Consider the following 70888-nt stretch of genomic DNA (forward strand, 5'->3'; position numbering starts at 1 on the left):
CTCTCGTGGGCACCCTATTCCCTGCAAGAGCACCGAGTACCAGAAGGCTCCACTGGGCTACTAAGAAACATCCAGGCCCGGAAACGTTTCCCAGTCACTGTGTATTTTGTGTGTAGGGCAACACACTGCACTCTTCCTTGGAAGAGCTAGATTTCCTCAGCTCTCCAACAACTCCAGGAAATGTGTTCTCTCAAGTCCTATATGTCATGCAAATCTCCCTCATTGCCCTAGGCTGAGCGGCACTGAGAAACCAAAACTGCAACGCATTCCTTCTTTAAAGTCAAACCTTAAGACCCCATCCTTACAGGAGAAAGTCGGCTTGCTTTCCTGCTGTAACCAAAGCACAGTTCTTCCTCTTACACTCCAGGGTTTTAGAAGAAGCTAAGCCCGATAGCCTACCCAGAGCGCTCCCTGGGGGAGGCGGTTGGCTACACGCAGAATTCCGTGCCAAATAAACTTTATTCAAGGAAGGGACCAGTGTGTAGCTAGAGTGTATATTTACTTGGTAGAAATCACAAGGAGGTAGGCTGCATGTTCGCTGGAAACGGGGAACTTATGGCACAAGCCTTGCTTACCCATTTTGAATGCTCCATTCAAGCTGCCTTGAAGCTACCTAAATAACAATTTTAGGACGGGTCTCTAGTCTCTGTAGGTAGGGCTCTGGGAAGGGAACGAGTGTTCTCTACATCAACAGGGTGCTTTCATAGCCTGGGTGGGAGCCTCGCCTGAGACGCTCTAGAGCTAAAAGGAAACTTGAGGTGAGTCATTTCCTCAAGGTAAAGCCTAGAATAGCCCTGCCGAAGTGGAAGCTTGGAGCGGAGTCCTTGAGGCATTAGTTTCAGGTCTGTTTCCTTTTAAGGTTAGTAAGCTTTTCAAGACACCGAGGACCTCGCGTGGGCACCTTATTCCCTGGAAGACCACCGAGTAACTGCAGTCTCCACTAGGCTACTAAGAAACATCCAGGCCCGGAAACCTTTCTCAGTCACTCTGTGTATTTTGTGTGTAGGCCAACACACTGCACTCTTCCTTGGAAGAGCTAGATTTCCTCAGCTCTCCAACAGCTCCAGGAAATGTGCTCTCTCACGTCCTACAAGTCATGCAAATCTGCCTCATTGCCCTAGGCTGAGCGGCATTGAGAAACCAAAACTGCTTCGCATTCCTTCTACAAAGTCATACCTTAAGACCCCATCCTTACAGGAGAAAGTCAGCTTGCGTTCCTGCTGTAACCAAAGCACAGTTCTTCCTCTTACACTGCAGGGTTTTAGAAGAAGCTAAGCCCGATAGCCTACCTAGAGCGCTCCTTGGGGGAGGCTGTTGGCTACACGCAGAACTCCGTGCCAAATAAACTTTATTCAAGGAAGGGACCAGTGTTTAGCTAGAGTGTATATTTACTTGGTAGAAATCACAAGTAGGTAGGCCGCGTGTTCGCTGGAAACGGGGACCTTATGGCACAAGCCTTGCTTTCCCATTTTGAATGCTCCATTCATGCTGCCTTGAAGTTACCTAAATAACAGTTTTAGGACGAGTCTTTAGTCATTGTAGGCAGGGCTCTGGGAAGGGAACGAGTGTTCTCTCCATCAACAGGGTGCTTTCAGAGCCTGGGTGGGAGCTTCTCCTCAGACGCCCTAGAGATAAAGGACACTTGACGTGAGTTCTTTCCTCCAGGTAAAGCCTTGAATAGCCCTGCCGAAGCTAAGCTTGCAGCAGTTTCCTTGTGGCATTTGTTTTAGGTCTGTTTTCTTTTAAGGTTAGTAAGCTTGTCAAGACACCGAGGACCTCTCGTGGGCACCCTATTCCCTGCAAGAGCACCGAGTACCAGCAGGCTCCACTGGGCTACTAAGAAACATCCAGGCCCGGAAACGTTTCCCAGTCACTGTGTATTTTGTGTGTAGGGCAACACACTGCACTCTTCCTTGGAAGAGCTAGATTTCCTCAGCTCTCCAACAACTCCAGGAAATGTGTTCTCTCAAGTCCTATATGTCATGCAAATCTCCCTCATTGCCCTAGGCTGAGCGGCACTGAGAAACCAAAACTGCAACGCATTCCTTCTTTAAAGTCAAACCTTAAGACCCCATCCTTACAGGAGAAAGTCGGCTTGCTTTCCTGTTGTAACCAAAGCACAGTTCTTCCTCTTACACTCCAGGGTTTTAGAAGAAGCTAAGCCCGATAGCCTACCCAGAGCGCTCCCAGGGGGAGGCGGTTGGCTACACGCAGAATTCCGTGCCAAATAAACTTTATTCAAGGAAGGGACCAGTGTGTAGCTAGAGTTTATATTTACTTGGTAGAAATCACAAGGAGGTAGGCTGCATGTTCGCTGGAAACGGGGAACTTATGGCACAAGCCTTGCTTACCCATTTTGAATGCTCCATTCAAGCTGCATTGAAGCTATCTAAATTACAATTTTAGGACGGGTCTCCAGTGTCTGTAGGCAGGGCTCTGGGAAGGGAACGAGTGTTCTCTACATCAACAGGGTGCTTTCATAGACTGGGTGGGAGCCTCGCCTGAGACGCTCTAGACCTAAAAGGGAACTTGACGTGAGTCCTTTCCTCAAGGTAAAGCCTAGAATAGCCCTGCCGAAGTGGAAGCTTGGAGCGGAGTCCTTGAGGCATTAGTTTCAGGTCTGTTTCCTTTTAAGGTTAGTAAGCTTTTCAAGACCCCGAGGACCTCGCGTGGGCACCCTTTTCCCTGCAAGAACACCGAGTGCCGGCAGGCTCCACTGGGCTACTAAGAAACATCCTGGCCCAGAAAGTTTTCCCAGTCACTCTTTGTATTTTGTGTGTAGGCCAACACACTACACTCTTCCTTGGAAGAGCGAGATTTCCTCAGCTCTCCAACAACTCCAGGAAATGTGTTCTCTCAAGTCTTATATGTCATGCAAATCTCCCTCATTGCCCTAGGCTGAGCGGCACTGAGAAACCAAAACTGCTTCGCATTCCTGCTACAAAGTCATGCCTTAAGACCCCATCCTTACAGGAGAAAGTCGGCTTGCGTTCCTGCTGTAACCAAAGCACAGTTCTTCCTCTTACACTCCAGGGTTTTAGAAGAAGCTAAGCCCGATAGCCTACCCAGAGCGCTCCCTGGGGGAGGCGGTTGGCTACACGCAGAATTCCGTGCCAAATAAACTTTATTCAAGGAAGGGACCAGTGTGTAGCTAGAGTGTATATTTACTTGGTTGAAATCACAAGGAGGTAGGCTGCATGTTCGCTGGAAACGGGGAACTTATGGCACAAGCCTTGCTTACCCATTTTGAATGCTCCATTCAAGCTGCCTTGAAGCTACCTAAATAACAATTTTAGGACGGGTCTCTAGTCTCTGTAGGTAGGGCTCTGGGAAGGGAACGAGTGTTCTCTACATCAACAGGGTGCTTTCATAGCCTGGGTGGGAGCCTCGCCTGAGACGCTCTAGAGCTAAAAGGAAACTTGACGTGAGTCATTTCCTCAAGGTAAAGCCTAGAATAGCCCTGCCGAAGTGGAAGCTTGGAGCGGAGTCCTTGAGGCATTAGTTTCAGGTCTGTTTCCTTTTAAGGTTAGTAAGCTTTTCAAGACACCGAGGACCTCGCGTGGGCACCTTATTCCCTGGAAGACCACCGAGTACCGGCAGTCTCCACTGGGCTACTAAGAAACATCCAGGCCCGGAAACCTTTCCCAGTCACTCTGTGTATTTTGTGTGTAGGCCAACACACTGCACTCTTCCTTGGAAGAGCTAGATTTCCTCAGCTCTCCAACAGCTCCAGGAAATGTGCTCTCTCAAGTCCTACAAGTCATGCAAATCTGCCTCATTGCCCTAGGCTGAGCGGCACTGAGAAACCAAAACTGCTTCGCATTCCTTCTACAAAGTCATACCTTAAGACCCCATCCTTACAGGAGAAAGTCAGCTTGCGTTCCTGCTGTAACCAAAGCACAGTTCTTCCTCTTCCACTGCAGGGTTTTAGAAGAAGCTAAGCCCGATAGCCTACCTAGAGCGCTCCTTGGGGGAGGCTGTTGGCTGCACGCAGAACTCCGTGCCAAATAAACTTTATTCAAGGAAGGGACCAGTGTTTAGCTAGAGTGTATATTTACTTGGTAGAAATCACAAGTAGGTAGGCCGCGTGTTCGCTGGAAACGGGGACCTTATGGCACAAGCCTTGCTTTCCCATTTTGAATGCTCCATTCATGCTGCCTTGAAGTTACCTAAATAACAGTTTTAGGACGAGTCTTTAGTCATTGTAGGCAGGGCTCTGGGAAGGGAACGAGTGTTCTCTCCATCAACAGGGTGCTTTCATAGCCTGGGTGGGAGCCTCTCCTCAGACGCCCTAGAGATAAAGGACACTTGACGTGAGTTCTTTCCTCCATGTAAAGCCTTGAATAGCCCTGCCGAAGCTAAGCTTGCAGCAGTTTCCTTGTGGCATTTGTTTTAGGTCTGTTTTCTTTTAAGGTTAGTAAGCTTTTCAAGACACCGAGGACCTCTCGTGGGCACCCTATTCCCTGCAAGAGCACCGAGTACCAGAAGGCTCCACTGGGCTACTAAGAAACATCCAGGCCCGGAAACGTTTCCCAGTCACTGTGTATTTTGTGTGTAGGGCAACACACTGCACTCTTCCTTGGAAGAGCTAGATTTCCTCAGCTCTCCAACAACTCCAGGAAATGTGTTCTCTCAAGTCCTATATGTCATGCAAATCTCCCTCATTGCCCTAGGCTGAGCGGCACTGAGAAACCAAAACTGCAACGCATTCCTTCTTTAAAGTCAAACCTTAAGACCCCATCCTTACAGGAGAAAGTCGGCTTGCTTTCCTGCTGTAACCAAAGCACAGTTCTTCCTCTTACACTCCAGGGTTTTAGAAGAAGCTAAGCCCGATAGCCTACCCAGAGCGCTCCCTGGGGGAGGCGGTTGGCTACACGCAGAATTCCGTGCCAAATAAACTTTATTCAAGGAAGGGACCAGTGTGTAGCTAGAGTGTATATTTACTTGGTAGAAATCACAAGGAGGTAGGCTGCATGTTCGCTGGAAACGGGGAACTTATGGCACAAGCCTTGCTTACCCATTTTGAATGCTCCATTCAAGCTGCCTTGAAGCTACCTAAATAACAATTTTAGGACGGGTCTCTAGTCTCTGTAGGTAGGGCTCTGGGAAGGGAACGAGTGTTCTCTACATCAACAGGGTGCTTTCATAGCCTGGGTGGGAGCCTCGCCTGAGACGCTCTAGAGCTAAAAGGAAACTTGACGTGAGTCATTTCCTCAAGGTAAAGCCTAGAATAGCCCTGCCGAAGTGGAAGCTTGGAGCGGAGTCCTTGAGGCATTAGTTTCAGGTCTGTTTCCTTTTAAGGTTAGTAAGCTTTTCAAGACACCGAGGACCTCGCGTGGGCACCTTATTCCCTGGAAGACCACCGAGTACCGGCAGTCTCCACTAGGCTACTAAGAAACATCCAGGCCCGGAAACCTTTCCCAGTCACTCTGTGTGTTTTGTGTGTAGGCCAACACAATGCACTCTTCCTTGGAAGAGCTAGATTTCCTCAGCTCTCCAACAGCTCCAGGAAATGTGCTCTCTCACGTCCTACAAGTCATGCAAATCTGCCTCATTGCCCTAGGCTGAGCGGCACTGAGAAACCAAAACTGCTTCGCATTCCTTCTACAAAGTCATACCTTAAGACCCCATCCTTACAGGAGAAAGTCAGCTTGCGTTCCTGCTGTAACCAAAGCACAGTTCTTCCTCTTACACTGCAGGGTTTTAGAAGAAGCTAAGCCCGATAGCCTACCTAGAGCGCTCCTTGGGGGAGGCTGTTGGCTACACGCAGAACTCCGTGCCAAATAAACTTTATTCAAGGAAGGGACCAGTGTTTAGCTAGAGTGTATATTTACTTGGTAGAAATCACAAGTAGGTAGGCCGCGTGTTCGCTGGAAACGGGGACCTTATGGCACAAGCCTTGCTTTCCCATTTTGAATGCTCCATTCATGCTGCCTTGAAGTTACCTAAATAACAGTTTTAGGACGAGTCTTTAGTCATTGTAGGCAGGGCTCTGGGAAGGGAACGAGTGTTCTCTCCATCAACAGGGTGCTTTCAGAGCCTGGGTGGGAGCTTCTCCTCAGACGCCCTAGAGATAAAGGACACTTGACGTGAGTTCTTTCCTCCAGGTAAAGCCTTGAATAGCCCTGCCGAAGCTAAGCTTGCAGCAGTTTCCTTGTGGCATTTGTTTTAGGTCTGTTTTCTTTTAAGGTTAGTAAGCTTTTCAAGACACCGAGGACCTCTCGTGGGCACCCTATTCCCTGCAAGAGCACCGAGTACCAGCAGGCTCCACTGGGCTACTAAGAAACATCCAGGCCAGGAAATATTTCCCAGTCACTGTGTATTTTGTGTGTAGGGCAACACACTGCACTCTTCCTTGGAAGAGCTAGATTTCCTCAGCTCTCCAACAACTCCAGGAAATGTGTTCTCTCAAGTCCTATATGTCATGCAAATCTCCCTCATTGCCCTAGGCTGAGCGGCACTGAGAAACCAAAACTGCAACGCATTCCTTCTTTAAAGTCAAACCTTAAGACCCCATCCTTACCGGAGGAAGTTGGCTTGCTTTCCTGCTGTAACCAAAGCACAGTTCTTCCTCTTACACTCCAGGGTTTTAGAAGAGGCTAAGCCCGATAGCCTTCCCAGAGCGCTCCCTGGGGGAGGCGGTTGGCTACACGCAGAATTCCGTGCCAAATAAACTTTATTCAAGGAAGGGACCAGTGTGTAGCTAGAGTGTATATTTACTTGGTACAAATCACAAGGAGGTAGGCTGCATGTTCGCTGGAAACGGGGAACTTATGGCACAATTCTTGCTTACCCATTTTGAATGCTCCATTCAAGCTGCATTGAAGCTATCTAAATTACAATTTTAGGACGGGTCTCCAGTGTCTGTAGGCAGGGCTCTGGGAAGGGAACGAGTGTTCTCTACATCAACAGGGTGCTTTCATAGACTGGGTGGGAGCCTCGCCTGAGACGCTCTAGAGCTAAAAGGGAACTTGACGTGAGTCCTTTCCTCAAGGTAAAGCCTAGAATAGCCCTGCCGAAGTGGAAGCTTGGAGCGGAGTCCTTGAGGCATTAGTTTCAGGTCTGTTTCCTTTTAAGGTTAGTAAGCTTTTCAAGACCCCGAGGACCTCGCGTGGGCACCCTTTTCCCTGCAAGAACACCGAGTACCGGCAGGCTCCACTGGGCTACTAAGAAACATCCTGGCCCGGAAACTTTTCCCAGTCACTCTTTGTATTTTGTGTGTAGGCCAACACACTACACTCTTCCTTGGAAGAGCTAGATTTCCTCAGCTCTCCAACAACTCCAGGAAATGTGTTCTCTCAAGTCTTATATGTCATGCAAATCTCCCTCATTGCCCTAGGCTGAGCGGCACTGAGAAACCAAAACTGCTTCGCATTCCTGCTACAAAGTCATTCCTTAAGACCCCATCCTTACATGAGAAAGTCGGCTTGCGTTCCTGCTGTAACCAAAGCACAGTTCTTCCTCTTACACTCCAGGGTTTTAGAAGAAGCTAAGCCCGATAGCCTACCCAGAGCGCTCCCTGGGGGAGGCGGTTGGCTACTCGCAGAATTCCGTGCCAAATAAACTTTATTCAAGGAAGGGACCAGTGTGTAGCTAGAGTGTATATTTACTTGGTTGAAATCACAAGGAGGTAGGCTGCATGTTCGCTGGAAACGGGGAACTTATGGCACAAGCCTTGCTTACCCATTTTGAATGCTCCATTCAAGCTGCCTTGAAGCTACCTAAATAACAATTTTAGGACGGGTCTCTAGTCTCTGTAGGTAGGGCTCTGGGAAGGGAACGAGTGTTCTCTACATCAACAGGGTGCTTTCATAGCCTGGGTGGGAGCCTCGCCTGAGACGCTCTAGAGCTAAAAGGAAACTTGATGTGAGTCATTTCCTCAAGGTAAAGCCTAGAATAGCCCTGCCGAAGTGGAAGCTTGGAGCGGAGTCCTTGAGGCATTAGTTTCAGGTCTGTTTCCTTTTAAGGTTAGTAAGCTTTTCAAGACACCGAGGACCTCGCGTGGGCACCTTATTCCCTGAAGACCACCGAGTACCGGCAGTCTCCACTGGGCTACTAAGAAACATCCAGGCCCGGAAACCTTTCCCAGTCACTCTGTGTATTTTGTGTGAAGGCCAACACACTGCACTCTTCCTTGGAAAGGCTAGATTTCCTCAGCTCTCCAACAGCTCCAGGAAATGTGCTCTCTCACGTCCTACAAGTCATGCAAATCTGCCTCATTGCCCTAGGCTGAGCGGCACTGAGAAACCAAAACTGCTTCGCATTCCTTCTACAAAGTCATACCTTAAGACCCCATCCTTACAGGAGAAAGTCAGCTTGTGTTCCTGCTGTAACCAAAGCACAGTTCTTCCTCTTACACTGCAGGGTTTTAGAAGAAGCTAAGCCCGATAGCCTACCTAGAGCGCTCCTTGGGGGAGGCTGTTGGCTACACGCAGAACTCCGTGCCAAATAAACTTTATTCAAGGAAGGGACCAGTGTTTAGCTAGAGTGTATATTTACTTGGTAGAAATCACAAGTAGGTAGGCCGCGTGTTCGCTGGAAACGGGGACCTTATGGCACAAGCCTTGCTTTCCCATTTTGAATGCTCCATTCATGCTGCCTTGAAGTTACCTAAATAACAGTTTTAGGACGAGTCTTTAGTCATTGTAGGCAGGGCTCTGGGAAGGGAACGAGTGTTCTCTCCATCAACAGGGTGCTTTCATAACCTGGGTGGGAGCCTCTCCTCAGACGCCCTAGAGATAAAGGACACTTGACGTGAGTTCTTTCCTCCAGGTAAAGCCTTGAATAGCCCTGCCGAAGCTAAGCTTGCAGCAGTTTCCTTGTGGCATTTGTTTTAGGTCTGTTTTCTTTTAAGGTTAGTAAGCTTTTCAAGACACCGAGGACCTCTCGTGGGCACCCTATTCCCTGCAAGAGCACCGAGTACCAGCAGGCTCCACTGGGCTACTAAGAAACATCCAGGCCCGGAAACATTTCCCAGTCACTGTGTATTTTGTGTGTAGGGCAACACACTGCACTCTTCCTTGGAAGAGCTAGATTTCCTCAGCTCTCCAACAACTCCAGGAAATGTGTTCTCTCAAGTCCTATATGTCATGCAAATCTCCCTCATTGCCCTAGGCCGAGCGGCACTGAGAAACCAAAACTGCAACGCATTCCTTCTTTAAAGTCAAACCTTAAGACCCCATCCTTACAGGAGAAAGTCGGCTTGCTTTCCTGCTGTAACCAAAGCACAGTTCTTCCTCTTACACTCCAGGGTTTTAGAAGAAGCTAAGCCCGATAGCCTACCCAGAGCGCTCCCTGGGGGAGGCGGTTGGCTACACGCAGAATTCCGTGCCAAATAAACTTTATTCAAGGAAGGGACCAGTGTGTAGCTAGAGTGTATATTTACTTGGTAGAAATCACAAGGAGGTAGGCTGCATGTTCGCTGGAAACGGGGAACTTATGGCACAAGCCTTGCTTACCCATTTTGAATGCTCCATTCAAGCTGCATTGAAGCTATCTAAATTACAATTTTAGGTCGGGTCTCCAGTGTCTGTAGGCAGGGCTCTGGGAAGGGAACGAGTGTTCTCTACATCAACAGGGTGCTTTCATAGACTGGGTGGGAGCCTCGCCTGAGACGCTCTAGACCTAAAAGGGAACTTGACGTGAGTCCTTTCCTCAAGGTAAAGCCTAGAATACCCCTGCCGAAGTGGAAGCTTGGAGCGGAGTCCTTGAGGCATTAGTTTCAGGTCTGTTTCCTTTTAAGGTTAGTAAGCTTTTCAAGACCCCGAGGACCTCGCGTGGGCACCCTATTCCCTGCAAGAACACCGAGTACCGGCAGGCTCCACTGGGCTACTACGAAACATCCTGGCCCGGAAACTTTTCCCAGTCACTCTTTGTATTTTGTGTGTAGGCCAACACACTACACTCTTCCTTGGAAGAGCTAGATTTCCTCAGGTCTCCAACAACTCCAGGAAATGTGTTCTCTCAAGTCTTATATGTCATGCAAATCTCCCTCATTGCCCTAGACTGAGCGGCACTGAGAAACCAAAACTGCTTCGCATTCCTGCTACAAAGTCATTCCTTAAGACCCCATCCTTACAGGAGAAAGTCGGCTTGCATTCCTGCTGTAACCAAAGCACAGTTCTTCCTCTTACACTGCAGGGTTTTAGAAGAAGCTAAGCCCGATAGCCTACCCAGAGCGCTCCCTGGGGGAGGCGTTTGGCTACTCGCAGAATTCCGTGCCAAATAAACTTTATTCAAGGAAGGGACCAGTGTGTAGCTAGAGTGTATATTTACTTGGTTGAAATCACAAGGAGGTAGGCTGCATGTTCGCTGGAAACGGGGAACTTATGGCACAAGCCTTGCTTACCCATTTTGAATGCTCCATTCAAGCTGCCTTGAAGCTACCTAAATAACAATTTTAGGACGGGTCTCTAGTCTCTGTAGGTAGGGCTCTGGGAAGGGAACGAGTGTTCTCTACATCAACAGGGTGCTTTCATAGCCTGGGTGGGAGCCTCGCCTGAGACGCTCTAGAGCTAAAAGGAAACTTGACGTGAGTCATTTCCTCAAGGTAAAGCCTAGAATAGCCCTGCCGAAGTGGAAGCTTGGAGCGGAGTCCTTGAGGCATTAGTTTCAGGTCTGTTTCCTTTTAAGGTTAGTAAGCTTTTCAAGACACCGAGGACCTCGCGTGGGCACCTTATTCCCTGGAAGACCACCGAGTACCTGCAGTCTCCACTGGGCTACTAAGAAACATCCAGGCCCGGAAACCTTTCCCAGTCACTCTGTGTATTTTGTGTGTAGGCCAATACACTGCACTCTTCCTTGGAAGAGCTAGATTTCCTCAGCTCTCCAACAGCTCCAGGAAATGTGCTCTCTCACGTCCTACAAGTCATGCAAATCTGCCTCATTGCCCTAGGCTGAGCGGCACTGAGAAACCAAAACTGCTTCGCATGCCTTCTACAAAGTCATACCTTAAGACCCCATCCTTACAGGAGAAAGTCAGCTTGCGTTCCTGCTGTAACCAAAGCACAGTTCTTCCTCTTACACTGCAGGGTTTTAGAAGAAGCTAAGCCCGATAGCCTACCTAGAGCGCTCCTTGGGGGAGGCTGTTGGCTACACGCAGAACTCCGTGCCAAATAAACTTTATTCAAGGAAGGGACCAGTGTTTAGCTAGAGTGTATATTTACTTGGTAGAAATCACAAGTAGGTAGGCCGCGTGTTCGCTGGAAACGGGGACCTTATGGCACAAGCCTTGCTTTCCCATTTTGAATGCTCCATTCATGCTGCCTTGAAGTTACCTAAATAACAGTTTTAGGACGAGTCTTTAGTCATTGTAGGCAGGGCTCTGGGAAGGGAACGAGTGTTCTCTCCATCAACAGGGTGCTTTCATAGCCTGGGTGGGAGCCTCTCCTCAGACGCCCTAGAGATAAAGGACACTTGACGTGAGTTCTTTCCTCCAGGTAAAGCCTTGAATAGCCCTGCCGAAGCTAAGCTTGCAGCAGTTTCCTTGTGGCATTTGTTTTAGGTCTGTTTTCTTTTAAGGTTAGTAAGCTTTTCAAGACACCGAGGACCTCTCGTGGGCACCCTATTCCCTGCAAGAGCACCGAGTACCAGCAGGCTCCACTGGGCTACTAAGAAACATCCAGGCCCGGAAACATTTCCCAGTCACTGTGTATTTTGTGTGTAGGGCAACACACTGCACTCTTCCTTGGAAGAGCTAGATTTCCTCAGCTCTCCAACAACTCCAGGAAATGTGTTCTCTCAAGTCCTATATGTCATGCAAATCTCCCTCATTGCCCTAGGCCGAGCGGCACTGAGAAACCAAAACTGCAACGCATTCCTTCTTTAAAGTCAAACCTTAAGACCCCATCCTTACAGGAGAAAGTTGGCTTGCTTTCCTGCTGTAACCAAAGCACAGTTCTTCCTCTTACACTCCAGGGTTTTAGAAGAAGCTAAGTCCGATAGCCTACCCAGAGCGCTCCCTGGGGGAGGCGGTTGGCTACACGCAGAATTCCGTGCCAAATAAACTTTATTCAAGGAAGGGACCAGTGTGTAGCTAGAGTGTATATTTACTTGGTAGAAATCAAAAGGAGGTAGGCTGCATGTTCGCTGGAAACGGGGAACTTATGGCACAAGCCTTGCTTACCCATTTTGAATGCTCCATTCAAGCTGCATTGAAGTTATCTAAATTACAATTTTAGGACGGGTCTCCAGTGTCTGTAGGCAGGGCTCTGGGAAGGGAACGAGTGTTCTCTACATCAACAGGGTGCTTTCATAGCCTGGGTGGGAGCCTCGCCTGAGACGCTCTAGAGCTAAAAGGGAACTTGACGTGAGTCCTTTCCTCAAGGTAAAGCCTAGAATAGCCCTGCCGAAGTGGAAGCTTGGAGCGGAGTCCTTGAGGCATTAGTTTCAGGTCTGTTTCCTTTTATGGTTAGTAAGCTTTTGAAGACCCCGAGGACCTCGCTTGGGCACCCTATTCCCTGCAAGAACACCGAGTACCGTCAGGCTCCACTGGGCTACTAAGAAACATCCTGACCCGGAAACTTTTCCCAGTCACTCTTTGTATTTTGTGTGTAGGCCAACACACTACACTCTTCCTTGGAAGAGCTAGATTTCCTCAGCTCTCCAACAACTCCAGGAAATGTGTACTCTCAAGTCTTATATGTCATGCAAATCTCCCTCATTGCCCTAGGCTGAGCGGCACTGAGAAACCAAAACTGCTTCGCATTCCTGCTACAAAGTCATTCCTTAAGACCCCATCCTTACAGGAGAAAGTCGGCTTGCGTTCCTGCTGTAACCAAAGAACAGTTCTTCCTCTTACACTGCAGGGTTTTAGAAGAAGCTAAGCCCGATAGCCTACCCAGAGCGCTCCCTGCGGGAGGCGTTTGGCTACTCGCAGAATTCCGTGCCAAATAAACTTTATTCAATGAAGGGACCAGTGTGTAGCTAGAGTGTATATTTACTTGGTTGAAATCACAAGGAGGTAGGCTGCATGTTCGCTGGAAACGGGGAACTTATGGCACAAACCTTACTTGCCCATTTTGAATGCTCCATTCAAGCTGCCTTGAATATACCTAAATAACAATTTTAGGACGGGTCTCTAGTCTCTGTAGGCAGGGCTCTGGGAAGGGAACCAGTGTTCTCTACATCAACAGGGTGCTTTCATAGCCTGGGTGGGAGCCTCTGCTCAGACGCTCTACAGCTAAAAGGAAACTTGACGTGAGTCCTTTCCTCAAGGTAAAGCCTAGAATAGCCCTGCCGAAGTTGAAGTTTGGAGCGGAGTCCTTGAGGCATTAGTTTCAGGTCTGTTTCCTTTTAAGGTTAGTAAGCTTTTCAAGACACCGAGGACCTCGCGTGGGCACCTTATTTCTGAAGACCACCGAGTACCGGGAGTCTCCACTGGGCTACTAAGAAACATCCAGGCCCGGAAACCTTTCCCAGTCACTCTGTGTATTTTGTGTGTAGGCCAACACACTGCACTCTTCCTTGGAAAGGCTAGATTTCCTCAGCTCTCTAACAGCTCCAGGAAATGTGCTCTCTCAAGTCCTACAAGTCATGCAAATCTGCCTCATTGCCCTAGGCTGAGCGGCACTGAGAAACCAAAACTGCTTCGCATTCCTTCTACAAAGTCATACCTTAAGACCCCATCCTTACAGGAGAAAGTCAGCTTGCGTTCCTGCTGTAACCAAAGCACAGTTCTTCCTCTTACACTGCAGGGTTTTAGAAGAAGCTAAGCCCGATAGCCTACCTAGAGCGCTCCTTGGGGGAGGCTGTTGGCTACACGCAGAACTCCGTGCCAAATAAACTTTATTCAAGGAAGGGACCAGTGTGTAGCTAGAGTGTATATTTACTTGGTAGAAATCACAAGTAGGTAGGCCGCGTGTTCGCTGGAAACGGGGACCTTATGGCACAAGCCTTGCTTTCCCATTTTGAATGCTCCATTCATGCTGCCTTGAAGTTACCTAAATAACAGTTTTAGGACGAGTCTTTAGTCATTGTAGGCAGGGCTCTGGGAAGGGAACGAGTGTTCTCTCCATCAACAGGGTGCTTTCATAGCCTGGGTGGGAGCCTCGGCTGAGACGCTCTAGAGCTAAAAGGAAACTTGACGTGAGTCATTTCCTCAAGGTAAAGCCTAGAATAGCCCTGCCGAAGTGGAAGCTTGGAGCGGAGTCCTTGAGGCATTAGTTTCAGGTCTCTTTCCTTTTATGGTTAGTAAGCTTTTGAAGACCCCGAGGACCTCGCGTGGGCACCCTCTTCCCTGCAAGAACACCGAGTACCGTCAGGCTCCACTGGGCTACTAAGAAACATCCTGGCCCGGAAACTTTTTCCAGTCACTCTTTGTATTTTGTGTGTAGGCCAACACACTACACTCTTCCTTGGAAGAGCTAGATTTCCTCAGCTCTCCAACAACTCCAGGAAATGTGTACTCTCAAGTCTTATATGTCATGCAAATCTCCCTCATTGCCCTAGGCCGAGCGGCACTGAGAAACCAAAACTGCAACGCATTCCTTCTTTAAAGTCAAACCTTAAGACCCCATCCTTACAGGAGAAAGTTGGCTTGCTTTCCTGCTGTAACCAAAGCACAGTTCTTCCTCTTACACTCCAGGGTTTTAGAAGAAGCTAAGCCCGATAGCCTACCCAGAGCGCTCCCTGGGGGAGGCGGTTGGCTACACGCAGAATTCCGTGCCAAATAAACTTTATTCAAGGAAGGGACCAGTGTGTAGCTAGAGTGTATATTTACTTGGTAGAAATCACAAGGAGGTACGCTGCATGTTCGCTGGAAACGGGGAACTTATGGCACAAGCCTTGCTTACCCATTTTGAATGCTCCATTCAAGCTGCCTTGAAGCTACCTAAATAACAATTTTAGGACGGGTCTCTAGTCTCTGTAGGCAGGGCTCTGGGAAGGGAACCAGTGTTCTCTACATCAACAGGGTGCTTTCATAGCCTGGGTGGGAGCCTCTGCTCAGACGCTCTACAGCTAAAAGGAAACTTGACGTGAGTCCTTTCCTCAAGGTAAAGCCTAGAATAGCCCTGCCGAAGTGGAAGCCTGGAGCGGAGTCCTTGAGGCATTAGTTTCAGGTCTGTTTCCTTTTAAGGTTAGTAAGCTTTTCAAGACACCGAGGACCTCGCGTGGGCACCTTATTCCCTGAAGACCACCGAGTACCGGCAGTCTCCACTGGGCTACTAAGAAACATCCAGGCCCGGAAACCTTTCCCAGTCACTCTGTGTATTTTGTGTGTAGGCCAACACACTGCACTCTTCCTTGGAAAGGCTAGATTTCCTCAGCTCTCCAACAGCTCCAGGAAATGTGCTCTCTCACGTCCTACAAGTCATGCAAATCTGCCTCATTGCCCTAGGCTGAGCGGCACTGAGAAACCAAAACTGCTTCGCATTCCTTCTACAAAGTCATACCTTAAGACCCCATACTTACAGGAGAAAGTCAGCTTGCGTTCCTGCTGTAACCAAAGCACAGTTCTTCCTCTTACACTGCAGGGTTTTAGAAGAAGCTAAGCCCGATAGCCTACCTAGAGCGCTCCTTGGGGGAGGCTGTTGGCTACACGCAGAACTCCGTGCCAAATAAACTTTATTCAAGGAAGGGACCAGTGTTTAGCTAGAGTGTATATTTACTTGGTAGAAATCACAAGTAGGTAGGCCGCGTGTTCGCTGGAAACGGGGACCTTATGGCACAAGCCTTGCTTTCCCATTTTGAATGCTCCATTCATGCTGCCTTGAAGTTACCTAAATAACAGTTTTAGGACGAGTCTTTAGTCATTGTAGGCAGGGCTCTGGGAAGGGAACGAGTGTTCTCTCCATCAACAGGGTGCTTTCATAGCCTGGGTGGGAGCCTCTCCTCAGACGCCCTAGAGATAAAGGACACTTGACGTGAGTTCTTTCCTCCAGGTAAAGCCTTGAATAGCCCTGCCGAAGCTAAGCTTGCAGCAGTTTCCTTGTGGCATTTGTTTTAGGTCTGTTTTCTTTTAAGGTTAGTAAGCTTTTCAAGACACCGAGGACCTCTCGTGGGCACCCTATTCCCTGCAAGAGCACCGAGTACCAGCAGGCTCCACTGGGCTACTAAGAAACATCCAGGCCCGGAAACATTTCCCAGTCACTGTGTATTTTGTGTGTAGGGCAACACACTGCACTCTTCCTTGGAAGAGCTAGATTTCCTCAGCTCTCCAACAACTCCAGGAAATGTGTTCTCTCAAGTCCTATATGTCATGCAAATCTCCCTCATTGCCCTAGGCCGAGCGGCACTGAGAAACCAAAACTGCAACGCATTCCTTCTTTAAAGTCAAACCTTAAGACCCCATCCTTACAGGAGAAAGTTGGCTTGCTTTCCTGCTGTAACCAAAGCACAGTTCTTCCTCTTACACTACAGGGTTTTAGAAGAAGCTAAGCCCGATAGCCTACCCAGAGCGCTTCCTGGGGGAGGCGGTTGGCTACACGCAGAATTCCGTGCCAAATAAACTTTATTCAAGGAAGGGACCAGTGTGTAGCTAGAGTGTATATTTACTTGGTAGAAATCAAAAGGAGGTAGCCTGCATGTTCGCTGGAAACGGGGAACTTATGGCACAAGCCTTGCTTACCCATTTTGAATGCTCCATTCAAGCTGCATTGAAGTTATCTAAATTACAATTTTAGGACGGGTCTCCAGTGTCTGTAGGCAGGGCTCTGGGAAGGGAACGAGTGTTCTCTACATCAACAGGGTGCTTTCATAGCCTGGGTGGGAGCCTCGCCTGAGACGCTCTAGAGCTAAAAGGGAACTTGACGTGAGTCCTTTCCTCAAGGTAAAGCCTAGAATAGCCCTGCCGAAGTGGAAGCTTGGAGCGGAGTCCTTGAGGCATTAGTTTCAGGTCTGTTTCCTTTTATGGTTAGTAAGCTTTTGAAGACCCCGAGGACCTCGCGTGGGCACCCTATTCCCTGCAAGAACACCGAGTACCGTCAGGCTCCACTGGGCTACTAAGAAACATCCTGGCCCGGAAACTTTTCCCAGTCACTCTTTGTATTTTGTGTGTAGGCCAACACACTACACTCTTCCTTGGAAGAGCTAGATTTCCTCAGCTCTCCAACAACTCCAGGAAATGTGTACTCTCAAGTCTTATATGTCATGCAAATCTCCCTCATTGCCCTAGGCTGAGCGGCACTGAGAAACCAAAACTGCTTCGCATTCCTGCTACAAAGTCATTCCTTAAGACCCCATCCTTACAGGAGAAAGTCGGCTTGCGTTCCTGCTGTAACCAAAGCACAGTTCTTCCTCTTACACTGCAGGGTTTTAGAAGAAGCTAAGCCCGATAGCCTACCCAGAGCGCTCCCTGGGGGAGGCGTTTGGCTACTCGCAGAATTCCGTGCCAAATAAACTTTATTCAAGGAAGGGACCAGTGTGTAGCTAGAGTGTATATTTACTTGGTTGAAATCACAAGGAGGTAGGCTGCATGTTCGCTGGAAACGGGGAACTTATGGCACAAGCCTTGCTTACCCATTTTGAATGCTCCATTCAAGCTGCCTTGAAGCTACCTAAATAACAATTTTAGGACGGGTCTCTAGTCTCTGTAGGTAGGGCTCTGGGAAGGGAACGAGTGTTCTCTACATCAACAGGGTGCTTTCATAGCCTGGGTGGGAGCCTCGCCTGAGACGCTCTAGAGCTAAAAGGAAACTTGACGTGAGTCATTTCCTCAAGGTAAAGCCTAGAATAGCCCTGCCGAAGTGGAAGCTTGGAGCGGAGTCCTTGAGGCATTAGTTTCAGGTCTGTTTCCTTTTATGGTTAGTAAGCTTTTGAAGACCCCGAGGACCTCGCGTGGGCACCCTATTCCCTGCAAGAACACCGAGTACCGTCAGGCTCCACTGGGCTACTAAGAAACATCCTGGCCCGGAAACTTTTTCCAGTCACTCTGTGTATTTTGTGTGTAGGCCAACACACTGCACTCTTCCTTGGAAAGGCTAGATTTCCTCAGCTCTCCAACAGCTCCAGAAAATGTGCTCTCTCACGTCCTACAAGTCATGCAAATCTGCCTCATTGCCCTAGGCTGAGCGGCACTGAGAAACCAAAACTGCTTCGCATTCCTTCTACAAAGTCATACCTTAAGACCCCATCCTTACAGGAGAAAGTCAGCTTGCGTTCCTGCTGTAACCAAAGCACAGTTCTTCCTCTTACACTGCAGGGTTTTAGAAGAAGCTAAGCCCGATAGCCTACCTAGAGCGCTCCTTGGGGGAGGCTGTTGGCTACACGCAGAACTCCGTGCCAAATAAACTTTATTCAAGGAAGGGACCAGTGTTTAGCTAGAGTGTATATTTACTTGGTAGAAATCACAAGTAGGTAGGCCGCGTGTTCGCTGGAAACGGGGACCTTATGGCACAAGCCTTGCTTTCCCATTTTGAATGCTCCATTCATGCTGCCTTGAAGTTACCTAAATAACAGTTTTAGGACGAGTCTTTAGTCATTGTAGGCAGGGCTCTGGGAAGGGAACGAGTGTTCTCTCCATCAACAGGGTGCTTTCAGAGCCTGGGTGGGAGCTTCTCCTCAGACGCCCTAGAGATAAAGGACACTTGACGTGAGTTCTTTCCTCCAGGTAAAGCCTTGAATAGCCCTGCCGAAGCTAAGCTTGCAGCAGTTTCCTTGTGGCATTTGTTTTAGGTCTGTTTTCTTTTAAGGTTAGTAAGCTTTTCAAGACACCGAGGACCTCTCGTGGGCACCCTATTCCCTGCAAGAGCACCGAGTACCAGCAGGCTCCACTGGGCTACTAAGAAACATCCAGGCCCGGAAACATTTCCCAGTCACTGTGTATTTTGTGTGTAGGGCAACACACTGCACTCTTCCTTGGAAGAGCTAGATTTCCTCAGCTCTCCAACAACTACAGGAAATGTGTTCTCTCAAGTCCTATATGTCATGCAAATCTCCCTCATTGCCCTAGGCTGACCGGCACTGAGAAACCAAAACTGCAACGCATTCCTTCTTTAAAGTCAAACCTTAAGACCCCATCCTTACAGGAGAAAGTTGGCTTGCTTTCCTGCTGTAACCAAAGCACAGTTCTTCCTCTTACACTCCAGGGTTTTAGAAGAAGCTAAGCCCGATAGCCTACCCAGAGCGCTCCCTGGGGGAGGCGGTTGGCTACACGCAGAATTCCGTGCCAAATAAACTTTATTCAAGGAAGGGACCAGTGTGTAGCTAGAGTGTATATTTACTTGGTAGAAATCACAAGGAGGTAGGCTGCATGTTCGCTGGAAACGGGGAACTTATGGCACAAGCCTTGCTTACCCATTTTGAATGCTCCATTCAAGCTGCCTTGAAGCTACCTAAATAACAATTTTAGGACGGGTCTCTAGTCTCTGTAGGCAGGGCTCTGGGAAGGGAACCAGTGTTCTCTACATCAACAGGGTGCTTTCATAGCCTGGGTGGGAGCCTCTGCTCAGACGCTCTACAGCTAAAAGGAAACTTGACGTGAGTCCTTTCCTCAAGGTAAAGCCTAGAATAGCCCTGCCGAAGTGGAAGCTTGGAGCGGAGTCCTTGAGGCATTAGTTTCAGGTCTGTTTCCTTTTAAGGTTAGTAAGCTTTTCAAGACACCGAGGACCTCGCGTGGGCACCTTATTCCCTGAAGACCACCGAGTACCGGCAGTCTCCACTGGGCTACTAAGAAACATCCAGGCCCGGAAACCTTTCCCAGTCACTCTGTGTATTTTGTGTGAAGGCCAACACACTGCACTCTTCCTTGGAAAGGCTAGATTTCCTCAGCTCTCCAACAGCTCCAGGAAATGTGCTCTCTCACGTCCTACAAGTCATGCAAATCTGCCTCATTGCCCTAGGCTGAGCGGCACTGAGAAACCAAAACTGCTTCGCATTCCTTCTACAAAGTCATACCTTAAGACCCCATACTTACAGGAGAAAGTCAGCTTGCGTTCCTGCTGTAACCAAAGCACAGTTCTTCCTCTTACACTGCAGGGTTTTAGAAGAAGCTAAGCCCGATAGCCTACCTAGAGCGCTCCTTGGGGGAGGCTGTTGGCTACACGCAGAACTCCGTGCCAAATAAACTTTATTCAAGGAAGGGACCAGTGTTTAGCTAGAGTGTATATTTACTTGGTAGAAATCACAAGTAGGTAGGCCGCGTGTTCGCTGGAAACGGGGACCTTATGGCACAAGCCTTGCTTTCCCATTTTGAATGCTCCATTCATGCTGCCTTGAAGTTACCTAAATAACAGTTTTAGGACGAGTCTTTAGTCATTGTAGGCAGGGCTCTGGGAAGGGAACGAGTGTTCTCTCCATCAACAGGGTGCTTTCATAGCCTGGGTGGGAGCCTCTCCTCAGACGCCCTAGAGATAAAGGACACTTGACGTGAGTTCTTTCCTCCAGGTAAAGCCTTGAATAGCCCTGCCGAAGCTAAGCTTGCAGCAGTTTCCTTGTGGCATTTGTTTTAGGTCTGTTTTCTTTTAAGGTTAGTAAGCTTTTCAAGACACCGAGGACCTCTCGTGGGCCCCCTATTCCCTGCAAGAGCACCGAGTACCAGCAGGCTCCACTGGGCTACTAAGAAACATCCAGGCCCGGAAACATTTCCCAGTCACTGTGTATTTTGTGTGTAGGGCAACACACTGCACTCTTCCTTGGAAGAGCTAGATTTCCTCAGCTCTCCAACAACTCCAGGAAATGTGTTCTCTCAAGTCCTATATGTCATGCAAATCTCCCTCATTGCCCTAGGCTGAGCGGCACTGAGAAACCAAAACTGCAACGCATTCCTTCTTTAAAGTCAAACCTTAAGACCCCATCCTTACAGGAGAAAGTTGGCTTGCTTTCCTGCTGTAACCAAAGCACAGTTCTTCCTCTTACACTCCAGGGTTTTAGAAGAAGCTAAGCCCGATAGCCTACCCAGAGCGCTCCCTGGGGGAGGCGGTTGGCTACACGCAGAATTCCGTGCCAAATAAACTTTATTCAAGGAAGGGACCAGTGTGTAGCTAGAGTGTATATTTACTTGGTAGAAATCACAAGGAGGTAGGCTGCATGTTCGCTGGAAACGGGGAACTTATGGCACAAGCCTTGCTTACCCATTTTGAATGCTCCATTCAAGCTGCCTTGAAGCTACCTAAATAACAATTTTAGGACGGGTCTCTAGTCTCTGTAGGCAGGGCTCTGGGAAGGGAACCAGTGTTCTCTACATCAACAGGGTGCTTTCATAGCCTGGGTGGGAGCCTCTGCTCAGACGCTCTACAGCTAAAAGGAAACTTGACGTGAGTCCTTTCCTCAAGGTAAAGCCTAGAATAGCCCTGCCGAAGTGGAAGCTTGGAGCGGAGTCCTTGAGGCATTAGTTTCAGGTCTGTTTCCTTTTAAGGTTAGTAAGCTTTTCAAGACACCGAGGACCTCGCGTGGGCACCTTATTCCCTGAAGACCACCGAGTACCGGCAGTCTCCACTGGGCTACTAAGAAACATCCAGGCCCGGAAACCTTTCCCAGTCACTCTGTGTATTTTGTGTGAAGGCCAACACACTGCACTCTTCCTTGGAAAGGCTAGATTTCCTCAGCTCTCCAACAGCTCCAGGAAATGTGCTCTCTCACGTCCTACAAGTCATGCAAATCTGCCTCATTGCCCTAGGCTGAGCGGCACTGAGAAACCAAAACTGCTTCGCATTCCTTCTACAAAGTCATACCTTAAGACCCCATACTTACAGGAGAAAGTCAGCTTGCGTTCCTGCTGTAACCAAAGCACAGTTCTTCCTCTTACACTGCAGGGTTTTAGAAGAAGCTAAGCCCGATAGCCTACCTAGAGCGCTCCTTGGGGGAGGCTGTTGGCTACACGCAGAACTCCGTGCCAAATAAACTTTATTCAAGGAAGGGACCAGTGTTTAGCTAGAGTGTATATTTACTTGGTAGAAATCACAAGTAGGTAGGCCGCGTGTTCGCTGGAAACGGGGACCTTATGGCACAAGCCTTGCTTTCCCATTTTGAATGCTCCATTCATGCTGCCTTGAAGTTACCTAAATAACAGTTTTAGGACGAGTCTTTAGTCATTGTAGGCAGGGCTCTGGGAAGGGAACGAGTGTTCTCTCCATCAACAGGGTGCTTTCATAGCCTGGGTGGGAGCCTCTCCTCAGACGCCCTAGAGATAAAGGACACTTGACGTGAGTTCTTTCCTCCAGGTAAAGCCTTGAATAGCCCTGCCGAAGCTAAGCTTGCAGCAGTTTCCTTGTGGCATTTGTTTTAGGTCTGTTTTCTTTTAAGGTTAGTAAGCTTTTCAAGACACCGAGGACCTCTCGTGGGCACCCTATTCCCTGCAAGAGCACCGAGTACCAGCAGGCTCCACTGGGCTACTAAGAAACATCCAGGCCCGGAAACATTTCCCAGTCACTGTGTATTTTGTGTGTAGGGCAACACACTGCACTCTTCCTTGGAAGAGCTAGATTTCCTCAGCTCTCCAACAACTCCAGGAAATGTGTTCTCTCAAGTCCTATATGTCATGCAAATCTCCCTCATTGCCCTAGGCCGAGCGGCACTGAGAAACCAAAACTGCAACGCATTCCTTCTTTAAAGTCAAACCTTAAGACCCCATCCTTACAGGAGAAAGTTGGCTTGCTTTCCTGCTGTAACCAAAGCACAGTTCTTCCTCTTACACTCCAGGGTTTTAGAAGAAGCTAAGCCCGATAGCCTACCCAGAGCGCTTCCTGGGGGAGGCGGTTGGCTACACGCAGAATTCCGTGCCAAATAAACTTTATTCAAGGAAGGGACCAGTGTGTAGCTAGAGTGTATATTTACTTGGTAGAAATCAAAAGGAGGTAGGCTGCATGTTCGCTGGAAACGGGGAACTTATGGCACAAGCCTTGCTTACCCATTTTGAATGCTCCATTCAAGCTGCATTGAAGTTATCTAAATTACAATTTTAGGACGGGTCTCCAGTGTCTGTAGGCAGGGCTCTGGGAAGGGAACGAGTGTTCTCTACATCAACAGGGTGCTTTCATAGCCTGGGTGGGAGCCTCGCCTGAGACGCTCTAGAGCTAAAAGGGAACTTGAAGTGAGTCCTTTCCTCAAGGTAAAGCCTAGAATAGCACTGCCGAAGTGGAAGCTTGGAGCGGAGTCCTTGAGGCATTAGTTTCAGGTCTGTTTCCTTTTATGGTTAGTAAGCTTTTGAAGACCCCGAGGACCTCGCGTGGGAACCCTATTCCCTGCAAGAACACCGAGTACCGTCAGGCTCCACTGGGCTACTAAGAAACATCCTGGCCCGGAAACTTTTCCCAGTCACTCTTTGTATTTTGTGTGTAGGCCAACACACTACACTCTTCCTTGGAAGAGCTAGATTTCCTCAGCTCTCCAACAACTCCAGGAAATGTGTACTCTCAAGTCTTATATGTCATGCAAATCTCCCTCATTGCCCTAGGCTGAGCGGCACTGAGAAACCAAAACTGCTTCGCATTCCTGCTACAAAGTCATTCCTTAAGACCCCATCCTTACAGGAGAAAGTCGGCTTGCGTTCCTGCTGTAACCAAAGCACAGTTCTTCCTCTTACACTGCAGGGTTTTAGAAGAAGCTAAGCCCGATAGCCTACCCAGAGCGCTCCCTGGGGGAGGCGTTTGGCTACTCGCAGAATTCCGTGCCAAATAAACTTTATTCAAGGAAGGGACCAGTGTGTAGCTAGAGTGTATATTTACTTGGTTGAAATCACAAGGAGGTAGGCTGCATGTTCGCTGGAAACGGGGAACTTATGGCACAAGCCTTGCTTACCCATTTTGAATGCTCCATTCAAGCTGCCTTGAAGCTACCTAAATAACAATTTTAGGACGGGTCTCTAGTCTCTGTAGGTAGGGCTCTGGGAAGGGAACGAGTGTTCTCTACATCAACAGGGTGCTTTCATAGCCTGGGTGGGAGCCTCGCCTGAGACGCTCTAGAGCTAAAAGGAAACTTGACGTGAGTCATTTCCTCAAGGTAAAGCCTAGAATAGCCCTGCCGAAGTGGAAGCTTGGAGCGGAGTCCTTGAGGCATTAGTTTCAGGTCTGTTTCCTTTTATGGTTAGTAAGCTTTTGAAGACCCCGAGGACCTCGCGTGGGCACCCTATTCCCTGCAAGAACACCGAGTACCGTCAGGCTCCACTGGGCTACTAAGAAACATCCTGGCCCGGAAACTTTTTCCAGTCACTCTGTGTATTTTGTGTGTAGGCCAACACACTGCACTCTTCCTTGGAAAGGCTAGATTTCCTCAGCTCTCCAACAGCTCCAGAAAATGTGCTCTCTCACGTCCTACAAGTCATGCAAATCTGCCTCATTGCCCTAGGCTGAGCGGCACTGAGAAACCAAAACTGCTTCGCATTCCTTCTACAAAGTCATACCTTAAGACCCCCTCCTTACAGGAGAAAGTCAGCTTGCGTTCCTGCTGTAACCAAAGCACAGTTCTTCCTCTTACACTGCAGGGTTTTAGAAGAAGCTAAGCCCGATAGCCTACCTAGAGCGCTCCTTGGGGGAGGCTGTTGGCTACACGCAGAACTCCGTGCCAAATAAACTTTATTCAAGGAAGGGACCAGTGTTTAGCTAGAGTGTATATTTACTTGGTAGAAATCACAAGTAGGTAGGCCGCGTGTTCGCTGGAAACGGGGACCTTATGGCACAAGCCTTGCTTTCCCATTTTGAATGCTCCATTCATGCTGCCTTGAAGTTACCTAAATAACAGTTTTAGGACGAGTCTTTAGTCATTGTAGGCAGGGCTCTGGGAAGGGAACGAGTGTTCTCTCCATCAACAGGGTGCTTTCAGAGCCTGGGTGGGAGCTTCTCCTCAGACGCCCTAGAGATAAAGGACACTTGACGTGAGTTCTTTCCTCCAGGTAAAGCCTTGAATAGCCCTGCCGAAGCTAAGCTTGCAGCAGTTTCCTTGTGGCATTTGTTTTAGGTCTGTTTTCTTTTAAGGTTAGTAAGCTTTTCAAGACACCGAGGACCTCTCGTGGGCACCCTATTCCCTGCAAGAGCACCGAGTACCAGCAGGCTCCACTGGGCTACTAAGAAACATCCAGGCCCGGAAACATTTCCCAGTCACTGTGTATTTTGTGTGTAGGGCAACACACTGCACTCTTCCTTGGAAGAGCTAGATTTCCTCAGCTCTCCAACAACTACAGGAAATGTGTTCTCTCAAGTCCTATATGTCATGCAAATCTGCCTCATTGCCCTAGGCTGAGCGGCACTGAGAAACCAAAACTGCAACGCATTCCTTCTTTAAAGTCAAACCTTAAGACCCCATCCTTACAGGAGAAAGTTGGCTTGCTTTCCTGCTGTAACCAAAGCACAGTTCTTCCTCTTACACTCCAGGGTTTTAGAAGAAGCTAAGCCCGATAGCCTACCCAGAGCGCTCCCTGGGGGAGGCGGTTGGCTACTCGCAGAATTCCGTGCCAAATAAACTTTATTCAAGGAAGGGACCAGTGTGTAGCTAGAGTGTATATTTACTTGGTAGAAATCACAAGGAGGTAGGCTGCATGTTCGCTGGAAACGGGGAACTTATGGCACAAGCCTTGCTTACCCATTTTGAATGCTCCATTCAAGCTGCCTTGAAGCTACCTAAATAACAATTTTAGGACGGGTCTCTAGTCTCTGTAGGCAGGGCTCTGGGAAGGGAACCAGTGTTCTCTACATCAACAGGGTGCTTTCATAGCCTGGGTGGGAGCCTCTGCTCAGACGCTCTACAGCTAAAAGGAAACTTGACGTGAGTCCTTTCCTCAAGGTAAAGCCTAGAATAGCCCTGCCGAAGTGGAAGCTTGGAGCGGAGTCCTTGAGGCATTAGTTTCAGGTCTGTTTCCTTTTAAGGTTAGTAAGCTTTTCAAGACACCGAGGACCTCGCGTGGGCACCTTATTCCCTGAAGACCACCGAGTACCGGCAGTCTCCACTGGGCTACTAAGAAACATCCAGGCCCGGAAACCTTTCCCAGTCACTCTGTGTATTTTGTGTGAAGGCCAACACACTGCACTCTTCCTTGGAAAGGCTAGATTTCCTCAGCTCTCCAACAGCTCCAGGAAATGTGCTCTCTCACGTCCTACAAGTCATGCAAATCTGCCTCATTGCCCTAGGCTGAGCGGCACTGAGAAACCAAAACTGCTTCGCATTCCTTCTACAAAGTCATACCTTAAGACCCCATACTTACAGGAGAAAGTCAGCTTGCGTTCCTGCTGTAACCAAAGCACAGTTCTTCCTCTTACACTGCAGGGTTTTAGAAGAAGCTAAGCCCGATAGCCTACCTAGAGCGCTCCTTGGGGGAGGCTGTTGGCTACACGCAGAACTCCGTGCCAAATAAACTTTATTCAAGGAAGGGACCAGTGTTTAGCTAGAGTGTATATTTACTTGGTAGAAATCACAAGTAGGTAGGCCGCGTGTTCGCTGGAAACGGGGACCTTATGGCACAAGCCTTGCTTTCCCATTTTGAATGCTCCATTCATGCTGCCTTGAAGTTACCTAAATAACAGTTTTAGGACGAGTCTTTAGTCATTGTAGGCAGGGCTCTGGGAAGGGAACGAGTGTTCTCTCCATCAACAGGGTGCTTTCATAGCCTGGGTGGGAGCCTCTCCTCAGACGCCCTAGAGATAAAGGACACTTGACGTGAGTTCTTTCCTCCAGGTAAAGCCTTGAATAGCCCTGCCGAAGCTAAGCTTGCAGCAGTTTCCTTGTGGCATTTGTTTTAGGTCTGTTTTCTTTTAAGGTTAGTAAGCTTTTCAAGACACCGAGGACCTCTCGTGGGCACCCTATTCCCTGCAAGAGCACCGAGTACCAGCAGGCTCCACTGGGCTACTAAGAAACATCCAGGCCCGGAAACATTTCCCAGTCACTGTGTATTTTGTGTGTAGGGCAACACACTGCACTCTTCCTTGGAAGAGCTAGATTTCCTCAGCTCTCCAACAACTCCAGGAAATGTGTTCTCTCAAGTCCTATATGTCATGCAAATCTCCCTCATTGCCCTAGGCCGAGCGGCACTGAGAAACCAAAACTGCAACGCATTCCTTCTTTAAAGTCAAACCTTAAGACCCCATCCTTACAGGAGAAAGTTGGCTTGCTTTCCTGCTGTAACCAAAGCACAGTTCTTCCTCTTACACTCCAGGGTTTTAGAAGAAGCTAAGCCCGATAGCCTACCCAGAGCGCTTCCTGGGGGAGGCGGTTGGCTACACGCAGAATTCCGTGCCAAATAAACTTTATTCAAGGAAGGGACCAGTGTGTAGCTAGAGTGTATATTTACTTGGTAGAAATCAAAAGGAGGTAGGCTGCATGTTCGCTGGAAACGGGGAACTTATGGCACAAGCCTTGCTTACCCATTTTGAATGCTCCATTCAAGCTGCCTTGAAGTTATCTAAATTACAATTTTAGGACGGGTCTCCAGTGTCTGTAGGCAGGGCTCTGGGAAGGGAACGAGTGTTCTCTACATCAACAGGGTGCTTTCATAGCCTGGGTGGGAGCCTCGCCTGAGACGCTCTAGAGCTAAAAGGGAACTTGAAGTGAGTCCTTTCCTCAAGGTAAAGCCTAGAATAGCCCTGCCGAAGTGGAAGCTTGGAGCGGAGTCCTTGAGGCATTAGTTTCAGGTCTGTTTCCTTTTATGGTTAGTAAGCTTTTGAAGACCCCGAGGACCTCGCGTGGGAACCCTATTCCCTGCAAGAACACCGAGTACCGTCAGGCTCCACTGGGCTACTAAGAAACATCCTGGCCCGGAAACTTTTCCCAGTCACTCTTTGTATTTTGTGTGTAGGCCAACACACTACACTCTTCCTTGGAAGAGCTAGATTTCCTCAGCTCTCCAACAACTCCAGGAAATGTGTACTCTCAAGTCTTATATGTCATGCAAATCTCCCTCATTGCCCTAGGCTGAGCGGCACTGAGAAACCAAAACTGCTTCGCATTCCTGCTACAAAGTCATTCCTTAAGACCCCATCCTTACAGGAGAAAGTCGGCTTGCGTTCCTGCTGTAACCAAAGCACAGTTCTTCCTCTTACACTGCAGGGTTTTAGAAGAAGCTAAGCCCGATAGCCTACCCAGAGCGCTCCCTGGGGGAGGCGTTTGGCTACTCGCAGAATTCCGTGCCAAATAAACTTTATTCAAGGAAGGGACCAGTGTGTAGCTAGAGTGTATATTTACTTGGTTGAAATCACAAGGAGGTAGGCTGCATGTTCGCTGGAAACGGGGAACTTATGGCACAAGCCTTGCTTACCCATTTTGAATGCTCCATTCAAGCTGCCTTGAAGCTACCTAAATAACAATTTTAGGACGGGTCTCTAGTCTCTGTAGGTAGGGCTCTGGGAAGGGAACGAGTGTTCTCTACATCAACAGGGTGCTTTCATAGCCTGGGTGGGAGCCTCGCCTGAGACGCTCTAGAGCTAAAAGGAAACTTGACGTGAGTCATTTCCTCAAGGTAAAGCCTAGAATAGCCCTGCCGAAGTGGAAGCTTGGAGCGGAGTCCTTGAGGCATTAGTTTCAGGTCTGTTTCCTTTTATGGTTAGTAAGCTTTTGAAGACCCCGAGGACCTCGCGTGGGCACCCTATTCCCTGCAAGAACACCGAGTACCGTCAGGCTCCACTGGGCTACTAAGAAACATCCTGGCCCGGAAACTTTTTCCAGTCACTCTGTGTATTTTGTGTGTAGGCCAACACACTGCACTCTTCCTTGGAAAGGCTAGATTTCCTCAGCTCTCCAACAGCTCCAGAAAATGTGCTCTCTCACGTCCTACAAGTCATGCAAATCTGCCTCATTGCCCTAGGCTGAGCGGCACTGAGAAACCAAAACTGCTTCGCATTCCTTCTACAAAGTCATACCTTAAGACCCCATCCTTACAGGAGAAAGTCAGCTTGCGTTCCTGCTGTAACCAAAGCACAGTTCTTCCTCTTACACTGCAGGGTTTTAGAAGAAGCTAAGCCCGATAGCCTACCTAGAGCGCTCCTTGGGGGAGGCTGTTGGCTACACGCAGAACTCCGTGCCAAATAAACTTTATTCAAGGAAGGGACCAGTGTTTAGCTAGAGTGTATATTTACTTGGTAGAAATCACAAGTAGGTAGGCCGCGTGTTCGCTGGAAACGGGGACCTTATGGCACAAGCCTTGCTTTCCCATTTTGAATGCTCCATTCATGCTGCCTTGAAGTTACCTAAATAACAGTTTTAGGACGAGTCTTTAGTCATTGTAGGCAGGGCTCTGGGAAGGGAACGAGTGTTCTCTCCATCAACAGGGTGCTTTCAGAGCCTGGGTGGGAGCTTCTCCTCAGACGCCCTAGAGATAAAGGACACTTGACGTGAGTTCTTTCCTCCAGGTAAAGCCTTGAATAGCCCTGCCGAAGCTAAGCTTGCAGCAGTTTCCTTGTGGCATTTGTTTTAGGTCTGTTTTCTTTTAAGGTTAGTAAGCTTTTCAAGACACCGAGGACCTCTCGTGGGCACCCTATTCCCTGCAAGAGCACCGAGTACCAGCAGGCTCCACTGGGCTACTAAGAAACATCCAGGCCCGGAAACATTTCCCAGTCACTGTGTATTTTGTGTGTAGGGCAACACACTGCACTCTTCCTTGGAAGAGCTAGATTTCCTCAGCTCTCCAACAACTACAGGAAATGTGTTCTCTCAAGTCCTATATGTCATGCAAATCTCCCTCATTGCCCTAGGCTGAGCGGCACTGAGAAACCAAAACTGCAACGCATTCCTTCTTTAAAGTCAAACCTTAAGACCCCATCCTTACAGGAGAAAGTTGGCTTGCTTTCCTGCTGTAACCAAAGCACAGTTCTTCCTCTTACACTCCAGGGTTTTAGAAGAAGCTAAGCCCGATAGCCTACCCAGAGCGCTCCCTGGGGGAGGCGGTTGGCTACACGCAGAATTCCGTGCCAAATAAACTTTATTCAAGGAAGGGACCAGTGTGTAGCTAGAGTGTATATTTACTTGGTAGAAATCACAAGGAGGTAGGCTGCATGTTCGCTGGAAACGGGGAACTTATGGCACAAGCCTTGCTTACCCATTTTGAATGCTCCATTCAAGCTGCATTGAAGCTATCTAAATTACAATTTTAGGACGGGTCTCCAGTGTCTGTAGGCAAGGCTCTGGGAAGGGAACGAGTGTTCTCTACATCAACAGGGTGCTTTCATAGACTGGGTGGGAGCCTCGCCTGAGACGCTCTAGACCTAAAAGGGAACTTGACGTGAGTCCTTTCCTCAAGGTAAAGCCTAGAATAGCCCTGCCGAAGTGGAAGCTTGGAGCGGAGTCCTTGAGGCATTAGTTTCAGGTCTGTTTCCTTTTAAGGTTAGTAAGCTTTTCAAGACCCCGAGGACCTCGCGTGGGCACCCTTTTCCCTGCAAGAACACCGAGTACCGGCAGGCTCCACTGGGCTACTAAGAAACATCCTGGCCCGGAAACCTTTCCCAGTCACTCTGTGTATTTTGTGTGTAGGCCAACACACTGCACTCTTCCTTGGAAGAGCTAGATTTCCTCAGCTCTCCAACAGCTCCAGGAAATGTGCTCTCTCACGTCCTACAAGTCATGCAAATCTGCCTCATTGCCCTAGGCTGAGCGGCACTGAGAAACCAAAACTGCTTCGCATTCCTTCTACAAAGTCATACCTTAAGACCCCATCCTTACAGGAGAAAGTCAGCTTGCGTTCCTGCTGTAACCAAAGCACAGTTCTTCCTCTTACACTCCAGGGTTTTAGAAGAAGCTAAGCCCGATAGCCTACCCAGAGCGCTCCCTGGGGGAGGCGGTTGGCTACACGCAGAATTCCGTGCTAAATAAACTTTATTCAAGGAAGGGACCAGTGTGTAGCTAGAGTGTATATTTACTTGGTTGAAATCACAAGGAGGTAGGCTGCATGTTCGCTGGAAACGGGGAACTTATGGCACAAGCCTTGCTTACCCATTTTGAATGCTCCATTCAAGCTGCCTTGAAGCTACCTAAATAACAATTTTAGGACGGGTCTCTAGTCTCTGGAGGTAGGGCTCTGGGAAGGGAACGAGTGTTCTCTACATCAACAGGGTGCTTTCATAGCCTGGGTGGGAGCCTCGCCTGAGACGCTCTGGAGCTAAAAGGAAACTTGACGTGAGTCATTTCCTCAAGGTAAAGCCTAGAATAGCCCTGCCGAAGTGGAAGCTTGGAGCGGAGTCCTTGAGGCATTAGTTTCAGGTCTGTTTCCTTTTAAGGTTAGTAAGCTTTTCAAGACACCGAGGACCTCGCGTGGGCACCTTACTCCCTGGAAGACCACCGACTACCGGCAGTCTCCACTGGGCTACTAAGAAACGTCCAGGCCCGGAAACCTTTCCCAGTCACTCTGTGTATTTTGTGTGTAGGCCAACACACTGCACTCTTCCTTGGAAAGGCTAGATTTCCTCAGCTCTCTAACAGCTCCAGGAAATGTGCTCTCTCACGTCCTACAAGTCATGCAAATCTGCCTCATTGCCCTAGGCTGAGCGGCACTGAGAAACCAAAACTGCTTCGCATTCCTTCTACAAAGTCATACCTTAAGACCCCATCCTTACAGGAGAAAGTCAGCTTGCGTTCCTGCTGTAACCAAAGCACAGTTCTTCCTCTTACACTGCAGGGTTTTAGAAGAAGCTAAGCCCGATAGCCTACCTAGAGCGCTCCTTGGGGGAGGCTGTTGGCTACACGCAGAACTCCGTGCCAAATAAACTTTATTCAAGGAAGGGACCAGTGTTTAGCTAGAGTGTATATTTACTTGGTAGAAATCACAAGTAGGTAGGCCGCGTGTTCGCTGGAAACGGGGACCTTATGGCACAAGCCTTGCTTTCCCATTTTGAATGCTCCATGCATGCTGCCTTGAAGTTACCTAAATAACAGTTTTAGGACGAGTCTTTAGTCATTGTAGGCAGGGCTCTGGGAAGGGAACGAGTGTTCTCTCCATCTACAGGGTGCTTTCATAGCCTGGGTGGGAGCCTCTCCTCAGACGCCCTAGACATAAAGGACACTTGACGTGAGTTCTTTCCTCCAGGTAAAGCCTTGAATAGCCCTGGCGAAGCTAAGCTTGCAGCAGTTTCCTTGTGGCATTTGTTTTAGGTCTGTTTTCTTTTAAGGTTAGTAAGCTTTTCAAGACACCGAGGACCTCTCGTGGGCACCCTATTCCCTGCAAGAGCACCGAGTACCAGCAGGCTCCACTGGGCTACTAAGAAACATCCAGGCCCGGAAACGTTTCCCAGTCACTGTGTATTTTGTATGTAGGGCAACACACTGCACTCTTCCTTGGAAGAGCTAGATTTCCTCAGCTCTCCAACAACTCCAGGAAATGTGTTCTCTCAAGTCCTATATGTCATGCAAATCTCCCTCATTGCCCTAGGCCGAGCGGGACTGAGAAACCAAAACTGCAATGCATTCCTTCTTTAAAGTCAAACCTTAAGACCCCATCCTTACAGGAGAAAGTTGGCTTGCTTTCCTGCTGTAACCAAAGCACAGTTCTTCCTCTTACACTCCAGGGCTTTAGAAGAAGCTAAGCCCGATAGCCTACCCAGAGCGCTCCCTGGGGGAGGCGGTTGGCTACACGCAGAATTCCGTGCCAAATAAACTTTATTCAAGGAAGGGACCAGTGTGTAGCTAGAGTGTATATTTACTTGGTAGAAATCAAAAGGAGGTAGGCTGCATGTTCGCTGGAAACGGGGAACTTATGGCACAAGACTTGCTTACCCATTTTGAATGCTCCATTCAAGCTGCATTGAAGTTATCTAAATTACAATTTTAGGACGGGTCTCCAGTGTCTGTAGGCAGGGCTCTGGGAAGCGAACGAGTGTTCTCTACATCAACAGGGTGCTTTCATAGACTGGGTGGGAGCCTCGCCTGAGACGCTCTAGAGCTAAAAGGGAACTTGACGTGAGTCCTTTCCTCAAGGTAAAGCCTAGAATAGCCCTGCCGAAGTGGAAGCTTGGAGCGGAGTCCTTGAGGCATTAGTTTCAGGTCTGTTTCCTTTTATGGTTAGTAAGCTTTTGAAGACCCCGAGGACCTCGCGTGGGCACCCTATTCCCTGCAAGAACACCGAGTACCGTCAGGCTCCACTGGGCTACTAAGAAGCATCCTGGCCCGGAAACTTTTCCCAGTCACTCTTTGTATTTTGTGTGTAGGCCAACACACTACACTCTTCCTTGGAAGAGCTAGATTTCCTCAGCTCTCCAACAACTCCAGGAAATGTGTACTCTCAAGTCTTATATGTCATGCAAATCTCCCTCATTGCCCTAGGCTGAGCGGCACTGAGAAACCAAAACTGCTTCGCATTCCTGCTACAAAGTCATTCCTTAAGACCCCATCCTTACAGGAGAAAGTCGGCTTGCGTTCCTGCTGTAACCAAAGCACAGTTCTTCCTCTTACACTGCAGGGTTTTAGAAGAAGCTAAGCCCGATAGCCTACCCAGAGCGCTCCCTGGGGGAGGCGTTTGGCTACTCGCAGAATTCCGTGCCAAATAAACTTTATTCAAGGAAGGGACCAGTGTGTAGCTAGAGTGTATATTTACTTGGTTGAAATCACAAGGAGGTAGTCTGCATGTTCGCTGGAAACGGGGAACTTATGGCACAAGCCTTGCTTACCCATTTTGAATGCTCCATTCAAGCTGCCTTGAAGCTACCTAAATAACAATTTTAGGACGGGTCTCTAGTCTCTGTAGGTAGGGCTCTGGGAAGGGAACGAGTGTTCTCTACATCAACAGGGTGCTTTCATAGCCTGGGTGGGAGCCTCGCCTGAGACGCTCTAGAGCTAAAAGGAAACTTGACGTGAGTCATTTCCTCAAGGTAAAGCCTAGAATAGCCCTGCCGAAGTGGAAGCTTGGAGCGGAGTCCTTGAGGCATTAGTTTCAGGTCTGTTTCCTTTTAAGGTTTGTAAGCTTTTCAAGACACCGAGGACCTCGCGTGGGCACCTTATTCCCTGGAAGACCACCGAGTACCGGCAGTCTCCACTGGGCTACTAAGAAACATCCAGGCCCGGAAACCTTTCCCAGTCACTCTGTGTATTTTGTGTGTAGGCCAACACACTGCACTCTTCCTTGGAAGAGCTAGATTTCCTCAGCTCTCCAACAGCTCCAGGAAATGTGCTCTCTCACGTCCTACAAGTCATGCAAATCTGCCTCATTGCCCTAGGCTGAGCGGCACTGAGAAACCAAAACTGCTTCGCATGCCTTCTACAAAGTCATAACTTAAGACCCCATCCTTAGAGGAGAAAGTCAGCTTGCGTTCCTGCTGTAACCAAAGCACAGTTCTTCCTCTTACACTGCAGGGTTTTAGAAGAAGCTAAGCCCGATAGCCTACCTAGAGCGCTCCTTGGGGGAGGCTGTTGGCTACACGCAGAACTCCGTGCCAAATAAACTTTATTCAAGGAAGGGACCAGTGTTTAGCTAGAGTGTATATTTACTTGGTAGAAATCACAAGTAGGTAGGCCGCGTGTTCGCTGGAAACGGGGACCTTATGGCACAAGCCTTGCTTTCCCATTTTGAATGCTCCATTCATGCTGCCTTGAAGTTACCTAAATAACAGTTTTAGGACGAGTCTTTAGTCATTGTAGGCAGGGCTCTGGGAAGGGAACGAGTGTTCTCTCCATCAACAGGGTGCTTTCATAGCCTGGGTGGGAGCCTCTCCTCAGACGCCCTAGAGATAAAGGACACTTGACGTGAGTTCTTTCCTCCAGGTAAAGCCTTGAATAGCCCTGCCGAAGCTAAGCTTGCAGCAGTTTCCTTGTGGCATTTGTTTTAGGTCTGTTTTCTTTTAAGGTTAGTAAGCTTTTCAAGACACCGAGGACCTCTCGTGGGCACCCTATTCCCTGCAAGAGCACCGAGTACCAGCAGGCTCCACTGGGCTACTAAGAAACATCCAGGCCCGGAAACATTTCCCAGTCACTGTGTATTTTGTGTGTAGGGCAACACACTGCACTCTTCCTTGGAAGAGCTAGATTTCCTCAGCTCTCCAACAACTCCAGGAAATGTGTTCTCTCAAGTCCTATATGTCATGCAAATCTCCCTCATTGCCCTAGGCCGAGCGGCACTGAGAAACCAAAACTGCAATGCATTCCTTCTTTAAAGTCAAACCTTAAGACCCCATCCTTACAGGAGAAAGTTGGCTTGCTTTCCTGCTGTAACCAAAGCACAGTTCTTCCTCTTACACTCCAGGGTTTTAGAAGAAGCTAAGCCCGATAGCCTACCCAGAGCGCTCCCTGGGGGAGGCGGTTGGCTACACGCAGAATTCCGTGCCAAATAAACTTTATTCAAGGAAGGGACCAGTGTGTAGCTAGAGTGTATATTTACTTGGTAGAAATCAAAAGGAGGTAGGCTGCATGTTCGCTGGAAACGGGGAACTTATGGCACAAGACTTGCTTACCCATTTTGAATGCTCCATTCAAGCTGCATTGAAGTTATCTAAATTACAATTTTAGGACGGGTCTCCAGTGTCTGTAGGCAGGGCTCTGGGAAGCGAACGAGTGTTCTCTACATCAACAGGGTGCTTTCATAGACTGGGTGGGAGCCTCGCCTGAGACGCTCTAGAGCTAAAAGGGAACTTGACGTGAGTCCTTTCCTCAAGGTAAAGCCTAGAATAGCCCTGCCGAAGTGGAAGCTTGGAGCGGAGTCCTTGAGGCATTAGTTTCAGGTCTGTTTCCTTTTATGGTTAGTAAGCTTTTGAAGACCCCGAGGACCTCGCGTGGGCACCCTATTCCCTGCAAGAACACCGAGTACCGTCAGGCTCCACTGGGCTACTAAGAAACATCCTGGCCCGGAAACTTTTCCCAGTCACTCTTTGTATTTTGTGTGTAGGCCAACACACTACACTCTTCCTTGGAAGAGCTAGATTTCCTCAGCTCTCCAACAACTCCAGGAAATGTGTACTCTCAAGTCTTATATGTCATGCAAATCTCCCTCATTGCCCTAGGCTGAGCGGCACTGAGAAACCAAAACTGCTTCGCATTCCTGCTACAAAGTCATTCCTTAAGACCCCATCCTTACAGGAGAAAGTCGGCTTGCGTTCCTGCTGTAACCAAAGCACAGTTCTTCCTCTTACACTGCAGGGTTTTAGAAGAAGCTAAGCCCGATAGCCTACCCAGAGCGCTCCCTGAGGGAGGCGTTTGGCTACTCGCAGAATTCCGTGCCAAATAAACTTTATTCAAGGAAGGGACCAGTGTGTAGCTAGAGTGTATATTTACTTGGTTGAAATCACAAGGAGGTAGTCTGCATGTTCGCTGGAAACGGGGAACTTATGGCACAAGCCTTGCTTACCCATTTTGAATGCTCCATTCAAGCTGCCTTGAAGCTACCTAAATAACAATTTTAGGACGGGTCTCTAGTCTCTGTAGGTAGGGCTCTGGGAAGGGAACGAGTGTTCTCTACATCAACAGGGTGCTTTCATAGCCTGGGTGGGAGCCTCGCCTGAGACGCTCTAGAGCTAAAAGGAAACTTGACGTGAGTCATTTCCTCAAGGTAAAGCCTAGAATAGCCCTGCCGAAGTGGAAGCTTGGAGCGGAGTCCTTGAGGCATTAGTTTCAGGTCTGTTTCCTTTTAAGGTTAGTAAGCTTTTCAAGACACCGAGGACCTCGCGTGGGCACCTTATTCCCTGGAAGACCACCGAGTACCGGCAGTCTCCACTGGGCTACTAAGAAACATCCAGGCCCGGAAACCTTTCCCAGTCACTCTGTGTATTTTGTGTGTAGGCCAACACACTGCACTCTTCCTTGGAAGAGCTAGATTTCCTCAGCTCTCCAACAGCTCCAGGAAATGTGCTCTCTCACGTCCTACAAGTCATGCAAATCTGCCTCATTGCCCTAGGCTGAGCAGCACTGAGAAACCAAAACTGCTTCGCATGCCTTCTACAAAGTCATAACTTAAGACCCCATCCTTAGAGGAGAAAGTCAGCTTGCGTTCCTGCTGTAACCAAAGCACAGTTCTTCCTCTTACACTGCAGGGTTTTAGAAGAAGCTAAGCCCGATAGCCTACCTAGAGCGCTCCTTGGGGGAGGCTGTTGGCTACACGCAGAACTCCGTGCCAAATAAACTTTATTCAAGGAAGGGACCAGTGTTTAGCTAGAGTGTATATTTACTTGGTAGAAATCACAAGTAGGTAGGCCGCGTGTTCGCTGGAAACGGGGACCTTATTGCACAAGCCTTGCTTTCCCATTTTGAATGCTCCATTCATGCTGCCTTGAAATTACCTAAATAACAGTTTTAGGACGAGTCTTTAGTCATTGTAGGCAGGGCTCTGGGAAGGGAACGAGTGTTCTCTCCATCAACAGGGTGCTTTCATAGCCTGGGTGGGAGCCTCTCCTCAGACGCCCTAGAGATAAAGGACACTTGACGTGAGTTCTTTCCTCCAGGTAAAGCCTTGAATAGCCCTGCCGAAGCTAAGCTTGCAGCAGTTTCCTTGTGGCATTTGTTTTAGGTCTGTTTTCTTTTAAGGTTAGTAAGCTTTTCAAGACACCGAGGACCTCTCGTGGGCACCCTATTCCCTGCAAGAGCACCGAGTACCAGCAGGCTCCACTGGGCTACTAAGAAACATCCAGGCCCGGAAACATTTCCCAGTCACTGTGTATTTTGTGTGTAGGGCAACACACTGCACTCTTCCTTGGAAGAGCTAGATTTCCTCAGCTCTCCAACAACTCCAGGAAATGTGTTCTCTCAAGTCCTATATGTCATGCAAATCTCCCTCATTGCCCTAGGCCGAGCGGCACTGAGAAACCAAAACTGCAATGCATTCCTTCTTTAAAGTCAAACCTTAAGACCCCATCCTTACAGGAGAAAGTTGGCTTGCTTTCCTGCTGTAACCAAAGCACAGTTCTTCCTCTTACACTCCAGGGTTTTAGAAGAAGCTAAGCCCGATAGCCTACCCAGAGCGCTCCCTGGGGGAGGCGGTTGGCTACACGCAGAATTCCGTGCCAAATAAACTTTATTCAAGGAAGGGACCAGTGTGTAGCTAGAGTGTATATTTACTTGGTAGAAATCAAAAGGAGGTAGGCTGCATGTTCGCTGGAAACGGGGAACTTATGGCACAAGACTTGCTTACCCATTTTGAATGCTCCATTCAAGCTGCATTGAAGTTATCTAAATTACAATTTTAGGACGGGTCTCCAGTGTCTGTAGGCAGGGCTCTGGGAAGCGAACGAGTGTTCTCTCCATCAACAGGGTGCTTTCATAGACTGGGTGGGAGCCTCGCCTGAGACGCTCTAGAGCTAAAAGGGAACTTGACGTGAGTCCTTTCCTCAAGGTAAAGCCTAGAATAGCCCTGCCGAAGTGGAAGCTTGGAGCGGAGTCCTTGAGGCATTAGTTTCAGGTCTGTTTCCTTTTATGGTTAGTAAGCTTTTGAAGACCCCGAGGACCTCGCGTGGGCACCCTATTCCCTGCAAGAACACCGAGTACCGTCAGGCTCCACTGGGCTACTAAGAAACATCCTGGCCCGGAAACTTTTCCCAGTCACTCTTTGTATTTTGTGTGTAGGCCAACACACTACACTCTTCCTTGGAAGAGCTAGATTTCCTCAGCTCTCCAACAACTCCAGGAAATGTGTACTCTCAAGTCTTATATGTCATGCAAATCTCCCTCATTGCCCTAGGCTGAGCGGCACTGAGAAACCAAAACTGCTTCGCATTCCTGCTACAAAGTCATTCCTTAAGACCCCATCCTTACAGGAGAAAGTCAGCTTGCGTTTCTGCTGTAACCACAGCACAGTTCTTCCTCTTACACTCCAGGGTTTTAGAAGAAGCTAAGCCAGATAGCCTACCTAGAGCGCTCCTTGGGGGAGGCTGTTGGCTACACGCAGAACTCCGTGCCAAATAAACTTTATTCAAGGAAGGGACCAGTGTTTAGCTAGAGTGTATATTTACTTGGTAGAAATCACAAGTAGGTAGGCCGCGTGTTCGCTGGAAACGGTGACCTTATGGCACAAGCCTTGCTTTCCCATTTTGAATGCTCCATGCATGCTGCCTTGAAGTTACCTAAATAACAGTTTTAGGACGAGTCTTTAGTCATTGTAGGCAGGGCTCTGGGAAGGGAACGAGTGTTCTCTGCATCAACAGGGTGCTTTCATAGCCTGGGTGGGAGCCTCTCCTCAGACGCCCTAGAGATAAAGGAAACTTGACGTGAGTTCTTTCCTCCAGGTAAAGCCTTGACTAGCCCTGCCGAAGCTGAGCTTGAAGCAGTTTCCTTGTGGCATTTGTTTTAGGTCTGTTTTCTTTTAAGGTTAGTAAGCTTGTCAAGACACCGAGGACCTCTCGTGGGCACCCTATTCCCTGCAAGAGCACCGAGTACCAGCAGGCTCCACTGGGCTACTAAGAAACATCCAGGCCCGGAAACGTTTCCCAGTCACTGTGTATTTTGTGTGTAGGGCAACACACTGCACTCTTCCTTGGAAGAGCTAGATTTCCTCAGCTCTCCAACAACTCCAGGAAATGTGTTCTCTCAATTCCTATATGTCATGCAAATCTCCCTCATTGCCCTTAGGCTGAGCAGCACTGAGAAACCAAAACTGCAACGCATTCCTTCTTTAAAGTCAAACCTTAAGACCCCATCCTTACAGGAGAAAGTCGGCTTGCTTTCCTGCTGTAACCAAAGCACAGTTCTTCCTCTTACACTCCAGGGTTTTAGAAGAAGCAGAGCCCGATAGCCTACCCAGAGCGCTCCCAAGGGGAGGCGGTTGGCTACACGCAGAATTCCGTGCCAAATAAACTTTATTCAAGGAAGGGACCGGTGTGTAGCTAGAGTGTATATTTACTTGGTAGAAATCACAAGGAGGTAGGCTGCATGTTCGCTGGAAACGGGGAACTTATGGCACAAGCCTTGCTTACCACTTTTGAATGCTCCCTTCAAGCTGCCTTGAAGCTGCCTAAATAACAATTTTAGGACGGGTCTCTAGTCTCTGTAGGCAGGGCTCTGGGAAGGGAACGAGTGTTCTCTACATCAACAGGGTGCTTTCATAGCCTGGGTGGGAGCCTCTCCTCAGACGCTCTACAGCTAAAAGGAAACTTGACGTGAGTCCTTTCCTCAAGGTAAAGCCTAGAATAGCCCTGCCGAAGTGGAAGCTTGGAGCGGAGTCCTTGAGGCATTAGTTTCAGGTCTGTTTCCTTTTAAGGTTAGTAAGCTTTTCAGGACACCGAGGACCTCGCCTGGGCACCTTATTCCCTGGAAGACCACCGAGTACCGGCAGTCTCCACTGGGCTACTAAGAAACATCCAGGCCCGGACACCTTTCCCAGTCACTCTGTGTATTTTGTGTGTAGGCCAACACACTGCACTCTTCCTTGGAAGAGCTAGATTTCCTCAGCTCTCCAACAGCCCCAGGAAATGTGTTCTCTCACGTCCTACATATCATGCAAATCTGCCTCATTGCCCTAGGCTGAGCAGCTCTGAGAAACCAAAACTGCTTCGCATTCCTTCTACAAAGTCATACCTTAAGACCCCATCCTTACAGGAGAAAGTCAGCTTGCGTTTCTGCTGTAACCACAGCACAGTTCTTCCTCTTACACTCCAGGGTTTTAGAAGAAGCTAAGCCAGATAGCCTACCCAGAGCTCTCCTTGGGGGAGGCTGTTGGCTACACGCAGAACTCCGTGCCAAATAAACTTTATTCAAGGAAGGGACCAGTGTTTAGCTAGAGTGTATATTTACTTGGTAGAAATCACAAGTAGGTAGGCCGCGTGTTCGCTGGAAACGGTGACCTTATGGCACAAGCCTTGCTTTCCCATTTTGAATGCTCCATGCATGCTGCCTTGAAGTTACCTAAATAACAGTTTTAGGACGAGTCTTTAGTCATTGTAGGCAGGGCTCTGGGAAGGGAACGAGTGTTCTCTGCATCAACAGGGTGCTTTCATAGCCTGGGTGGGAGCCTCTCCTCAGACGCCCTAGAGATAAAGGAAACTTGACGTGAGTTCTTTCCTCCAGGTAAAGCCTTGACTAGCCCTGCCGAAGCTGAGCTTGAAGCAGTTTCCTTGTGGCATTTGTTTTAGGTCTGTTTTCTTTTAAGGTTAGTAAGCTTGTCAAGACACCGAGGACCTCTCGTGGGCACCCTATTCCCTGCAAGAGCACCGAGTACCAGCAGGCTCCACTGGGCTACTAAGAAACATCCAGGCCCGGAAACGTTTCCCAGTCACTGTGTATTTTGTGTGTAGGGCAACACACTGCACTCTTCCTTGGAAGAGCTAGATTTCCTCAGCTCTCCAACAACTCCAGGAAATGTGTTCTCTCAATTCCTATATGTCATGCAAATCTCCCTCATTGCCCTTAGGCTGAGCAGCACTGAGAAACCAAAACTGCAACGCATTCCTTCTTTAAAGTCAAACCTTAAGACCCCATCCTTACAGGAGAAAGTCGGCTTGCTTTCCTGCTGTAACCAAAGCACAGTTCTTCCTCTTACACTCCAGGGTTTTAGAAGAAGCAGAGCCCGATAGCCTACCCAGAGCGCTCCCAAGGGGAGGCGGTTGGCTACACGCAGAATTCCGTGCCAAATAAACTTTATTCAAGGAAGGGACCGGTGTGTAGCTAGAGTGTATATTTACTCGGTAGAAATCACAAGGAGGTAGGCTGCATGTTCGCTGGAAACGGGGAACTTATGGCACAAGCCTTGCTTACCCATTTTGAATGCTCCCTTCAAGCTGCCTTGAAGCTGCCTAAATAACAATTTTAGGACGGGTCTCTAGTCTCTGTAGGCAAGGCTCTGGGAAGGGAACGAGTGTTCTCTACATCAACAGGGTGCTTTCATAGCCTGGGTGGGAGCCTCTCCTCAGACGCTCTACAGCTAAAAGGAAACTTGACGTGAGTCCTTTCCTCAAGGTAAAGCCTAGAATAGCCCTGCCGAAGTGGAAGCTTGGAGCGGAGTCCTTGAGGCATTAGTTTCAGGTCTGTTTCCTTTTAAGGTTAGTAAGCTTTTCAGGACACCGAGGACCTCGCCTGGGCACCTTATTCCCTGGAAGACCACCGAGTACCGGCAGTCTCCACTGGGCTACTAAGAAACATCCAGGCCCGGACACCTTTCCCAGTCACTCTGTGTATTTTGTGTGTAGGCCAACACACTGCACTCTTCCTTGGAAGAGCTAGATTTCCTCAGCTCTCCAACAGCCCCAGGAAATGTGTTCTCTCACGTCCTACATATCATGCAAATCTGCCTCATTGCCCTAGGCTGAGCAGCTCTGAGAAACCAAAACTGCTTCGCATTCCTTCTACAAAGTCATACCTTAAGACCCCATCCTTACAGGAGAAAGTCAGCTTGCGTTTCTGCTGTAACCACAGCACAGTTCTTCCTCTTACACTCCAGGGTTTTAGAAGAAGCTAAGCCAGATAGCCTACCCAGAGCTCTCCTTGGGGGAGGCTGTTGGCTACACGCAGAACTCCGTGCCAAATAAACTTTATTCAAGGAAGGGACCAGTGTTTAGCTAGAGTGTATATTTACTTGGTAGAAATCACAAGTAGGTAGGCCGCGTGTTCGCTGGAAACGGTGACCTTATGGCACAAGCCTTGCTTTCCCATTTTGAATGCTCCATGCATGCTGCCTTGAAGTTACCTAAATAACAGTTTTAGGACGAGTCTTTAGTCATTGTAGGCAGGGCTCTGGGAAGGGAACGAGTGTTCTCTGCATCAACAGGGTGCTTTCATAGCCTGGGTGGGAGCCTCTCCTCAGACGCCCTAGAGATAAAGGAAACTTGACGTGAGTTCTTTCCTCCAGGTAAAGCCTTGACTAGCCCTGCCGAAGCTGAGCTTGAAGCAGTTTCCTTGTGGCATTTGTTTTAGGTCTGTTTTCTTTTAAGGTTAGTAAGCTTGTCAAGACACCGAGGACCTCTCGTGGGCACCCTATTCCCTGCAAGAGCACCGAGTACCAGCAGGCTCCACTGGGCTACTAAGAAACATCCAGGCCCGGAAACGTTTCCCAGTCACTGTGTATTTTGTGTGTAGGGCAACACACTGCACTCTTCCTTGGAAGAGCTAGATTTCCTCAGCTCTCCAACAACTCCAGGAAATGTGTTCTCTCAATTCCTATATGTCATGCAAATCTCCCTCATTGCCCTTAGGCTGAGCAGCACTGAGAAACCAAAACTGCAACGCATTCCTTCTTTAAAGTCAAACCTTAAGACCCCATCCTTACAGGAGAAAGTCGGCTTGCTTTCCTGCTGTAACCAAAGCACAGTTCTTCCTCTTACACTCCAGGGTTTTAGAAGAAGCAGAGCCCGATAGCCTACCCAGAGCGCTCCCAAGGGGAGGCGGTTGGCTACACGCAGAATTCCGTGCCAAATAAACTTTATTCAAGGAAGGGACCGGTGTGTAGCTAGAGTGTATATTTACTCGGTAGAAATCACAAGGAGGTAGGCTGCATGTTCGCTGGAAACGGGGAACTTATGGCACAAGCCTTGCTTACCCATTTTGAATGCTCCCTTCAAGCTGCCTTGAAGCTGCCTAAATAACAATTTTAGGACGGGTCTCTAGTCTCTGTAGGCAGGGCTCTGGGAAGGGAACGAGTGTTCTCTACATCAACAGGGTGCTTTCATAGCCTGGGTGGGAGCCTCTCCTCAGACGCTCTACAGCTAAAAGGAAACTTGACGTGAGTCCTTTCCTCAAGGTAAAGCCTAGAATAGCCCTGCCGAAGTGGAAGCTTGGAGCGGAGTCCTTGAGGCATTAGTTTCAGGTCTGTTTCCTTTTAAGGTTAGTAAGCTTTTCAGGACACCGAGGACCTCGCCTGGGCACCTTATTCCCTGGAAGACCACCGAGTACCGGCAGTCTCCACTGGGCTACTAAGAAACATCCAGGCCCGGACACCTTTCCCAGTCACTCTGTGTATTTTGTGTGTAGGCCAACACACTGCACTCTTCCTTGGAAGAGCTAGATTTCCTCAGCTCTCCAACAGCCCCAGGAAATGTGTTCTCTCACGTCCTACATATCATGCAAATCTGCCTCATTGCCCTAGGCTGAGCAGCTCTGAGAAACCAAAACTGCTTCGCATTCCTTCTACAAAGTCATACCTTAAGACCCCATCCTTACAGGAGAAAGTCAGCTTGCGTTTCTGCTGTAACCACAGCACAGTTCTTCCTCTTACACTCCAGGGTTTTAGAAGAAGCTAAGCCAGATAGCCTACCCAGAGCTCTCCTTGGGGGAGGCGGTTGGCTACACGCAGAACTCCGTGCCAAATAAACTTTATTCAAGGAAGGGACCAGTGTTTAGCTAGAGTGTATATTTACTTGGTAGAAATCACAAGTAGGTAGGCCGCGTGTTCGCTGGAAACGGTGACCTTATGGCACAAGCCTTGCTTTCCCATTTTGAATGCTCCATGCATGCTGCCTTGAAGTTACCTAAATAACAGTTTTAGGACGAGTCTTTAGTCATTGTAGGCAGGGCTCTGGGAAGGGAACGAGTGTTCTCTGCATCAACAGGGTGCTTTCATAGCCTGGGTGGGAGCCTCTCCTCAGACGCCCTAGAGATAAAGGAAACTTGACGTGAGTTCTTTCCTCCAGGTAAAGCCTTGACTAGCCCTGCCGAAGCTGAGCTTGAAGCAGTTTCCTTGTGGCATTTGTTTTAGGTCTGTTTTCTTTTAAGGTTAGTAAGCTTGTCAAGACACCGAGGACCTCTCGTGGGCACCCTATTCCCTGCAAGAGCACCGAGTACCAGCAGGCTCCACTGGGCTACTAAGAAACATCCAGGCCCGGAAACGTTTCCCAGTCACTGTGTATTTTGTGTGTAGGGCAACACACTGCACTCTTCCTTGGAAGAGCTAGATTTCCTCAGCTCTCCAACAACTCCAGGAAATGTGTTCTCTCAATTCCTATATGTCATGCAAATCTCCCTCATTGCCCTTAGGCTGAGCAGCACTGAGAAACCAAAACTGCAACGCATTCCTTCTTTAAAGTCAAACCTTAAGACCCCATCCTTACAGGAGAAAGTCGGCTTGCTTTCCTGCTGTAACCAAAGCACAGTTCTTCCTCTTACACTCCAGGGTTTTAGAAGAAGCAGAGCCCGATAGCCTACCCAGAGCGCTCCCAAGGGGAGGCGGTTGGCTACACGCAGAATTCCGTGCCAAATAAACTTTATTCAAGGAAGGGACCGGTGTGTAGCTAGAGTGTATATTTACTTGGTAGAAATCACAAGGAGGTAGGCTGCATGTTCGCTGGAAACGGGGAACTTATGGCACAAGCCTTGCTTACCACTTTTGAATGCTCCCTTCAAGCTGCCTTGAAGCTGCCTAAATAACAATTTTAGGACGGGTCTCTAGTCTCTGTAGGCAGGGCTCTGGGAAGGGAATGAGTGTTCTCTACATCAACAGGGTGCTTTCATAGCCTGGGTGGGAGCCTCTCCTCAGACGCTCTACAGCTAAAAGGAAACTTGACGTGAGTCCTTTCCTCAAGGTAAAGCCTAGAATAGCCCTGCCGAAGTGGAAGCTTGGAGCGGAGTCCTTGAGGCATTAGTTTCAGGTCTGTTTCCTTTTAAGGTTAGTAAGCTTTTCAGGACACCGAGGACCTCGCCTGGGCACCTTATTCCCTGGAAGACCACCGAGTACCGGCAGTCTCCACTGGGCTACTAAGAAACATCCAGGCCCGGACACCTTTCCCAGTCACTCTGTGTATTTTGTGTGTAGGCCAACACACTGCACTCTTCCTTGGAAGAGCTAGATTTCCTCAGCTCTCCAACAGCCCCAGGAAATGTGTTCTCTCACGTCCTACATATCATGCAAATCTGCCTCATTGCCCTAGGCTGAGCAGCTCTGAGAAACCAAAACTGCTTCGCATTCCTTCTACAAAGTCATACCTTAAGACCCCATCCTTACAGGAGAAAGTCAGCTTGCGTTTCTGCTGTTAACCACAGCACAGTTCTTCCTCTTACACTCCAGGGTTTTAGAAGAAGCTAAGCCAGATAGCCTACCCAGAGCTCTCCTTGGGGGAGGCGGTTGGCTACACGCAGAACTCCGTGCCAAATAAACTTTATTCAAGGAAGGGACCAGTGTTTAGCTAGAGTGTATATTTACTTGGTAGAAATCACAAGTAGGTAGGCCGCGTGTTCGCTGGAAACGGTGACCTTATGGCACAAGCCTTGCTTTCCCATTTTGAATGCTCCATGCATGCTGCCTTGAAGTTACCTAAATAACAGTTTTAGGACGAGTCTTTAGTCATTGTAGGCAGGGCTCTGGGAAGGGAACGAGTGTTCTCTGCATCAACAGGGTGCTTTCATAGCCTGGGTGGGAGCCTCTCCTCAGACGCCCTAGAGATAAAGGAAACTTGACGTGAGTTCTTTCCTCCAGGTAAAGCCTTGACTAGCCCTGCCGAAGCTGAGCTTGAAGCAGTTTCCTTGTGGCATTTGTTTTAGGTCTGTTTTCTTTTAAGGTTAGTAAGCTTGTCAAGACACCGAGGACCTCTCGTGGGCACCCTATTCCCTGCAAGAGCACCGAGTACCAGCAGGCTCCACTGGGCTACTAAGAAACATCCAGGCCCGGAAACGTTTCCCAGTCACTGTGTATTTTGTGTGTAGGGCAACACACTGCACTCTTCCTTGGAAGAGCTAGATTTCCTCAGCTCTCCAACAACTCCAGGAAATGTGTTCTCTCAATTCCTATATGTCATGCAAATCTCCCTCATTGCCCTTAGGCTGAGCAGCACTGAGAAACCAAAACTGCAACGCATTCCTTCTTTAAAGTCAAACCTTAAGACCCCATCCTTACAGGAGAAAGTCGGCTTGCTTTCCTGCTGTAACCAAAGCACAGTTCTTCCTCTTACACTCCAGGGTTTTAGAAGAAGCAGAGCCCGATAGCCTACCCAGAGCGCTCCCAAGGGGAGGCGGTTGGCTACACGCAGAATTCCGTGCCAAATAAACTTTATTCAAGGAAGGGACCGGTGTGTAGCTAGAGTGTATATTTACTTGGTAGAAATCACAAGGAGGTAGGCTGCATGTTCGCTGGAAACGGGGAACTTATGGCACAAGCCTTGCTTACCACTTTTGAATGCTCCCTTCAAGCTGCCTTGAAGCTGCCTAAATAACAATTTTAGGACGGGTCTCTAGTCTCTGTAGGCAGGGCTCTGGGAAGGGAACGAGTGTTCTCTACATCAACAGGGTGCTTTCATAGCCTGGGTGGGAGCCTCTCCTCAGACGCTCTACAGCTAAAAGGAAACTTGACGTGAGTCCTTTCCTCAAGGTAAAGCCTAGAATAGCCCTGCCGAAGTGGAAGCTTGGAGCGGAGTCCTTGAGGCATTAGTTTCAGGTCTGTTTCCTTTTAAGGTTAGTAAGCTTTTCAGGACACCGAGGACCTCGCCTGGGCACCTTATTCCCTGGAAGACCACCGAGTACCGGCAGTCTCCACTGGGCTACTAAGAAACATCCAGGCCCGGAAACCTTTCCCAGTCACTCTGTGTATTTTGTGTGTAGGCCAACACACTGCACTCTTCCTTGGAAGAGCTAGATTTCCTCAGCTCTCCAACAGCCCCAGGAAATGTGTTCTCTCACGTCCTACATATCATGCAAATCTGCCTCATTGCCCTAGGCTGAGCAGCTCTGAGAAACCAAAACTGCTTCGCATTCCTTCTACAAAGTCATACCTTAAGACCCCATCCTTACAGGAGAAAGTCAGCTTGCGTTTCTGCTGTAACCACAGCACAGTTCTTCCTCTTACACTCCAGGGTTTTAGAAGAAGCTAAGCCAGATAGCCTACCCAGAGCTCTCCTTGGGGGAGGCGGTTGGCTACACGCAGAACTCCGTGCCAAATAAACTTTATTCAAGGAAGGGACCAGTGTTTAGCTAGAGTGTATATTTACTTGGTAGAAATCACAAGTAGGTAGGCCGCGTGTTCGCTGGAAACGGTGACCTTATGGCACAAGCCTTGCTTTCCCATTTTGAATGCTCCATGCATGCTGCCTTGAAGTTACCTAAATAACAGTTTTAGGACGAGTCTTTAGTCATTGTAGGCAGGGCTCTGGGAAGGGAACGAGTGTTCTCTGCATCAACAGGGTGCTTTCATAGCCTGGGTGGGAGCCTCTCCTCAGACGCCCTAGAGATAAAGGAAACTTGACGTGAGTTCTTTCCTCCAGGTAAAGCCTTGACTAGCCCTGCCGAAGCTGAGCTTGAAGCAGTTTCCTTGTGGCATTTGTTTTAGGTCTGTTTTCTTTTAAGGTTAGTAAGCTTGTCAAGACACCGAGGACCTCTCGTGGGCACCCTATTCCCTGCAAGAGCACCGAGTACCAGCAGGCTCCACTGGGCTACTAAGAAACATCCAGGCCTGGAAACGTTTCCCAGTCACTGTGTATTTTGTGTGTAGGGCAACACACTGCACTCTTCCTTGGAAGAGCTAGATTTCCTCAGCTCTCCAACAACTCCAGGAAATGTGTTCTCTCAATTCCTATATGTCATGCAAATCTCCCTCATTGCCCTTAGGCTGAGCAGCACTGAGAAACCAAAACTGCAACGCATTCCTTCTTTAAAGTCAAACCTTAAGACCCCATCCTTACAGGAGAAAGTCGGCTTGCTTTCCTGCTGTAACCAAAGCACAGTTCTTCCTCTTACACTCCAGGGTTTTAGAAGAAGCAGAGCCCGATAGCCTACCCAGAGCGCTCCCAAGGGGAGGCGGTTGGCTACACGCAGAATTCCGTGCCAAATAAACTTTATTCAAGGAAGGGACCGGTGTGTAGCTAGAGTGTATATTTACTTGGTAGAAATCACAAGGAGGTAGGCTGCATGTTCGCTGGAAACGGGGAACTTATGGCACAAGCCTTGCTTACCCATTTTGAATGCTCCATTCAAGCTGCCTTGAAGCTGCCTAAATAACAATTTTAGGACGGGTCTCTAGTCTCTGTAGGCAAGGCTCTGGGAAGGGAACGAGTGTTCTCTACATCAACAGGGTGCTTTCATAGCCTGGGTGGGAGCCTCTCCTCAGACGCTCTACAGCTAAAAGGAAACTTGACGTGAGTCCTTTCCTCAAGGTAAAGCCTAGAATAGCCCTGCCGAAGTGGAAGCTTGGAGCGGAGTCCTTGAGGCATTAGTTTCAGGTCTGTTTCCTTTTAAGGTTAGTAAGCTTTTCAGGACACCGAGGACCTCGCCTGGGCACCTTATTCCCTGGAAGACCACCGAGTACCGGCAGTCTCCACTGGGCTACTAAGAAACATCCAGGCCCGGACACCTTTCCCAGTCACTCTGTGTATTTTGTGTGTAGGCCAACACACTGCACTCTTCCTTGGAAGAGCTAGATTTCCTCAGCTCTCCAACAGCCCCAGGAAATGTGTTCTCTCACGTCCTACATATCATGCAAATCTGCCTCATTGCCCTAGGCTGAGCAGCTCTGAGAAACCAAAACTGCTTCGCATTCCTTCTACAAAGTCATACCTTAAGACCCCATCCTTACAGGAGAAAGTCAGCTTGCGTTTCTGCTGTAACCACAGCACAGTTCTTCCTCTTACACTCCAGGGTTTTAGAAGAAGCTAAGCCAGATAGCCTACCCAGAGCTCTCCTTGGGGGAGGCTGTTGGCTACACGCAGAACTCCGTGCCAAATAAACTTTATTCAAGGAAGGGACCAGTGTTTAGCTAGAGTGTATATTTACTTGGTAGAAATCACAAGTAGGTAGGCCGCGTGTTCGCTGGAAACGGTGACCTTATGGCACAAGCCTTGCTTTCCCATTTTGAATGCTCCATGCATGCTGCCTTGAAGTTACCTAAATAACAGTTTTAGGACGAGTCTTTAGTCATTGTAGGCAGGGCTCTGGGAAGGGAACGAGTGTTCTCTGCATCAACAGGGTGCTTTCATAGCCTGGGTGGGAGCCTCTCCTCAGACGCCCTAGAGATAAAGGAAACTTGACGTGAGTTCTTTCCTCCAGGTAAAGCCTTGACTAGCCCTGCCGAAGCTGAGCTTGAAGCAGTTTCCTTGTGGCATTTGTTTTAGGTCTGTTTTCTTTTAAGGTTAGTAAGCTTGTCAAGACACCGAGGACCTCTCGTGGGCACCCTATTCCCTGCAAGAGCACCGAGTACCAGCAGGCTCCACTGGGCTACTAAGAAACATCCAGGCCCGGAAACGTTTCCCAGTCACTGTGTATTTTGTGTGTAGGGCAACACACTGCACTCTTCCTTGGAAGAGCTAGATTTCCTCAGCTCTCCAACAACTCCAGGAAATGTGTTCTCTCAATTCCTATATGTCATGCAAATCTCCCTCATTGCCCTTAGGCTGAGCAGCACTGAGAAACCAAAACTGCAACGCATTCCTTCTTTAAAGTCAAACCTTAAGACCCCATCCTTACAGGAGAAAGTCGGCTTGCTTTCCTGCTGTAACCAAAGCACAGTTCTTCCTCTTACACTCCAGGGTTTTAGAAGAAGCAGAGCCCGATAGCCTACCCAGAGCGCTCCCAAGGGGAGGCGGTTGGCTACACGCAGAATTCCGTGCCAAATAAACTTTATTCAAGGAAGGGACCGGTGTGTAGCTAGAGTGTATATTTACTCGGTAGAAATCACAAGGAGGTAGGCTGCATGTTCGCTGTAAACGGGGAACTTATGGCACAAGCCTTGCTTACCCATTTTGAATGCTCCCTTCAAGCTGCCTTGAAGCTGCCTAAATAACAATTTTAGGACGGGTCTCTAGTCTCTGTAGGCAAGGCTCTGGGAAGGGAACGAGTGTTCTCTACATCAACAGGGTGCTTTCATAGCCTGGGTGGGAGCCTCTCCTCAGACGCTCTACAGCTAAAAGGAAACTTGACGTGAGTCCTTTCCTCAAGGTAAAGCCTAGAATAGCCCTGCCGAAGTGGAAGCTTGGAGCGGAGTCCTTGAGGCATTAGTTTCAGGTCTGTTTCCTTTTAAGGTTAGTAAGCTTTTCAGGACACCGAGGACCTCGCCTGGGCACCTTATTCCCTGGAAGACCACCGAGTACCGGCAGTCTCCACTGGGCTACTAAGAAACATCCAGGCCCGGACACCTTTCCCAGTCACTCTGTGTATTTTGTGTGTAGGCCAACACACTGCACTCTTCCTTGGAAGAGCTAGATTTCCTCAGCTCTCCAACAGCCCCAGGAAATGTGTTCTCTCACGTCCTACATATCATGCAAATCTGCCTCATTGCCCTAGGCTGAGCAGCTCTGAGAAACCAAAACTGCTTCGCATTCCTTCTACAAAGTCATACCTTAAGACCCCATCCTTACAGGAGAAAGTCAGCTTGCGTTTCTGCTGTAACCACAGCACAGTTCTTCCTCTTACACTCCAGGGTTTTAGAAGAAGCTAAGCCAGATAGCCTACCCAGAGCTCTCCTTGGGGGAGGCTGTTGGCTACACGCAGAACTCCGTGCCAAATAAACTTTATTCAAGGAAGGGACCAGTGTTTAGCTAGAGTGTATATTTACTTGGTAGAAATCACAAGTAGGTAGGCCGCGTGTTCGCTGGAAACGGTGACCTTATGGCACAAGCCTTGCTTTCCCATTTTGAATGCTCCATTCATGCTGCCTTGAAGTTACCTAAATAACAGTTTTAGGACGAGTCTTTAGTCATTGTAGGCAGGGCTCTGGGAAGGGAACGAGTGTTCTCTCCATCAACAGGGTGCTTTCAGAGCCTGGGTGGGAGCTTCTCCTCAGACGCCCTAGAGATAAAGGACACTTGACGTGAGTTCTTTCCTCCAGGTAAAGCCTTGAATAGCCCTGCCGAAGCTAAGCTTGCAGCAGTTTCCTTGTGGCATTTGTTTTAGGTCTGTTTTCTTTTAAGGTTAGTAAGCTTTTCAAGACACCGAGGACCTCTCGTGGGCACCCTATTCCCTGCAAGAGCACCGAGTACCAGCAGGCTCCACTGGGCTACTAAGAAACATCCAGGCCCGGAAATATTTCCCAGTCACTGTGTATTTTGTGTGTAGGGCAACACACTGCACTCTTCCTTGGAAGAGCTAGATTTCCTCAGCTCTCCAACAACTCCAGGAAATGTGTTCTCTCAAGTCCTATATGTCATGCAAATCTCCCTCATTGCCCTAGGCTGAGCGGCACTGAGAAACCAAAACTGCAACGCATTCCTTCTTTAAAGTCAAACCTTAAGACCCCATCCTTACAGGAGAAAGTCGGCTTGCTTTCCTGTTGTAACCAAAGCACAGTTCTTCCTCTTACACTCCAGGGTTTTAGAAGAAGCTAAGCCCGATAGCCTACCCAGAGCGCTCCCAGGGGGAGGCGGTTGGCTACACGCAGAATTCCGTGCCAAATAAACTTTATTCAAGGAAGGGACCAGTGTGTAGCTAGAGTTTATATTTACTTGGTAGAAATCACAAGGAGGTAGGCTGCATGTTCGCTGGAAACGGGGAACTTATGGCACAAGCCTTGCTTACCCATTTTGAATGCTCCATTCAAGCTGCATTGAAGCTATCTAAATTACAATTTTAGGACGGGTCTCCAGTGTCTGTAGGCAGGGCTCTGGGAAGGGAACGAGTGTTCTCTACATCAACAGGGTGCTTTCATAGACTGGGTGGGAGCCTCGCCTGAGACGCTCTAGACCTAAAAGGGAACTTGACGTGAGTCCTTTCCTCAAGGTAAAGCCTAGAATAGCCCTGCCGAAGTGGAAGCTTGGAGCGGAGTCCTTGAGGCATTAGTTTCAGGTCTGTTTCCTTTTAAGGTTAGTAAGCTTTTCAAGACACCGAGGACCTCGCGTGGGCACCTTATTCCCTGGAAGACCACCGAGTACCGGCAGTCTCCACTAGGCTACTAAGAAACATCCAGGCCCGGAAACCTTTCCCAGTCACTCTGTGTGTTTTGTGTGTAGGCCAACACACTGCACTCTTCCTTGGAAGAGCTAGATTTCCTCAGCTCTCCAACAGCTCCAGGAAATGTGCTCTCTCACGTCCTACAAGTCATGCAAATCTGCCTCATTGCCCTAGGCTGAGCGGCACTGAGAAACCAAAACTGCTTCGCATTCCTTCTACAAAGTCATACCTTAAGACCCCATCCTTACAGGAGAAAGTCAGCTTGCGTTCCTGCTGTAACCAAAGCACAGTTCTTCCTCTTACACTGCAGGGTTTTAGAAGAAGCTAAGCCCGATAGCCTACCTAGAGCGCTCCTTGGGGGAGGCTGTTGGCTACACGCAGAACTCCGTGCCAAATAAACTTTATTCAAGGAAGGGACCAGTGTTTAGCTAGAGTGTATATTTACTTGGTAGAAATCACAAGTAGGTAGGCCGCGTGTTCGCTGGAAACGGGGACCTTATGGCACAAGCCTTGCTTTCCCATTTTGAATGCTCCATTCATGCTGCCTTGAAGTTACCTAAATAACAGTTTTAGGACGAGTCTTTAGTCATTGTAGGCAGGGCTCTGGGAAGGGAACGAGTGTTCTCTCCATCAACAGGGTGCTTTCAGAGCCTGGGTGGGAGCTTCTCCTCAGACGCCCTAGAGATAAAGGACACTTGACGTGAGTTCTTTCCTCCAGGTAAAGCCTTGAATAGCCCTGCCGAAGCTAAGCTTGCAGCAGTTTCCTTGTGGCATTTGTTTTAGGTCTGTTTTCTTTTAAGGTTAGTAAGCTTTTCAAGACACCGAGGACCTCTCGTGGGCACCCTATTCCCTGCAAGAGCACCGAGTACCAGCAGGCTCCACTGGGCTACTAAGAAACATCCAGGCCAGGAAATATTTCCCAGTCACTGTGTATTTTGTGTGTAGGGCAACACACTGCACTCTTCCTTGGAAGAGCTAGATTTCCTCAGCTCTCCAACAACTCCAGGAAATGTGTTCTCTCAATTCCTATATGTCATGCAAATCTCCCTCATTGCCCTAGGCTGAGCGGCACTGAGAAACCAAAACTGCAACGCATTCCTTCTTTAAAGTCAAACCTTAAGACCCCATCCTTACCGGAGGAAGTTGGCTTGCTTTCCTGCTGTAACCAAAGCACAGTTCTTCCTCTTACACTCCAGGGTTTTAGAAGAGGCTAAGCCCGATAGCCTTCCCAGAGCGCTCCCTGGGGGAGGCGGTTGGCTACACGCAGAATTCCGTGCCAAATAAACTTTATTCAAGGAAGGGACCAGTGTGTAGCTAGAGTGTATATTTACTTGGTAGAAATCACAAGGAGGTAGGCTGCATGTTCGCTGGAAACGGGGAACTTATGGCACAAGTCTTGCTTACCCATTTTGAATGCTCCATTCAAGCTGCATTGAAGCTATCTAAATTACAATTTTAGGACGGGTCTCCAGTGTCTGTAGGCAGGGCTCTGGGAAGGGAACGAGTGTTCTCTACATCAACAGGGTGCTTTCATAGACTGGGTGGGAGCCTCGCCTGAGACGCTCTAGAGCTAAAAGGGAACTTGACGTGAGTCCTTTCCTCAAGGTAAAGCCTAGAATAGCCCTGCCGAAGTGGAAGCTTGGAGCGGAGTCCTTGAGGCATTAGTTTCAGGTCTGTTTCCTTTTAAGGTTAGTAAGCTTTTCAAGACCCCGAGGACCTCGCGTGGGCACCCTTTTCCCTGCAAGAACACCGAGTGCCGGCAGGCTCCACTGGGCTACTAAGAAACATCCTGGCCCAGAAACTTTTCCCAGTCACTCTTTGTATTTTGTGTGTAGGCCAACACACTACACTCTTCCTTGGAAGAGCTAGATTTCCTCAGCTCTCCAACAACTCCAGGAAATGTGTTCTCTCAAGTCTTATATGTCATGCAAATCTCCCTCATTGCCCTAGGCTGAGCGGCACTGAGAAACCAAAACTGCTTCGCATTCCTGCTACAAAGTCATGCCTTAAGACCCCATCCTTACAGGAGAAAGTCGGCTTGCGTTCCTGCTGTAACCAAAGCACAGTTCTTCCTCTTACACTCCAGGGTTTTAGAAGAAGCTAAGCCCGATAGCCTACCCAGAGCGCTCCCTGGGGGAGGCGGTTGGCTACACGCAGAATTCCGTGCCAAATAAACTTTATTCAAGGAAGGGACCAGTGTGTAGCTAGAGTGTATATTTACTTGGTTGAAATCACAAGGAGGTAGGCTGCATGTTCGCTGGAAACGGGGAACTTATGGCACAAGCCTTGCTTACCCATTTTGAATGCTCCATTCAAGCTGCCTTGAAGCTACCTAAATAACAATTTTAGGACGGGTCTCTAGTCTCTGTAGGTAGGGCTCTGGGAAGGGAACGAGTGTTCTCTACATCAACAGGGTGCTTTCATAGCCTGGGTGGGAGCCTCGCCTGAGACGCTCTAGAGCTAAAAGGAAACTTGACGTGAGTCATTTCCTCAAGGTAAAGCCTAGAATAGCCCTGCCGAAGTGGAAGCTTGGAGCGGAGTCCTTGAGGCATTAGTTTCAGGTCTGTTTCCTTTTAAGGTTAGTAAGCTTTTCAAAACACCGAGGACCTCGCGTGGGCACCTTATTCCCTGGAAGACCACCGAGTACCGGCAGTCTCCACTGGGCTACTAAGAAACATCCAGGCCCGGAAACCTTTCCCAGTCACTCTGTGTATTTTGTGTGTAGGCCAACACACTGCACTCTTCCTTGGAAGAGCTAGATTTCCTCAGCTCTCCAACAGCTCCAGGAAATGTGCTCTCTCAAGTCCTACAAGTCATGCAAATCTGCCTCATTGCCCTAGGCTGAGTGGCACTGAGAAACCAAAACTGCTTCGCATTCCTTCTACAAAGTCATACCTTAAGACCCCATCCTTACAGGAGAAAGTCAGCTTGCGTTCCTGCTGTAACCAAAGCACAGTTCTTCCTCTTACACTGCAGGGTTTTAGAAGAAGCTAAGCCCGATAGCCTACCTAGAGCGCTCCTTGGGGGAGGCTGTTGGCTGCACGCAGAACTCCGTGCCAAATAAACTTTATTCAAGGAAGGGACCAGTGTTTAGCTAGAGTGTATATTTACTTGGTAGAAATCACAAGTAGGTAGGCCGCGTGTTCGCTGGAAACGGGGACCTTATGGCACAAGCCTTGCTTTCCCATTTTGAATGCTCCATTCATGCTGCCTTGAAGTTACCTAAATAACAGTTTTAGGACGAGTCTTTAGTCATTGTAGGCAGGGCTCTGGGAAGGGAACGAGTGTTCTCTCCATCAACAGGGTGCTTTCATAGCCTGGGTGGGAGCCTCTCCTCAGACGCCCTAGAGATAAAGGACACTTGACGTGAGTTCTTCCCTCCATGTAAAGCCTTGAATAGCCCTGCCGAAGCTAAGCTTGCAGCAGTTTCCTTGTGGCATTTGTTTTAGGTCTGTTTTCTTTTAAGGTTAGTAAGCTTTTCAAGACACCGAGGACCTCTCGTGGGCACCCTATTCCCTGCAAGAGCACCGAGTACCAGCAGGCTCCACTGGGCTACTAAGAAACATCCAGGCCCGGAAACGTTTCCCAGTCACTGTGTATTTTGTGTGTAGGGCAACACACTGCACTCTTCCTTGGAAGAGCTAGATTTCCTCAGCTCTCCAACAACTCCAGGAAATGTGTTCTCTCAAGTCCTATATGTCATGCAAATCTCCCTCATTGCCCTAGGCTGAGCGGCACTGAGAAACCAAAACTGCAACGCATTCCTTCTTTAAAGTCAAACCTTAAGACCCCATCCTTACAGGAGAAAGTCGGCTTGCTTTCCTGCTGTAACCAAAGCACAGTTCTTCCTCTTACACTCCAGGGTTTTAGAAGAAGCTAAGCCCGATAGCCTACCCAGAGCGCTCCCTGGGGGAGGCGGTTGGCTACACGCAGAATTCCGTGCCAAATAAACTTTATTCAAGGAAGGGACCAGTGTGTAGCTAGAGTGTATATTTACTTGGTAGAAATCACAAGGAGGTAGGCTGCATGTTCGCTGGAAACGGGGAACTTATGGCACAAGCCTTGCTTACCCATTTTGAATGCTCCATTCAAGCTGCCTTGAAGCTACCTAAATAACAATTTTAGGACGGGTCTCTAGTCTCTGTAGGTAGGGCTCTGGGAAGGGAACGAGTGTTCTCTACATCAACAGGGTGCTTTCATAGCCTGGGTGGGAGCCTCGCCTGAGACGCTCTAGAGCTAAAAGGAAACTTGAGGTGAGTCATTTCCTCAAGGTAAAGCCTAGAATAGCCCTGCCGAAGTGGAAGCTTGGAGCGGAGTCCTTGAGGCATTAGTTTCAGGTCTGTTTCCTTTTAAGGTTAGTAAGCTTTTCAAGACACCGAGGACCTCGCGTGGGCACCTTATTCCCTGGAAGACCACCGAGTAACTGCAGTCTCCACTAGGCTACTAAGAAACATCCAGGCCCGGAAACCTTTCTCAGTCACTCTGTGTATTTTGTGTGTAGGCCAACACACTGCACTCTTCCTTGGAAGAGCTAGATTTCCTCAGCTCTCCAACAGCTCCAGGAAATGTGCTCTCTCACGTCCTACAAGTCATGCAAATCTGCCTCATTGCCCTAGGCTGAGCGGCATTGAGAAACCAAAACTGCTTCGCATTCCTTCTACAAAGTCATACCTTAAGACCCCATCCTTACAGGAGAAAGTCAGCTTGCGTTCCTGCTGTAACCAAAGCACAGTTCTTCCTCTTACACTGCAGGGTTTTAGAAGAAGCTAAGCCCGATAGCCTACCTAGAGCGCTCCTTGGGGGAGGCTGTTGGCTACACGCAGAACTCCGTGCCAAATAAACTTTATTCAAGGAAGGGACCAGTGTTTAGCTAGAGTGTATATTTACTTGGTAGAAATCACAAGTAGGTAGGCCGCGTGTTCGCTGGAAACGGGGACCTTATGGCACAAGCCTTGCTTTCCCATTTTGAATGCTCCATTCATGCTGCCTTGAAGTTACCTAAATAACAGTTTTAGGACGAGTCTTTAGTCATTGTAGGCAGGGCTCTGGGAAGGGAACGAGTGTTCTCTCCATCAACAGGGTGCTTTCAGAGCCTGGGTGGGAGCTTCTCCTCAGACGCCCTAGAGATAAAGGACACTTGACGTGAGTTCTTTCCTCCAGGTAAAGCCTTGAATAGCCCTGCCGAAGCTAAGCTTGCAGCAGTTTCCTTGTGGCATTTGTTTTAGGTCTGTTTTCTTTTAAGGTTAGTAAGCCTTTCAAGACACCGAGGACCTCTCGTGGGCACCCTATTCCCTGCAAGAGCACCGAGTACCAGCAGGCTCCACTGGGCTACTAAGAAACATCCAGGCCCGGAAATATTTCCCAGTCACTGTGTATTTTGTGTGTAGGGCAACACACTGCACTCTTCCTTGGAAGAGCTAGATTTCCTTAGCTCTCCAACAACTCCAGGAAATGTGTTCTCTCAAGTCCTATATGTCATGCAAATCTCCCTCATTGCCCTAGGCCGAGCGGCACTGAGAAACCAAAACTGCAACGCATTCCTTCTTTAAAGTCAAACCTTAAGACCCCATCCTTACAGGAGAAAGTCGGCTTGCTTTCCTGTTGTAACCAAAGCACAGTTCTTCCTCTTACACTCCAGGGTTTTAGAAGAAGCTAAGCCCGATAGCCTACCCAGAGCGCTCCCAGGGGGAGGCGGTTGGCTACACGCAGAATTCCGTGCCAAATAAACTTTATTCAAGGAAGGGACCAGTGTGTAGCTAGAGTTTATATTTACTTGGTAGAAATCACAAGGAGGTAGGCTGCATGTTCGCTGGAAACGGGGAACTTATGGCACAAGCCTTGCTTACCCATTTTGAATGCTCCATTCAAGCTGCATTGAAGCTATCTAAATTACAATTTTAGGACGGGTCTCCAGTGTCTGTAGGCAGGGCTCTGGGAAGGGAACGAGTGTTCTCTACATCAACAGGGTGCTTTCATAGACTGGGTGGGAGCCTCGCCTGAGACGCTCTAGACCTAAAAGGGAACTTGACGTGAGTCCTTTCCTCAAGGTAAAGCCTAGAATAGCCCTGCCGAAGTGGAAGCTTGGAGCGGAGTCCTTGAGGCATTAGTTTCAGGTCTGTTTCCTTTTAAGGTTAGTAAGCTTTTCAAGACACCGAGGACCTCGCGTGGGCACCTTATTCCCTGGAAGACCACCGAGTACCGGCAGTCTCCACTAGGCTACTAAGAAACATCCAGGCCCGGAAACCTTTCCCAGTCACTCTGTGTGTTTTGTGTGTAGGCCAACACACTGCACTCTTCCTTGGAAGAGCTAGATTTCCTCAGCTCTCCAACAGCTCCAGGAAATGTGCTCTCTCACGTCCTACAAGTCATGCAAATCTGCCTCATTGCCCTAGGCTGAGCGGCACTGAGAAACCAAAACTGCTTCGCATTCCTTCTACAAAGTCATACCTTAAGACCCCATCCTTACAGGAGAAAGTCAGCTTGCGTTCCTGCTGTAACCAAAGCACAGTTCTTCCTCTTACACTGCAGGGTTTTAGAAGAAGCTAAGCCCGATAGCCTACCTAGAGCGCTCCTTGGGGGAGGCTGTTGGCTACACGCAGAACTCCGTGCCAAATAAACTTTATTCAAGGAAGGGACCAGTGTTTAGCTAGAGTGTATATTTACTTGGTAGAAATCACAAGTAGGTAGGCCGCGTGTTCGCTGGAAACGGGGACCTTATGGCACAAGCCTTGCTTTCCCATTTTGAATGCTCCATTCATGCTGCCTTGAAGTTACCTAAATAACAGTTTTAGGACGAGTCTTTAGTCATTGTAGGCAGGGCTCTGGGAAGGGAACGAGTGTTCTCTCCATCAACAGGGTGCTTTCAGAGCCTGGGTGGGAGCTTCTCCTCAGACGCCCTAGAGATAAAGGACACTTGACGTGAGTTCTTTCCTCCAGGTAAAGCCTTGAATAGCCCTGCCGAAGCTAAGCTTGCAGCAGTTTCCTTGTGGCATTTGTTTTAGGTCTGTTTTCTTTTAAGGTTAGTAAGCTTTTCAAGACACCGAGGACCTCTCGTGGGCACCCTATTCCCTGCAAGAGCACCGAGTACCAGCAGGCTCCACTGGGCTACTAAGAAACATCCAGGCCAGGAAATATTTCCCAGTCACTGTGTATTTTGTGTGTAGGGCAACACACTGCACTCTTCCTTGGAAGAGCTAGATTTCCTCAGCTCTCCAACAACTCCAGGAAATGTGTTCTCTCAATTCCTATATGTCATGCAAATCTCCCTCATTGCCCTAGGCTGAGCGGCACTGAGAAACCAAAACTGCAACGCATTCCTTCTTTAAAGTCAAACCTTAAGACCCCATCCTTACCGGAGGAAGTTGGCTTGCTTTCCTGCTGTAACCAAAGCACAGTTCTTCCTCTTACACTCCAGGGTTTTAGAAGAGGCTAAGCCCGATAGCCTTCCCAGAGCGCTCCCTGGGGGAGGCGGTTGGCTACACGCAGAATTCCGTGCCAAATAAACTTTATTCAAGGAAGGGACCAGTGTGTAGCTAGAGTGTATATTTACTTGGTAGAAATCACAAGGAGGTAGGCTGCATGTTCGCTGGAAACGGGGAACTTATGGCACAAGTCTTGCTTACCCATTTTGAATGCTCCATTCAAGCTGCATTGAAGCTATCTAAATTACAATTTTAGGACGGGTCTCCAGTGTCTGTAGGCAGGGCTCTGGGAAGGGAACGAGTGTTCTCTACATCAACAGGGTGCTTTCATAGACTGGGTGGGAGCCTCGCCTGAGACGCTCTAGAGCTAAAAGGGAACTTGACGTGAGTCCTTTCCTCAAGGTAAAGCCTAGAATAGCCCTGCCGAAGTGGAAGCTTGGAGCGGAGTCCTTGAGGCATTAGTTTCAGGTCTGTTTCCTTTTAAGGTTAGTAAGCTTTTCAAGACCCCGAGGACCTCGCGTGGGCACCCTTTTCCCTGCAAGAACACCGAGTGCCGGCAGGCTCCACTGGGCTACTAAGAAACATCCTGGCCCAGAAACTTTTCCCAGTCACTCTTTGTATTTTGTGTGTAGGCCAACACACTACACTCTTCCTTGGAAGAGCTAGATTTCCTCAGCTCTCCAACAACTCCAGGAAATGTGTTCTCTCAAGTCTTATATGTCATGCAAATCTCCCTCATTGCCCTAGGCTGAGCGGCACTGAGAAACCAAAACTGCTTCGCATTCCTGCTACAAAGTCATGCCTTAAGACCCCATCCTTACAGGAGAAAGTCGGCTTGCGTTCCTGCTGTAACCAAAGCACAGTTCTTCCTCTTACACTCCAGGGTTTTAGAAGAAGCTAAGCCCGATAGCCTACCCAGAGCGCTCCCTGGGGGAGGCGGTTGGCTACACGCAGAATTCCGTGCCAAATAAACTTTATTCAAGGAAGGGACCAGTGTGTAGCTAGAGTGTATATTTACTTGGTTGAAATCACAAGGAGGTAGGCTGCATGTTCGCTGGAAACGGGGAACTTATGGCACAAGCCTTGCTTACCCATTTTGAATGCTCCATTCAAGCTGCCTTGAAGCTACCTAAATAACAATTTTAGGACGGGTCTCTAGTCTCTGTAGGTAGGGCTCTGGGAAGGGAACGAGTGTTCTCTACATCAACAGGGTGCTTTCATAGCCTGGGTGGGAGCCTCGCCTGAGACGCTCTAGAGCTAAAAGGAAACTTGACGTGAGTCATTTCCTCAAGGTAAAGCCTAGAATAGCCCTGCCGAAGTGGAAGCTTGGAGCGGAGTCCTTGAGGCATTAGTTTCAGGTCTGTTTCCTTTTAAGGTTAGTAAGCTTTTCAAGACACCGAGGACCTCGCGTGGGCACCTTATTCCCTGGAAGACCACCGAGTACCGGCAGTCTCCACTGGGCTACTAAGAAACATCCAGGCCCGGAAACCTTTCCCAGTCACTCTGTGTATTTTGTGTGTAGGCCAACACACTGCACTCTTCCTTGGAAGAGCTAGATTTCCTCAGCTCTCCAACAGCTCCAGGAAATGTGCTCTCTCAAGTCCTACAAGTCATGCAAATCTGCCTCATTGCCCTAGGCTGAGCGGCACTGAGAAACCAAAACTGCTTCGCATTCCTTCTACAAAGTCATACCTTAAGACCCCATCCTTACAGGAGAAAGTCAGCTTGCGTTCCTGCTGTAACCAAAGCACAGTTCTTCCTCTTACACTGCAGGGTTTTAGAAGAAGCTAAGCCCGATAGCCTACCTAGAGCGCTCCTTGGGGGAGGCTGTTGGCTGCACGCAGAACTCCGTGCCAAATAAACTTTATTCAAGGAAGGGACCAGTGTTTAGCTAGAGTGTATATTTACTTGGTAGAAATCACAAGTAGGTAGGCCGCGTGTTCGCTGGAAACGGGGACCTTATGGCACAAGCCTTGCTTTCCCATTTTGAATGCTCCATTCATGCTGCCTTGAAGTTACCTAAATAACAGTTTTAGGACGAGTCTTTAGTCATTGTAGGCAGGGCTCTGGGAAGGGAACGAGTGTTCTCTCCATCAACAGGGTGCTTTCATAGCCTGGGTGGGAGCCTCTCCTCAGACGCCCTAGAGATAAAGGACACTTGACGTGAGTTCTTCCCTCCATGTAAAGCCTTGAATAGCCCTGCCGAAGCTAAGCTTGCAGCAGTTTCCTTGTGGCATTTGTTTTAGGTCTGTTTTCTTTTAAGGTTAGTAAGCTTTTCAAGACACCGAGGACCTCTCGTGGGCACCCTATTCCCTGCAAGAGCACCGAGTACCAGCAGGCTCCACTGGGCTACTAAGAAACATCCAGGCCCGGAAACGTTTCCCAGTCACTGTGTATTTTGTGTGTAGGGCAACACACTGCACTCTTCCTTGGAAGAGCTAGATTTCCTCAGCTCTCCAACAACTCCAGGAAATGTGTTCTCTCAAGTCCTATATGTCATGCAAATCTCCCTCATTGCCCTAGGCTGAGCGGCACTGAGAAACCAAAACTGCAACGCATTCCTTCTTTAAAGTCAAACCTTAAGACCCCATCCTTACAGGAGAAAGTCGGCTTGCTTTCCTGCTGTAACCAAAGCACAGTTCTTCCTCTTACACTCCAGGGTTTTAGAAGAAGCTAAGCCCGATAGCCTACCCAGAGCGCTCCCTGGGGGAGGCGGTTGGCTACACGCAGAATTCCGTGCCAAATAAACTTTATTCAAGGAAGGGACCAGTGTGTAGCTAGAGTGTATATTTACTTGGTAGAAATCACAAGGAGGTAGGCTGCATGTTCGCTGGAAACGGGGAACTTATGGCACAAGCCTTGCTTACCCATTTTGAATGCTCCATTCAAGCTGCCTTGAAGCTACCTAAATAACAATTTTAGGACGGGTCTCTAGTCTCTGTAGGTAGGGCTCTGGGAAGGGAACGAGTGTTCTCTACATCAACAGGGTGCTTTCATAGCCTGGGTGGGAGCCTCGCCTGAGACGCTCTAGAGCTAAAAGGAAACTTGACGTGAGTCATTTCCTCAAGGTAAAGCCTAGAATAGCCCTGCCGAAGTGGAAGCTTGGAGCGGAGTCCTTGAGGCATTAGTTTCAGGTCTGTTTCCTTTTAAGGTTAGTAAGCTTTTCAAGACACCGAGGACCTCGCGTGGGCACCTTATTCCCTGGAAGACCACCGAGTACCGGCAGTCTCCACTAGGCTACTAAGAAACATCCAGGCCCGGAAACCTTTCCCAGTCACTCTGTGTGTTTTGTGTGTAGGCCAACACACTGCACTCTTCCTTGGAAGAGCTAGATTTCCTCAGCTCTCCAACAGCTCCAGGAAATGTGCTCTCTCACGTCCTACAAGTCATGCAAATCTGCCTCATTGCCCTAGGCTGAGCGGCACTGAGAAACCAAAACTGCTTCGCATTCCTTCTACAAAGTCATACCTTAAGACCCCATCCTTACAGGAGAAAGTCAGCTTGCGTTCCTGCTGTAACCAAAGCACAGTTCTTCCTCTTACACTGCAGGGTTTTAGAAGAAGCTAAGCCCGATAGCCTACCTAGAGCGCTCCTTGGGGGAGGCTGTTGGCTACACGCAGAACTCCGTGCCAAATAAACTTTATTCAAGGAAGGGACCAGTGTTTAGCTAGAGTGTATATTTACTTGGTAGAAATCACAAGTAGGTAGGCCGCGTGTTCGCTGGAAACGGGGACCTTATGGCACAAGCCTTGCTTTCCCATTTTGAATGCTCCATTCATGCTGCCTTGAAGTTACCTAAATAACAGTTTTAGGACGAGTCTTTAGTCATTGTAGGCAGGGCTCTGGGAAGGGAACGAGTGTTCTCTCCATCAACAGGGTGCTTTCATAGCCTGGGTGGGAGCCTCTCCTCAGACGCCCTAGAGATAAAGGACACTTGACGTGAGTTCTTTCCTCCAGGTAAAGCCTTGAATAGCCCTGCCGAAGCTAAGCTTGCAGCAGTTTCCTTGTGGCATTTGTTTTAGGTCTGTTTTCTTTTAAGGTTAGTAAGCTTTTCAAGACACCGAGGACCTCTCGTGGGCACCCTATTCCCTGCAAGAGCACCGAGTACCAGCAGGCTCCACTGGGCTACTAAGAAACATCCAGGCCCGGAAACGTTTCCCAGTCACTGTGTATTTTGTGTGTAGGGCAACACACTGCACTCTTCCTTGGAAGAGCTAGATTTCCTCAGCTCTCCAACAACTCCAGGAAATGTGTTCTCTCAAGTCCTATATGTCATGCAAATCTCCCTCATTGCCCTAGGCTGAGCGGCACTGAGAAACGAAAACTGCAACGCATTCCTTCTTTAAAGTCAAACCTTAAGACCCCATCCTTACAGGAGAAAGTCGGCTTGCTTTCCTGCTGTAACCAAAGCACAGTTCTTCCTCTTACACTCCAGGGTTTTAGAAGAAGCTAAGCCCGATAGCCTACCCAGAGCGCTCCCTGGGGGAGGCGGTTGGCTACACGCAGAATTCCGTGCCAAATAAATTTTATTCAAGGAAGGGACCAGTGTGTAGCTAGAGTGTATATTTACTTGGTAGAAATCACAAGGAGGTAGGCTGCATGTTCGCTGGAAACGGGGAACTTATGGCACAAGCCTTGCTTACCCATTTTGAATGCTCCATTCAAGCTGCCTTGAAGCTACCTAAATAACAATTTTAGGACGGGTCTCTAGTCTCTGTAGGTAGGGCTCTGGGAAGGGAACGAGTGTTCTCTACATCAACAGGGTGCTTTCATAGCCTGGGTGGGAGCCTCGCCTGAGACGCTCTAGAGCTAAAAGGAAACTTGAGGTGAGTCATTTCCTCAAGGTAAAGCCTAGAATAGCCCTGCCGAAGTGGAAGCTTGGAGCGGAGTCCTTGAGGCATTAGTTTCAGGTCTGTTTCCTTTTAAGGTTAGTAAGCTTTTCAAGACACCGAGGACCTCGCGTGGGCACCTTATTCCCTGGAAGACCACCGAGTAACTGCAGTCTCCACTAGGCTACTAAGAAACATCCAGGCCCGGAAACCTTTCTCAGTCACTCTGTGTATTTTGTGTGTAGGCCAACACACTGCACTCTTCCTTGGAAGAGCTAGATTTCCTCAGCTCTCCAACAGCTCCAGGAAATGTGCTCTCTCACGTCCTACAAGTCATGCAAATCTGCCTCATTGCCCTAGGCTGAGCGGCATTGAGAAACCAAAACTGCTTCGCATTCCTTCTACAAAGTCATACCTTAAGACCCCATCCTTACAGGAGAAAGTCAGCTTGCGTTCCTGCTGTAACCAAAGCACAGTTCTTCCTCTTACACTGCAGGGTTTTAGAAGAAGCTAAGCCCGATAGCCTACCTAGAGCGCTCCTTGGGGGAGGCTGTTGGCTACACGCAGAACTCCGTGCCAAATAAACTTTATTCAAGGAAGGGACCAGTGTTTAGCTAGAGTGTATATTTACTTGGTAGAAATCACAAGTAGGTAGGCCGCGTGTTCGCTGGAAACGGGGACCTTATGGCACAAGCCTTGCTTTCCCATTTTGAATGCTCCATTCATGCTGCCTTGAAGTTACCTAAATAACAGTTTTAGGACGAGTCTTTAGTCATTGTAGGCAGGGCTCTGGGAAGGGAACGAGTGTTCTCTCCATCAACAGGGTGCTTTCAGAGCCTGGGTGGGAGCTTCTCCTCAGACGCCCTAGAGATAAAGGACACTTGACGTGAGTTCTTTCCTCCAGGTAAAGCCTTGAATAGCCCTGCCGAAGCTAAGCTTGCAGCAGTTTCCTTGTGGCATTTGTTTTAGGTCTGTTTTCTTTTAAGGTTAGTAAGCTTGTCAAGACACCGAGGACCTCTCGTGGGCACCCTATTCCCTGCAAGAGCACCGAGTACCAGCAGGCTCCACTGGGCTACTAAGAAACATCCAGGCCCGGAAACGTTTCCCAGTCACTGTGTATTTTGTGTGTAGGGCAACACACTGCACTCTTCCTTGGAAGAGCTAGATTTCCTCAGCTCTCCAACAACTCCAGGAAATGTGTTCTCTCAAGTCCTATATGTCATGCAAATCTCCCTCATTGCCCTAGGCTGAGCGGCACTGAGAAACCAAAACTGCAACGCATTCCTTCTTTAAAGTCAAACCTTAAGACCCCATCCTTACAGGAGAAAGTCGGCTTGCTTTCCTGTTGTAACCAAAGCACAGTTCTTCCTCTTACACTCCAGGGTTTTAGAAGAAGCTAAGCCCGATAGCCTACCCAGAGCGCTCCCAGGGGGAGGCGGTTGGCTACACGCAGAATTCCGTGCCAAATAAACTTTATTCAAGGAAGGGACCAGTGTGTAGCTAGAGTTTATATTTACTTGGTAGAAATCACAAGGAGGTAGGCTGCATGTTCGCTGGAAACGGGGAACTTATGGCACAAGCCTTGCTTACCCATTTTGAATGCTCCATTCAAGCTGCATTGAAGCTATCTAAATTACAATTTTAGGACGGGTCTCCAGTGTCTGTAGGCAGGGCTCTGGGAAGGGAACGAGTGTTCTCTACATCAACAGGGTGCTTTCATAGACTGGGTGGGAGCCTCGCCTGAGACGCTCTAGACCTAAAAGGGAACTTGACGTGAGTCCTTTCCTCAAGGTAAAGCCTAGAATAGCCCTGCCGAAGTGGAAGCTTGGAGCGGAGTCCTTGAGGCATTAGTTTCAGGTCTGTTTCCTTTTAAGGTTAGTAAGCTTTTCAAGACCCCGAGGACCTCGCGTGGGCACCCTTTTCCCTGCAAGAACACCGAGTGCCGGCAGGCTCCACTGGGCTACTAAGAAACATCCTGGCCCAGAAACTTTTCCCAGTCACTCTTTGTATTTTGTGTGTAGGCCAACACACTACACTCTTCCTTGGAAGAGCGAGATTTCCTCAGCTCTCCAACAACTCCAGGAAATGTGTTCTCTCAAGTCTTATATGTCATGCAAATCTCCCTCATTGCCCTAGGCTGAGCGGCACTGAGAAACCAAAACTGCTTCGCATTCCTGCTACAAAGTCATGCCTGAAGACCCCATCCTTACAGGAGAAAGTCGGCTTGCGTTCCTGCTGTAACCAAAGCACAGTTCTTCCTCTTACACTCCAGGGTTTTAGAAGAAGCTAAGCCCGATAGCCTACCCAGAGCGCTCCCTGGGGGAGGCGGTTGGCTACACGCAGAATTCCGTGCCAAATAAACTTTATTCAAGGAAGGGACCAGTGTGTAGCTAGAGTGTATATTTACTTGGTTGAAATCACAAGGAGGTAGGCTGCATGTTCGCTGGAAACGGGGAACTTATGGCACAAGCCTTGCTTACCCATTTTGAATGCTCCATTCAAGCTGCCTTGAAGCTACCTAAATAACAATTTTAGGACGGGTCTCTAGTCTCTGTAGGTAGGGCTCTGGGAAGGGAACGAGTGTTCTCTACATCAACAGGGTGCTTTCATAGCCTGGGTGGGAGCCTCGCCTGAGACGCTCTAGAGCTAAAAGGAAACTTGACGTGAGTCATTTCCTCAAGGTAAAGCCTAGAATAGCCCTGCCGAAGTGGAAGCTTGGAGCGGAGTCCTTGAGGCATTAGTTTCAGGTCTGTTTCCTTTTAAGGTTAGTAAGCTTTTCAAGACACCGAGGACCTCGCGTGGGCACCTTATTCCCTGGAAGACCACCGAGTACCGGCAGTCTCCACTGGGCTACTAAGAAACATCCAGGCCCGGAAACCTTTCCCAGTCACTCTGTGTATTTTGTGTGTAGGCCAACACACTGCACTCTTCCTTGGAAGAGCTAGATTTCCTCAGCTCTCCAACAGCTCCAGGAAATGTGCTCTCTCAAGTCCTACAAGTCATGCAAATCTGCCTCATTGCCCTAGGCTGAGCGGCACTGAGAAACCAAAACTGCTTCGCATTCCTTCTACAAAGTCATACCTTAAGACCCCATCCTTACAGGAGAAAGTCAGCTTGCGTTCCTGCTGTAACCAAAGCACAGTTCTTCCTCTTACACTGCAGGGTTTTAGAAGAAGCTAAGCCCGATAGCCTACCTAGAGCGCTCCTTGGGGGAGGCTGTTGGCTGCACGCAGAACTCCGTGCCAAATAAACTTTATTCAAGGAAGGGACCAGTGTTTAGCTAGAGTGTATATTTACTTGGTAGAAATCACAAGTAGGTAGGCCGCGTGTTCGCTGGAAACGGGGACCTTATGGCACAAGCCTTGCTTTCCCATTTTGAATGCTCCATTCATGCTGCCTTGAAGTTACCTAAATAACAGTTTTAGGACGAGTCTTTAGTCATTGTAGGCAGGGCTCTGGGAAGGGAACGAGTGTTCTCTCCATCAACAGGGTGCTTTCATAGCCTGGGTGGGAGCCTCTCCTCAGACGCCCTAGAGATAAAGGACACTTGACGTGAGTTCTTCCCTCCATGTAAAGCCTTGAATAGCCCTGCCGAAGCTAAGCTTGCAGCAGTTTCCTTGTGGCATTTGTTTTAGGTCTGTTTTCTTTTAAGGTTAGTAAGCTTTTCAAGACACCGAGGACCTCTCGTGGGCACCCTATTCCCTGCAAGAGCACCGAGTACCAGCAGGCTCCACTGGGCTACTAAGAAACATCCAGGCCCGGAAACGTTTCCCAGTCACTGTGTATTTTGTGTGTAGGGCAACACACTGCACTCTTCCTTGGAAGAGCTAGATTTCCTCAGCTCTCCAACAACTCCAGGAAATGTGTTCTCTCAAGTCCTATATGTCATGCAAATCTCCCTCATTGCCCTAGGCTGAGCGGCACTGAGAAACCAAAACTGCAACGCATTCCTTCTTTAAAGTCAAACCTTAAGACCCCATCCTTACAGGAGAAAGTCGGCTTGCTTTCCTGCTGTAACCAAAGCACAGTTCTTCCTCTTACACTCCAGGGTTTTAGAAGAAGCTAAGCCCGATAGCCTACCCAGAGCGCTCCCTGGGGGAGGCGGTTGGCTACACGCAGAATTCCGTGCCAAATAAACTTTATTCAAGGAAGGGACCAGTGTGTAGCTAGAGTGTATATTTACTTGGTAGAAATCACAAGGAGGTAGGCTGCATGTTCGCTGGAAACGGGGAACTTATGGCACAAGCCTTGCTTACCCATTTTGAATGCTCCATTCAAGCTGCCTTGAAGCTACCTAAATAACAATTTTAGGACGGGTCTCTAGTCTCTGTAGGTAGGGCTCTGGGAAGGGAACGAGTGTTCTCTACATCAACAGGGTGCTTTCATAGCCTGGGTGGGAGCCTCGCCTGAGACGCTCTAGAGCTAAAAGGAAACTTGACGTGAGTCATTTCCTCAAGGTAAAGCCTAGAATAGCCCTGCCGAAGTGGAAGCTTGGAGCGGAGTCCTTGAGGCATTAGTTTCAGGTCTGTTTCCTTTTAAGGTTAGTAAGCTTTTCAAGACACCGAGGACCTCGCGTGGGCACCTTATTCCCTGGAAGACCACCGAGTACCGGCAGTCTCCACTAGGCTACTAAGAAACATCCAGGCCCGGAAACCTTTCCCAGTCACTCTGTGTGTTTTGTGTGTAGGCCAACACACTGCACTCTTCCTTGGAAGAGCTAGATTTCCTCAGCTCTCCAACAGCTCCAGGAAATGTGCTCTCTCACGTCCTACAAGTCATGCAAATCTGCCTCATTGCCCTAGGCTGAGCGGCACTGAGAAACCAAAACTGCTTCGCATTCCTTCTACAAAGTCATACCTTAAGACCCCATCCTTACAGGAGAAAGTCAGCTTGCGTTCCTGCTGTAACCAAAGCACAGTTCTTCCTCTTACACTGCAGGGTTTTAGAAGAAGCTAAGCCCGATAGCCTACCTAGAGCGCTCCTTGGGGGAGGCTGTTGGCTACACGCAGAACTCCGTGCCAAATAAACTTTATTCAAGGAAGGGACCAGTGTTTAGCTAGAGTGTATATTTACTTGGTAGAAATCACAAGTAGGTAGGCCGCGTGTTCGCTGGAAACGGGGACCTTATGGCACAAGCCTTGCTTTCCCATTTTGAATGCTCCATTCATGCTGCCTTGAAGTTACCTAAATAACAGTTTTAGGACGAGTCTTTAGTCATTGTAGGCAGGGCTCTGGGAAGGGAACGAGTGTTCTCTCCATCAACAGGGTGCTTTCAGAGCCTGGGTGGGAGCTTCTCCTCAGACGCCCTAGAGATAAAGGACACTTGACGTGAGTTCTTTCCTCCAGGTAAAGCCTTGAATAGCCCTGCCGAAGCTAAGCTTGCAGCAGTTTCCTTGTGGCATTTGTTTTAGGTCTGTTTTCTTTTAAGGTTAGTAAGCTTGTCAAGACACCGAGGACCTCTCGTGGGCACCCTATTCCCTGCAAGAGCACCGAGTACCAGCAGGCTCCACTGGGCTACTAAGAAACATCCAGGCCCGGAAACGTTTCCCAGTCACTGTGTATTTTGTGTGTAGGGCAACACACTGCACTCTTCCTTGGAAGAGCTAGATTTCCTCAGCTCTCCAACAACTCCAGGAAATGTGTTCTCTCAAGTCCTATATGTCATGCAAATCTCCCTCATTGCCCTAGGCTGAGCGGCACTGAGAAACCAAAACTGCAACGCATTCCTTCTTTAAAGTCAAACCTTAAGACCCCATCCTTACAGGAGAAAGTCGGCTTGCTTTCCTGTTGTAACCAAAGCACAGTTCTTCCTCTTACACTCCAGGGTTTTAGAAGAAGCTAAGCCCGATAGCCTACCCAGAGCGCTCCCAGGGGGAGGCGGTTGGCTACACGCAGAATTCCGTGCCAAATAAACTTTATTCAAGGAAGGGACCAGTGTGTAGCTAGAGTTTATATTTACTTGGTAGAAATCACAAGGAGGTAGGCTGCATGTTCGCTGGAAACGGGGAACTTATGGCACAAGCCTTGCTTACCCATTTTGAATGCTCCATTCAAGCTGCATTGAAGCTATCTAAATTACAATTTTAGGACGGGTCTCCAGTGTCTGTAGGCAGGGCTCTGGGAAGGGAACGAGTGTTCTCTACATCAACAGGGTGCTTTCAT

Source organism: Balaenoptera physalus (assembly GCF_965194825.1).
Source record: "Balaenoptera physalus genome assembly, chromosome: 17".
Classification (NCBI taxonomy): Eukaryota; Metazoa; Chordata; class Mammalia; order Artiodactyla; family Balaenopteridae; genus Balaenoptera; species Balaenoptera physalus.